Below are 72,089 nucleotides of genomic sequence, written 5' to 3'. Positions count from 1 at the left end.
TTGGATGGAATAACAGTTAGATGGGAGGGACCTAAGATAATTACAGGGGACTTAATCATACCTTAATTACGTCCTCAGAATACCGATTTTGCCCATGATTAAGGGGTAATTAACTTCACGACTTAATCACGAAGTTAATTACAGACTTAATTACGACCTCAGAATACCACCCCTGACATTTTATGAAAATTTAGAGTTACTCCAGGGCTCAACGTGGCAGTGGCCAGGTGGCCTGATCGGACATCTAAAATTTAAAATAAATTATCAGATTTTCTTTAATTTGGGGCCACTACATTTCTTTTTCAGTCCGTCAAAATTTAATGTTGGAAGATTTCAGGGGCCAAAACAGGCCTGAAGAGAAAAAAGTCACTAATTTTCAGTCACTGACAGATTTCATGTTTACACAATTTGATACAATTTAGTTTATCAGAGAGTGCTCAAAGCACATAGGGATGTCATCGAGAGGTCTTTTGCCGACATGTAAACATAAAACAAAAAAGTTATTAAATCCATATAAAAGTAGCCATACCAAAGTGGGTTGACATCTGGTTACTATCTTAGCTGATTTCTTTAAGCGGTGCACATAGTTTAAACAATAATGTGTCCAAAAGCACCGCATAATTTTACCAAGAAAGAAAGAGTGCAGAGGCACTTGTTACAGGGTTGTTGTTGCTTTTTTGTCCTTTTGGGGTTACATGAACCTGTTTATCAGAACACACGTTCTCTCAGAGAGCAGATTTCATCTCAAATGCAAACAAACATTTAAAAAACACAAGTCATTGTAAACAAATAATGCATGCGAATTTCATTTCCCTTAACACTTCAAGAAATGCAGAGTGTAACCATTTCCAAATGAGGAAACAAGTGATATACACCACTGCCATAATCACGCATGTAGTCCACTTGTTGAAACCATTTCAGCTCATCATTCCAACACTTTATCAAGCTTCTGGAGAAATTCCACTCCATCAGGATCTCCTTCCGTCTGTCAGGAGTATAAAGCTGGAAGATCTTCATAAATAATCTCTGAGTTTCTCTGATATCAAATTCTTCAAGAGTCCAATCCCATTTCAAAGTAAATTTGTGCCACCAAAGATCCTACACACTATAAGATGGTCAACTCTCAGTCGAAAAGTGAAACGCTGCCGCTTGGAATTATAGGATTTGTAAGGAGTGCGCCAACTAGCGATGAGCGGGGAAAGTTTCCAGGTGAGCTGTACGTACTTTCCCCGATATGTTTGTGTAGGACCAAGACAGGCTATAAGACAAGAAGAAAGGAATTTTCTGTAAAGAATCATGAGTAAACCTAAGAATTGGTGCAGTGCATTAAAGTGCATCAATAGCTACACCAAAACATCAGCAGGTTTATCATTATTTCGATTTCTAAAAGACGGTGCCCAGCTAGTTTTTGTCTCACTTCCCTGGTTACAGAGGACGGTAGACTCGAACATAGCTCGCTCAACTCTGCTCACAGGTCGCTACACTCGCTGTGACTGTACACGTCCGCAAATTATTGCAAGCTGCCTTTGCAAAAGGCTAATACTTGTTTGATCTATACACGCTCAATGCTTGCGGGCAACAGCCACTTCCATTTCACCAGTGGCCGTGTAAAATTGGGAGAGTTGGCCATCTTACGTAGTGTGTAGGATCTTTGGTGCCAACAGCAAGGAATGGCGGTGAGCTTCATAACTTCTTTCCTTGGCTCTCCATGTAGTCTTTGGCTTCGTTGATTTTTGCAGCAATGTATGGAGAACCACCTGGGAGGTAGAAAAATGCAGGACAAAAAGAGAAAGGAGTAGCATTAAAATAAAGATTCCAATGTGTGGGTCTACTGAAAGACTGCATTCTGCACTTAGAGATTAGATTCTATACGCAGATGGGTCACGTGGTTTCTAAAGTACGTCAAACAGCGTCAAATAGAGTAGCGGAGATGTCTCCGCGACCTCTCACCAGTTTTTCTGGTCTCCAGCAGGTCTCGGCAATGTCTCTGAGACGTCTCAGAGACATCGCGGAGTCATCTCAGCAGTCCCGGATATGATTAGTTTCCGTGATGTCTCTGCAACTTATGGAGACGTCTCGGAGACGTCGCGGAGACTTCGCGAAAAATCAAACATGTTTAAATTTCTTGCGACTCCTCGGAGACTGTGTAATTTTCAAAACACGTCTCGGAGACGCCGCGGAGACGTCTCTGCAAGTAGCAAAATCTGGAGTCGCAAACTAGTTTCAAGCCCGGTGAGATACCCACTTAAGCACCAGTGCATGAATTGATGACTATTCAGGTCACTTTAATGGCTACGTTTATCAGCTCCCCAGTTTCAGAACTTTATGCAGTACTGACTTCACTGAAGTGTAATTCTACTGATCATATTCTCCCTTTCTAGCTGAAAAATACAAATGTTCTGGAAACAGAAAGACAGATTGAGCCAAACATGTACAATCACAGCACATCACTGTCTATAGAATATAACGAAATGCCTGCCTTTATTTCAATATCAAAAGTGTTTGTGAGTTGATTTTTTTTTAAACAGAAGACTTACTAAAAAAAAGTTGAAAGACTAGTGAATGGGAGAAGAGAGACTGCTCAACCTCAATAAGTCCTGTTTGACGAAACTTCACTTATACTTCCTATATAAAAAATTACACATTCCAAACAGCAAAGAGCAATGGAAGGGTGTTTACTCTTTCAGGTTGGTCTCATGGATTGGTTTGCTTGGTTCCATAATTTGACTGGAGCATATAACAGTTCCACAAAGAAGAAATTTGACATTTTAGAGTTTGCCAGCTTTTTAGATCAAACAACCTGTTGAGTTCCTCCTCCTTCCCCCCCCCCCCTCCTACCCCCCCCCCCCCCCAACACACACACACACTTAATGGAATGGTATAGTTCTTGTTGAGATGTGGATTCAGGTTTGAACTTTTTGTGAGATAATTAGAAACCACTTATATGAAAATCATACATTTCAAAGAGGAATTGAAAGTTTATTGGATGAAAATTGGCTCTGAAAGGGCTGAGATATCCAGCAACAAAGTGGTTACTGTAAAACATGATATATTCGCGGCATGAAATTTTCACGAATTGGAGCTGACAGCCTTTTTCGCGGCATGAAATTTTCGCGAATTGCCACTGGTGTTCAATGCATGTAGTGTAGACAAAAACTTTCGCCTGCATTTTAATTTCACGAATTTTGGCGCTCGCGAAATTATAATGCACGCGAAAATTTCTCGTTTTACAGTAATATTTAGGTCACGAAAAGTTAAAACCTGAATCCCCATCTCCACCAAAACTATATCATTCCCTTAACTTTTGTGTCTTACCTTTATCTGGGTGATTTAGAAGCATTATCCGTCTATGTGCCTCACGAACCCGGCTCTTGTTCGCAGATGCGCTGAAGAATAAACACATGATTCAAATAAATGCAGTAGCTCCCATTCAATATGAGTAAACAAGCAGGTTTCATTCACACTCATACATCTAGATCTTTGATATTAAGATATCACACTATAAGTGTTTCATGTCACATAATTCATGGTGAGAAATGATATTTTAGAAGTAGATGCCTTCTTCAGTCATGAAAAACTTGGAGAGCAACCTCAGAGAACAAACTCTTCTTATCTGCAAAACTGCATTTTTTTTTCATATCTACTAAGGTTTACCAGCATGTGTGGTAATTCAGCAATCTAGACATCCACTCACTATCAGCTTGAATTCATAGCTGATAAGAATCTTCAAGGGAATCCAAACCTTAAGAGCAATGTGTATCGAGTGAAAGCAGCAACATTAGTAGAACAAATTAGTGAAAGCTTGAGGGAAATCAGACAATTATTGCAACAGCTATTAATTTTTATAGTTTTAGTGTTGGAACCGCTGGTAGAGAGGACTACTAGAGGTTATGATGTAGGCCTATGCATTGACAACAATATAAAGAAAATTAAAAAAAAAAATCACTTTTCTTGCATAATGAAAGAGCACTTGACTAACCGCTTTCAGAAAGCAGGGGGAATAATTGCTACCCTATATGTCACAGTCAAGTTGATGGAATGTGTAATTTTCATGAATATTGAATTTTTGTGGAATACTCTTCTCTCCCTCTCCGACTTTTCTTTTCACTTCCTTAATTTCTTTTTGTTTTCGGTCTTTAATCAGGACTAACTACACAGTAAACCTCAAACATATTCTCTTCATTTTAAAATAGATTTACCCAATAGTCTCTTGATTGGTTATGAAACAGAGAAGTACATATGTGACCTGCCACAACAAAAGGATCCAAAAGCTCCTGACGGCTGAGCCGAGAAAATCTAGTTTTAAGTCTGATCATCAAAATTGGTCAAAACCATCAAATTTCTGTTTAATGTTTGTTTGTTTTTTGTTTTTTTTTGAGGGGTGTTTGCATAATGTTGCAATCTAATATCTCGTTTATTTTCTGCTGAAATTTTGAAGCTAAATGAACGAAGGAAAGGCAAGAAATTAGTGTTTTTCTGGGCCATGATTTTTTGATTTTTAACAGAACAAGAATGTGTCCAAAGATTTGGATTCAACGCCCAAGATGGACTCCGCCCTAGCAACTTGGGAGTGATCATCTTCGTTAGTGTGTGGCATCCTGGTCACTGATTGGTTGTGTGCAGACCGCTGGCGCTAAGTTTGAATGAACATTGTGGATGTCGCTAGGAGCATACCTTCTACTGTACTGTCAAGAGGTGAAAACTGTCTTGCCTCCCCTTGATCACAATTGCAGAGGAAAGAAAACTTTGAAAGCGTTTTTTTTTTTTCAAACTGTGATTTCCTAGACCACTAAACATTGTCTCATAAAATCATCAATATCGCTTCAACCAAGTATTTTTATGAGTTGCACTATGTATGAAATTAAAGCAAAAGAGTAAGGGAATAATGTCATATAATTTTTCAGAAAATTGACCACTCTTGACTTTCAGAATCTTTGGTTATAGCATGTTACATGTATACAAGGACACTCACCTCACACCAAGGATAAGACTGGCTTCCCTTTTGGACATTTTTGGTTCAAATCCTCCCTTGTAGTATGTGTTGAAATTCTGGACAAAGGAACAAAAAGACATAGGTATATCATGATAATTAATTAATAATACAATATTAAACTAGTTCAGTGTGTGTAAATTCAAAAATCATTTCATTTTGTCAGGATTAAACATGGTTCAGTAGTTGAAACAAAAATGTAGACCATTGTGTTGACCTTGGGTGGTTGTTGTTGTTGCTTTTTCTTTTCTTTTCGTGTCAGTCTATATCTGGCTTTTACAGATCAGAAGTGCATTCACATTTTTTTTTTTCAAAATTTTTGGAATATACATTAAAAACTCAGGAATTCTAGATATCAGGAGAAAATGTGTGACCCACTTTTGCATACTGATGCACTACAACATGCAAACATGTTGATACAATGGAAATTCATTCTCTATTGTAATGACAAAAGAGAAAGAGGAAATGTTGGAGGTTTTATTGTAAATCAACTGCCATAATAATCTACTGCTTTCATTAATAACAGATAACATCCATCGGTGAACATTCATTTCTTTTGCTTTACAAGCAAATCCATGAACAACAACAACAACAAAATCTTCTTATGCTCAGGCCTGAGAACATGCATATTTGAAATGAGACTTATTCCAATGAATACATGTTCATACAGATGACGGTCCACACACGAAGCCTTTGCCACATAGTAAAGGTAATGAAGTATAGGGCAAACTTTTGTTGTTTGCATCTGTACTTACAAACTTTGGCATCTTGCTGGCATTCTGTTGAACAATTTTCCCAGTCTGCAGAGCTAGCCTTCCTGCAATGCCATATCATAATAATATTTCAATCAAAATTCTCGTTCCAAGCATGACGCATCTTGCATTAGCTCAGTATCATCACCTGATCACTCTTTGCTTCTTTACATACTACTACAGTGGACTGAATTGAGAGGTAAGACATGTAACTGTGGTACAAATGCTTTCTTCAGAATAGAAAGGCAATCACCTTTAGTCCTCAGCTTTTTATATCACAGTAGATGAAAGTCTACTACCTGATTGTTTTTACTTCAATGCCACTTTATTTGAACAAAGATGATCATTTATTCTGTTTATCAGTAAAAATCATAAACATTCCTCAACTGCCTATTGCCGAAGTGAAAAAGAATGTAATTACAGTGGAAAAACTTAGGCATACAATGGAGTCCTCTTATTACACAATGCCTTCGAGCAGTAATTAAGTATACATGTATATCAATGAGACAAACAATAGACTAATGAGGTACACAAGGGTCCAGGCCAGGTGTTATTACCTAGATATGCTGCGGCTGCAAGCCCAAGTCCAGCTACAATCAGCGATGATGCCTAGTGGAAATAGAGGAGATGTATGCAAAGCATTACCAACATCTTCTAACAAGTTCTATGTGCCTAATGTGGTTCTGATGATAAATCTCTACAAAGTGGGAACTCATAGACAACAACATATTGACATCAAACACTTTATTGAAGTATTTCAAGGCCAGCTGCTGGGGGAAACTATTAATTAACTTTCTCAAATCAATTCATGCATGAGTTGTGAACACTGACTCTGCCTTCTGCACTGGTGCACCTTTTCTCACCTTAAAGGGATGGTGTAGTATTGGTTGACATGAGGATTCAGCTTTTAAACTTTTTGCGAGATACATTGCACTTAGGATCTACTTTTGAAATGTCAAAAAGCATATAATTCAAAGAGGACTACAAAGTTTATTTGATGAAAATCAGTTTTCTAATGGCTGAGATATCAAGAAACAAAGTAAAACAAAATGATCCTAATGAAAGGTGGGTCCCACATTTTATTAAGATTGCAATGTTCGGCTATCTCAGCCATTTCAAGCCCAATTTTCATCACTTAAACTGTAAATTTCTCTTAGAATTACGCTCTTTCATATTTCAGGTTGTACTTAAGAGGTTTCTCATCATCTCACACCAAAAAAGTTTGAAACCTGAAGCTCTAGATAATGTAATCAATCTGTTGGTAATGAATTGGTGAGGCATCAAAATGACCTCTTGACATCCAGACCATGCCACACATAGAAAGACTGCAGACTCCCAGCCTTCCTTCCCTTGAATATCGAAGGAGACGAGGTGACATGATCCAGGTATATAAGATCATCCACAGCCTGGACAGAAGCCCAAGTAATGCCTTCTTTGAATATGCTACTTCCAATACAAGGGGGTATACTGAAGCTCACCAGAAACATATGCAAGACCAAGCACAGGCAAAAAACCTCCAGCAAACGAATAATAAATGAATTGAATTTTCTGCCAGAGAATGTGGTCAATGCCCCCTTAGTGATCACTTTCAAATGGAGACTGGACCAAGCATGGAGAAACCAACATTTCAGCTCCACATTATAATACACGTAGACGAAAATGCTGACAGCATTGAAGAGAGCCAGAGAAACTGTCAGAAAATAACACCAAAAGAAAATAGAAAAGCACTCTGAGAGCGCAGACCTCCGCCAAGCATGCAGCTCATTTCGACCACTGATCTTGTTCTTCCAATGGAGATATCAGTGATTTCCACGCATTGTGTGCTGAAAGTCACCTGATTTCCCAATATAGCCTTTGTTACGTCATAAACCCTCAGCTGCATGGCGTGCCTCGCCCTAGCAGAAACTAGAGCACGCACTTTAGTGCGCGCATGCAAACCTCAAATACGCGCAGCCTGAACTCCCAAGTTCATTGACCCTACCTGCCAAAATAGCAAAAATCCTTCATTAATTCCCCCAAAATTCTCGGATCACTACCACAAGTTAATCGTTTGTTACTTGTGTCATTCTCAATATTTCCTGCAAGTTTCATCCCAATCCGTTAACTACTTTTTGAATTATTTTGCACACAGACAAACTAACTAACTACCTAACTAACTAACGAACGCACAAACCAATGGTAACGAAAACATAACCTCCTCCCTTGGCGGAGGTAATGAAAGTAATAGAAAGGATGAGTCTAGACCACAAGAGCAAGAAGCCAAGAACTGGAAGCCCGACTGCTGTGTGACAGCAGCATTCATTCAGAATCTCGGTTAAAGATTAAAATGTAAAGTACTGTAAAAGTGAGCAAAGCAGAAGCTAGCGCGAAAATGAAAGCAAACAAATATTTTTGCATGCCACATGTTACAATAATTAATGTCCTAATTCCATGGCATCAAAAACACAAGAAATACATCTTACCCCGCCAAGCGTGAAAAATTACTCGGGCGAAAATATTCACTCTTACAGTACCAGTTGAATTTGAAACAAGTGTATTATGGGCACCCGAACCAAGGTTTGACCTCCTGAGCTGTGCCATGATTTGACCATGCACAAAAATACATAAATTTCTATATTAGGAGGCATGTCAAATGTTGGACTGCATTGAGCCATTGTGGTCAAATTTGCTAAAGCAACCAATCAGTCGAACAGACGTTTAACTAACCAGATTTCTAGCCCTAGTAGAACTAGAGTTGTGCCTAACCCCGGCGCGGGGCACTGCAGTAACAGCACCCTAACCAATTGTATGCAGTTTAATAGTGAAGTAATCGAGTGCACTGCAATTCTGTAAACAACTCATCGTTCAAAACGACACTTGGATTCGCAACGAAAGCCACATGTTGTAATACCATATTGTTGAATATTCTAGTGACTATATCCCTCACCATTACCTCCAAAAACAAGATTAATCGTCATCATCTTTGAGATCATCTCCATGAGATGCGGTTCATTCGCCATTTTGAACATATCACATAAGTAAAATGATCTGCGCATGCACGAATGAATATTCATTTACAGGTTCTCAGCTACATGTAGCCGTCCTGATTTTTTTTTTCCACACCCATACATTGTGTATTATGATATGTGCTACGTTTTATCCATACCCAATCGACAGCAAGGCTGTTTGCGCATGCACTGTGTAAGTTGTACAATGATACAAAGTGCAGGACTAAAACCTCTGATAAAATCTTTCACTGGGCTCTTATAAAACTGGGGTGGTATTCTGAGACTGTTTTATCTCTGTTGTAAGTCTGTTGTAACAAATCGGTATTCTGAACACCGTTTTATCTCTGTTGTAACTTCTGTTGTAACTTCTGTTGTAACTTGTGTTTTATCTTGCGCACTCTTTGCCTGCGCATACCATTGTCTTAGGGTATGCGCACGCGCGTAACAGTGGGCGCAAACCTGAACACCCATTAGATTACACGGTATTCTGAAAACTGTTTTATCTTCTGTTGTAAGTCATGCCCCGTGCAAATTTATGCTTCTGAGATAAAACAGGGTGGAAGGTGTTATAACCCCGTTGTAACTTTCGTTTTAGCTTATGTTAGATGGTGAGATTATTCATCAACTCAATATTGTGGTATGCGAGTTCAAAATAAAAAAGATACACAAAAAATAAAAACAATGTAAGTACAGAAAGGCAAATGATATAGCAGTTTGACAAAATGTTAACTCATTCCACAATACAAAATTTGGTAACGGTAACATTGCAAGTACATACGCGTAGCATAATTATGCACATATAATAAAAACACAAACACATGAACAGAAAGGTCACCGGCACTGTCGGCAGTAACTTGTTTTAAGCACTATTCATTTCAAAAATATCCTTCGAAATATAAAATATTTTTTAATATGATTTCACTATCTTCACCAATAAGAATTCATTATCAGTACCTTTGGGTGTTTTAAAAATATTTATTGCTGGGGATGGCGCGAATCCTGAGAAAAGTATTAGAAGTCTAAGGTTCCATGATGGAACTTTACGTGATAATGATCGCCAAGAGATATCTTGTGAAGATAGTGACAACAACAACAACAACAATAATAATGATAATAATAACATGGCATTGCAAGGGCTTAACTTAGTTTAGAAGCGTCTAGTTCCCCATAAACCATGAAATTTGGGTTCCTCTTATGAACGCCAGATATCTTTTTATTTTTTCAACAACATCTCAAATAAAAAGACTCAATCTGAGATAGCTTTGCGAATCCCCCACTGCACCAACTATACGTCAAAACCGGTAAGAAGACATAATGATCAAGCTTCTGTTGTAACTTTATTTTATCTCTGGCTCTCTTTACCTGCGCATACCATTGTCCTATTTGTGCGCACGCCAGAGAATGAGCGCTTGTTAAAACGCGCAGAGTTAAGCAAGGCGCATTTGCCCAAGGGAGCAATCTTATTGGTTGAAATGTCTTAGATGCTACTTCTAACAATATTTCCTATTGGATATGATTATTGCGATGGGCGTGGCTTTCATGACTTACAACACCGCTAAAACAGTTTTCAGAATACCAATTAACAACTGTTTTAGCGGTGTTGTAACTCACGGACTTACAACAGTAGTTACAACAGAAGTTACAACAGAGATAAAACAGTGTTCAGAATACCACCCCAGATGATCATATTGTAAATCGATTTCCGCGCCTCTGATTGCATCTTATCTAACCGTATGGCTACGAATTTCCATGTAAAAATCCTGTATTTTGGTCTCTGGTCACCAAAATACTAAGCCATATCAGGTGGTACATCGATAGCCATACTATAGCCTAAGGGCTGCATGCATTGCGACCCCGACTCGGTCATACGGGTTGGGGTCGCTGGTGTGGTGGGACGTGCGGTTACTGAGTAAAGTTGTGCTATGCATGCCCACGATGCCATACGCTTGAATGAATGAATGTCATTATCATTCTTAATATGAAATTTTATAGTTACACAGAAAATAATTGGAATGTCAATAATTTAAAAGACATGATTAGGAAATAGGTATTCCTGCCAGTTTTATAGCAACTCAACTGCAATTAAAATTGTTCTCTGAATCGTAAAGTTAAACCCAACACGATATTCAACGAGTGGGACTTAGATAATGCCAATGCCTTCGAACACCACTTTCAATCTATCAATTATTTTATATTTTGGAGAGAATTCAACATTTTCAGTAAACCACCATGGTTACTATCATTACTGATACTCACCATTTTTGTACGTGTTACCAAAGGAGTTCGTTGCCAGATTTCTTCGATCTAATTTAAAGCCTGATCATGGATCATTCTTCTCGCTTGACTCTGCTCCGCACGACACGACATACAGGCCTTTTCTTGCGTAAGCCTGCCGATTTTGCGCAACAACTGGTCGCATTCATAGCCATAGCGCATAAGAAACCACGTTGAAAAAGTCATGAGCAAGCTGCACCTGCACCATCATTCATCCGAGCCACAGGTGTACATCCGAGCACTGTTTGCTGTAGACAATATACCCACAGCTGTGGACATATACCCCGTCCGTTCCTCGGCAAAGTTGCCTAAATCGGAGATCTACTTTAGATCTTGACCAGTAAATACTCGTTCTCTTATAGCTATCTCAGAAGGATCTACACTTGTGAATATTATTAATGTAATGATAGTTTATTGAGAATACATGGTAGGAAGCACAATGCCTGAACAAATTAACTTTAATAAAACTTTGTTATCAGTAGCATACGATAGGTACGTTTCCCACAGAATTTTGAGAGCGAAAACTTCAAAAGCAGTTTAGAGCGATTCTTTTCACCGCTCTCTCTTTGCTTTTCAGGAACGTCACTATAATAGATGAATATAAGCCGCAGTATGTATTCAAAATGTAATGTCTTTTTTTCTGAGGTTGTAGACCTTCATGGCATACTAACATAAATGCAGGGGCCGCGGAACGTTTTTCAGTGTGGGCACGGTGAGAACTTTTTTACAAGATGCATGTTCTTGCGTGTTTTATCGACTTGAAACGGCCCTACTTGTTTAAGGTAGCAGGATATTTGATGTGGATTATTATTGAACAATTTGCCTATAAAGTGGTAGCATTCAGATAAACTTCTTGCATTAATTCTTACAATAAATTTCATGAACGCTGTCGGTTAAGCAATCAAACAGAAAAGACCTGCACACGAGGGTGTACATAGTATGAAGGGATATTTCTCCTCCAACACGAAGGTGATTTTACATTTTCAGACCTGAAATTCAGCGATTTGGTGCAAACTTTTGGTGCAGTATACTTGGAATTTTTTCTAGCTCTCCCCCCCCCCCAAAAAAAAGGGGGTAATGGTAATGATTCGGACTTTCTTTTTTCAGGGAAGTGTAATAGCAAAATCACGGAGTATAGCTCTTATTCCGAGTGTACATCTCTGTGTATGTACAAAGTCTAGTGAAGTAGAGCTTAGGTGAGGACGTGGGAGGGATTTCCCCTCCCTCTATTCGACGGAGCTTTTGCGCTTTAAAAATTGAAATAAAGCGATCTGAAACACTTTTTTTTTGTGGGAAATTCGGAAATTGTCATTCCCCAAAGTCTCCCCAAAGTCTAGTCTATAACACAGAGGGGACCAATAAATGGGAGGGTGACAAGATACCCCTCCCATATTAGAGGGAGCTTTTTTTTTCCTTTTTTTTTCATTAATTTTTAGAACTGAAATTCAACTTGGGCACTTTTCTATTGGAATATCTGGAAATTGGTCAATAGAGAAGTACAAGTCTGTGGAAGGAGACACAGCAGGAGGATGTGGGAGGGGATAAGCCATGCAGGGCCATCCCCCCTCCTACAATGAGGAAGATTCTGTATACTCTGATTGCAGTTAAACGTTTTGGGGCATATAGGCCTAAATATTTGGAGAACTCAAAGTGTTGCCATATAGTCTATACTTGTAAGATGCACTTCAGGGTGGGGCATACTGGGAGAAAGCATGGGAGAGTGCTATCTCCACCCTTCCCGTACGAGGGAGCTTATTGCCTTTTTAAAGTTGAAATTGAGATATCTCGTTTATCATACGCATATTTGATGGAATATTCGGAAAATTATCCCCCCCCCCAAAAAAAAAAATGGATCGGGGAACTGAGAGAGGAAAGCGTTGATTAAAATGGGATATTTTCCTTGTAGGCCTATATAATTATACATGAAGGAAATATTGATTTTTCGGAATGTAAGTGGTGCTTAGACGGGAACTTTATGTAAGGGCGGAATCTTAGGAAATTCAAATTTAATGATCTTTTCCCCGATTCCCCCTTTTTTTCTTCCTTTATTTTTCTTTTTTTTCCACGAACCAAAAGTGTGTGTGGCGGGGGGGGGGGGGGGACAGCCCCCTTCCCCCCCCCCCCCCGGCTCCGTGGCCCCTGAAATGAACTTCAGCATGGCTCTGTACATTTCTAATACTCGGAATCAATGTTTGCAATATCTTTGGTTTTTGCTATCCATATTGCCGGACAAGCTTTCTGGTTGCCATACGTATAGTATTTGACTAACTTTATTAATAAGACATATTGACCTACCTCGCAAGTCATCAGTGCATCAAAATGATCCGTGTGTGATTCAGAGGTCGATGCCAGCAAAGTGAAGTCTTAAAAATAATATACGTGAGCTCTTTTCATGCATTCATTTCAAACGGCGTGTTTCTACGGAATCCCAAATTCCTGTTCTAGACCTATCGGATTCTATCGGATATCGATGAACAACATATAAGTGCCATTTTTCAGTAGAACATTCAAAGGCGCATGGCTGCCACAATGTGTCACGCAATACTAGTATCACATAGTCGATGAAAAAAAAAAGTCTTCAGTTAAGATTTGAAGGTCTGAGAAAAAAAAAAAAACATTTGGTGAAATATTTGTGTATATGCAAACCGAATGGAGAGTTGTGTTACATCTGATCACAGAGAGTTGCCTATCTGCTCTCTAAATGTTAACAGTTCATAACCTTTTTTGTGTGTCTGCTTTTCCCACAATGTTCGCTGATTTTTTCATACTTCAGAAATGATATCTGATTTTTTTTCCATAGACAACAACATCAATAAAAGTTACCCTTTGATATGGGCATGACGCATAAGCGGATCCAGAGGGGTCACCCCGATCTATGCCCCCCCCCCTAAAAAAACAAAAGAAAGAAAGAAGAAAAAATGAATCGGGGCTCCGGACCCCCCCCCCCTTTAATTTTGGAGCCCCCCTTCCCCCTTTAATTTTGGAATATAAACCATGTTTGTCAGCGCATTGTAGTGGGAGGAGAAAATATTGCAAAACTGAGCTGAAGCTTTTTTTTTCTGTTTTCTTGTCAGCCGATGAAACCCGGAAGTGGCATGAAAAACCGAAAACTGCGAGCTGAAACAAAACTTTCTTTTTCTTTCGTTTTTTCGCTTGTAAGCCGATGAAACCCGGAAGTGGCACTAAAAATACTACTTTGGTTCCTCCGAACGGATTTTTCTAAGGTTCCTTGCTATGGGGTTTGTTTTTCACCCGTAGGCCTCATTTTCAACAATTGGGGACCATAGTTTTTATGTCGGGCAGTGGTAGGACAAGCTTTTTGTCTTCATTTTTCCGGACAATCTTTGTTACCGGTATTTTTTTTTTCCGAAATACACCTCAATAGATTTGATTGTGTAACGGTAAACCTGCATGTCCGTAGTCGGGTACGCAGCTGCAGCCCCGCCCTCACTTATCCCACCTACGGGAGTCGAGCATAGTACCGTAATAGTCTCCAGGGGGTGTTTCACGAAGTCGACCTTGATTTAAGATTGACTAAAAATTATATTTCTTATTTAAGTATGCCACTGGTTTCGCTGTTCAATTTTCATTAGCCTAATCACCCACTTCAAATTAGAATAAATCAATTGTTATTTATCTATTTTTTATTAAAAGCTACATGAAAAAAAAAATCTCCAAAATCTTCCTTTTCATTAGAAAGTTGAGCAACATTGAAGACACACACAGCATACCATAATTAATATTTTTTTCTTGATCTTATATTCGAAGTTCGACTTATAATGCTTCATGAAACCCCCTCCCCCCTGCCCCAAGATGAGCCTGCGGGTCGAGGTGGGGGGGGGGGGGGGGGGGGGGGTGGGGGGCTCCTTAGTCCTGGGTACCACGCCTGTCCCGATCGGCCTGACGAGCTAGTGTAAAGCGCTCGCCCGCGCCCCGCCCCCGCCTGCAACTAACACAGATTGGGGAAACTAAAAATCTATCGGGGACCCTATCCCTAAACCTAACCCTAATCCTAATCCTAACCATAACCATCAAACCCTAACCCTAACCCTAACCCTAACCCTAACCCCAACCCTAACCCTAACCCTAACCCTAACCAAAAACCCTAACCCAACGTTTTTCCCATAGGTTTAACACGCGCCATGCCCCAATCTGTGCCGTCTTTAAAAAAAAACGCGTCCCGGCCCACACCATGCACCACACGTCGCATTGCATTGGAACATGACTTGCGGAATTGCCGACCCCTGGCCCCGTTTTACAAACTCCGCACAATAGCCGGCCTTTGTTCCGAGCAGCTTCAGGTATTTAGGCTTTTCATCAGGCGATTGGGCCCTGGTGGTGAGTCGAGAGCACTTTTTTGTTGAACAGAAAAACGACGAAACTGCGCTGTGTCATCGTATGTGTCGGAGAGACTCGTAGATGTTAGTACGGTTGCGACAGCTCCAAAGGAGTCTCCGCCAGTTCTCCACGGCTACGATGGCTGCTCAAGAGGTGAAGACCTACGACTACCTGGTCCTCGGGGGAGGTTCCGGCGGTATCGCCAGCGCCAGGCGTGCAACTGAGTTCGGGGTTACCGCTGCTGTGATCGAGTACAAGCGACTCGGAGGAACATGTGTAAGCCAAATCATTAGAGCCTAGATAATCTACCCAAATATGATTGTATGAAGGCTGACTGTTAAATGATTACTGAGTTAGTATCCGCAAATAAACAACAGAAAAGACAATGAAAGCATGATTCATGCACGAGCGAGCAAAACTGAAGTGAAAGAAAACAAAAAATGCTCTTGAATTAAATGACTTTAAAGCTTCCTATCAAAAATACGAGGCTTGAACTAAAGCCTGGGTTTGTGTTACGGGTACGTGTACATGTATGTTTGGGGTGGTGGACAGTTCCAGATAGATGTGGATGCTCCAGGACAAAACAAACAAACAAACAAACAAACAAACAAGACAACTTGATGTAAGTTGAGTCTATATAAGCATAGTGTGGTTCTGCTCTACAATTTAAGAGACCGTAGGGCCTAATTGTTACTGCAGATCGATGTACAGTATGTGAACTGATGTTATGAAAGGTGGGACGATCGAAGGAGATAAGATTCTACATTTAGAATGAACAGTTGATTTATGTGCATGCAAGGAGGCATTAGGTGTGCAAAATGCCCCCTCTAGCTCTCCTAGCTGACTCAAAATTCGAAGATGATGTTGCACATGCTCCTTTTTTAGTGTAGGTCTGTAGGCCCTACATTCAACTTTTTCACTGTCTCCTACTCCTACTTTGTAACACTGTCACCTACTCCTACTTTGTAACACTGTCATCTACTGTTGCACACCCATCCCAGTTTAGCTTCGTGGACAAACTGCTATTAGCTATTGGGATTATATCTTCAAGCCTAAGGTTCAAGGTTCCTATAGTCCCACATATAAGAAAAATATGTGCAGCTGCTTTGTGGATTCATAAGCGCACTCTGTAGTATAGTGTAGAAGAGTAGTAGACTCACATTAACCCAATGACGATGGTTTGATTTTGCTACAACAAGCATTTCCCATAGACGCTAGCCCGACCAGACACCGTGCGAAGTTATACAGCGACTGGGCTGTGTATAGTTACATAGATGCTTGCCCAATTATACTCAGGACTCATCCTCAAGGGGTGAGGCAGTAGCATTTAATTATCTTGTCATCTGGTGATCAAGCTGTCCTTATGTTTCGCTCCAGGTCAACGTGGGATGCGTTCCCAAGAAGGTCATGTTCAATACGGCCATGCACATGGAGATGATCCACGACCACAAGGCCTACGGATTTGACGTCGACTTCAAAGGGTTTGACTGGGGGTAAGGATAATGGTGCAGCTGTATTCATGTCCACCAGTTGCAGAAGTGTGGTAGTGATGTTTAACCCATTGAGGATGGACTGATCTTGCTCTAACACGCATTTCCCATACAGACACCTGCCCGAGTATTCCAAGGGCTCGTCTTCAATGGGGTAATCTTCGTGCAAATAAAGCACAGAGTGAAATTTTTTCAAAATGAGACAAGTGTTGCCTTGGATTTTTCACTCATCTTGCTAAATACCAGTACCGGTACTACAGAATATGCACACGGATACAGTTTGGCATGACTTTGCGTTCCCAGAGATTATATCCATCAGGATAAAGTGTAAGTAATAGTATCATATTGTGCTTTTCGACCGTATCAGATATACAGATGTAAACTTGACAATAGGCGTACCACATGACAAGATTGATAGGATTTCAAACATTATCTTTAAATTCATCTGTAGTCATTCTTTACCTCATATTCTGAATTAGAATAATCTGATGAGACTTCAAGTATATCATTGATACAAAGGTGAAATTCCTCAGCAAGTTGCAATTGACAATTCTGAGGAAATTATCAGAGGATATTGTGTGGATAGCTTGACGAATATTAGCTTTAAGTGTTTCCCAATTAATGTTCCTGAATTACCGTTAATGTATTAAATGCAAGGTATTTTTTGTCATTTAAAATGATTACAGAAATTTGCCCTCCACTGGCAAAAAAGTAATTTTATAAATAAAACAAAAAACAAATAGATGTAACATACATTATACATAATTATACACTGTACATCGTATATAGATTAAAAAAACTGACAAAAACATTGTACAAACATTCACAATTGCATGACATGATTATAATCTGTGAGTCTGTGCATGGCTCTGTACACTCGTGCAAGGTTTGGTTTTTTGTGTGTGGTTTTTTTTTTATGATCATGACATATTACTGACATCACCCGATGAAAAAATTACTAGAACTTGAGGGAGTTTGGTATTGGACTTCACAGTTTTTGTAGAGAATACTGAGATGTCCTATTTTTCAAGAATAAAGGTGTAATCTTCTTAACATTAAACAAGGGGTCAACTCTCTTCACAGTGTTATCAAGGCAAAGCGTGATGCATACGTCAAACGTCTGAATGGCATCTATGAGGCAAACCTTGGTAAGGCCAAAGTGGACTACATCAATGGCTTTGGCAAGTTTACCCCCGACGGCTGCGTGGAGGTCAATGGCCAAAAGTTCAAAGGTCGACACACTATGATTGCCGTTGGTGGAGAACCTACCTTTCCAGATGTGCCAGGTAATTATATCTTCCAGTTCATCACTGATGATGTTGATAGCAAAATTAATTAATTATATTTTGCACCACAACAAACAAATATTCATATATTTTTTGATGATACCATATAGCACACAAACTACACTCTTGTTTGAAATTTGATTGTTTCAGCCATGTCCTCAGTTTACCCAGCTTAGAACTCATGCACAAAATGTCATCTATTTTGTTCCTAATACAAATTTTCTCCTGAATGTTCCACACTAGATTGTCACTGAGTGAGATGCTGAACTTTTCTTCATTGTGTTCTGTGTTGATATTAACAACAATTGTAGGAATGCCTGATATAAAAGTAAGTACAGGCATGTGTTCATGTAATATATCACTTTACAAACACACCTACAAAATGTATGATTTATAGATGATAATGTCAACATGCAAATGATTCATTATTCTCACTTTTAGTGTACTATGATGTAGCATCAGTTTAGGGAATGAAGATTATGTGGTCATTTTATTCTCTGCTAGTGATGTTATATAGACTGCATTCAAACCACCTTTGGTTTTTGCTACAATGTATTTTTATTTCGTATGATTGTATAATGGGCTATCTGAATGCTATTCTTGTATAAATGTTTGTTTAATCATGCTGAAATGTATTATTGTTCAGGATGTTATCAACAAGTAACATAAGTAATGGTAAAGAAAAAAGAGTTATGTGAACAGATCATCTTAAAGCCCGGTCACACAGTGCTTTACTGCTTAATCACGGCCAAAACACGTCAAAAAGTGGTATCCCGTGAAGCAGACGATATTGTTCACATTGATGTCGAGTTTAAGACGAGCTACGGTCGATTTATAGATGTGGCAGGACACGGGGAAAAATTGGAACGGCGTCGGACGCGGTAAAAAGTTTTGAACTGCTCAAAATTTTATTCCGCGGACAACCATGGGCGGCACACGTGGTAAAGACGTGCAACACACATGAAAAACACGTGATAATCCGTGTTCCGGCAGTGATTAAAACTTGGGGAGACGCGGTAAGACACAAAAGTTTAGCGGTCTGTCACGGGCAGAGCACGGTCATCTGTCGCGTGTTCCTCGTTGGTATCACGGGAAATAGCATGTGTTTAGCGGCTTATCACTGACAAATGGATTTTTCTGCGTACATACACGTGGCTGGACATGGTTAGGCATGCTTAGGCAGTGCTTGAGCCGTGGAACAGCCGCCAACGGCCATACCCATACAAAGCACGGCCAAACCAAAACTGACCAAAAAATAGCCACGTATGACCATGTCCACCAGATTTTCATAACTTTTTGTACGTGATATAGACGTGGAGTGCTGTGTGACCGGGGCTTTACACTGAAATCTTGAGATGAGGACGATAGGATTGCTCCACATATTGAAGCATCATGTAAAAAAGGCTGCATCATGTTCATCATAATGATTCAGTTTTTAAAACATTTCTCTGTGGCAGAGAGCTCAGAGAGGAAGGAGCAAATCCAATCTAATGAATTGGCTCAAAATTTAAAGGTGCATAGTCCTGGCAGTGTAGAGGGCGCTGTTGATGATACTGCCGATCACCGTTAGCATTGATACGAAGATTACTGAAGTTGAGCTGTCATCAAGATTAAAGTGCGTAGGTGTTGCTAAGGAACGTTGCCTTCGTTGTCTTCTCTGCGCATCGCGCAGTCTGTAGTAATGCCAGGGTGTGTGCATATGTGCTTCTTATTATGACATCACAAAAGAAGTTTGCTGAAGCTGTCATCCCCCTCAGCCGAATCATGAACCGAACTGTGATCGGACCACTGACTACAGCGAATCGGACTTCTTCGGACTCGGGGAAGTGGGCCACAGCGTAAGCGCTAAAGAGGAGTCGATAGCGTAGGTCTCTATAGGAAACTTGCACCATGCGCCCGCGTATGCATTTGACCAAAACACTGGGACCATGCACCTTTAATACCTCCTTCATAATGAGTCAGCTTGATATTGGCAGTTGTAGGCTCACAACAATGCACACAAATTATAGAACCATTGATCGAATTCAGCACCAATTATTAGGTTTGATGAATGATAGGCAGCTGTCCTAATTAAGAGTTCATATTCTATTTTGCTCTCTTTTATTAAATGATTATGATTATGTTGAATTAGTGAATATGCATTTTAACTTTAGGAAATGCCGCTAACTTTTTCCTCGAAAAGAGACTTTGGCTATTAACATAGTGTCTGTTGCTGGGTCTTGAGAATCAAAGTAGTAGAAAGGTCTTCTAGTGGTATATTAAACTGTGAGATCAGTACGTGTTGCTTACAGTTTATGAAACTTTTAAGCCCAGTATTTCATCGGGTTAAGGACAGGGTAGAATCTACAGTTGTAGGTGTACTTTACTGTTTTAATTTACATAAAATTTTTGATATGCATCATTTTTCCATCGACTTGAATCATTCAAATAAATTCCTAAATGACTTTAATCCATGGGGGTGGGGGTGGTCTGTGCGAAGTCATAGTTCTCTACTACAGCTAATACAAACTCTTGAATGGCTTGCAAGGTAACGTTACCCCTTCTACATAGCATAATCACCGTTATAAAACAAAGCAATAGCAAATATAAAAGACTGATCAGAATAAGGTTGATAATCATCAGCATTCTGGTCCTATGGCAGTGGTCCTTCATGTATGGCAGAACTTTTCAACAAAATTACACGTACAGTAAAAGCAAGAACAATGAAAAGTAAATTTTAGATTATCTTTATGTGGCATCGTAAGCACTAAAATGTCTGCAATTTCCCTCTGTCTTTCACTTACAGGTGCAGAACATGGTATCAGTAGCGATGGTTTCTTTGAACTTGAAAATCTTCCCAAGTAAGTCAGTGCTCATCCCAAAAGTCCTTGCTCTTATTAAAATTATCATCTATGCTAAATTATGCTAATTTATGCATAATGATACATGAAATCAGACTATTTGGCATAAATCACAAAATAAAACTCAAAACAGGCACATTTTTTGTGTAAATATTCTTTTTAGTGTCCTTAGCAAATGAAAGAGAAAAACAAATTGTGCCATATGTTGTTTTTTTTTATTGCTTATGTATTTCTTTATTTTTTTACTTTATGTTTTTCATTGTTTTTTCCATGAAATTTGTCTGGGACATCCTTCTGAACAAGAAAATATGTTATTAATTGATTTTAATCAATAAAACTCCAAAATAATCGTGTTTTTATGAAATTTGCCTGTAAGCACAGTTTGGATTGAAATTGTACACAAATTCATGTTTTTGAGCAATTTTTGGTCTGACATGCATGTATATATTTATGCGTAACTTCGGAACCGCGTGCTCGGGCATTGCAAGTTTGGTGTCAAAAGATGCGGGAGACTCATGAAACGTCGAGTCAATAGCTTTTTGCTATAGCGATACATCACACGGAACGTCGAGGGGGGCCTCAGAGGCCCCCCGGCCTAGTTAGGATTAATCCACAAAAAAAGTGAATTTTCAAGCCACTTGTTTTACTAGGGAGCTTCCTGAAGCATGTACTGAGGTGATTTGTTTGATTGGTGCTCATATCACCTGGTGTGTCTGAAACATCGTGGCCACTCATGCAGTAGTATGATTGCTGCTGCATAGTTATGTTTTATAATGTATCAATAACAAGAGACCAATGAACCAGGGGGATGAGATGGGATGGAAGTTAGAGATACAGACAGGGAAAGTGTGCTATTCAAATCATTGCGATGATGGTGATGATGGTAATGTCGAAGAGGAGGATGAGGAGGATGAGGAGGAGGAATAGAAGAAATAAGAAGAGACAAAAATACTAATTTTGAACAGTAGTAGTTCCATGTGAAAAGCTTTGTAATGTGGTAGAATGACACTGTCTGTCTGGTTTCCATGGCAACAGGAAGACTGCTGTAGTAGGAGCAGGCTACATCGCCGTGGAGATGGCAGGCATCCTGAAGGAGCTTGGCAGTGATGTCTCTCTGTTTATCAGAAGAGACCAGGTTAGTTCAGGTTATTTCTGACAGTTTACATTTATCAGCACACCAGTCAGTGACTGTATACCTTTGCCTGATAGTCAGTATCTCTGTTCTTTTGTTTCTTTATTCTTCTTCTCGTTATTATGCCATAACTTCTTCTTTTTTTTTCCAATTTAATTGAGACCTCCATCCTCCATCATTCTTTTTGTCTGATTATACCCAATTTGAACGTAATGTTTAAGAGAACTTCAAACCCATGTGATATTCCAACTCGAGTGTCATCATTTTGGGTTCCGGTACATTTCATGATGAAAATATGCCCCATTCATTGGCTGAAGGCATAGTAGAAATATTATGTTTGTATAAAACACAAAAGGATGGCATAAGGAATTGCATAATGTAACTTGCTAAGTATTAAATGATGCTACCTACATTGTGAAGAAAGATTTCTTACACAGAAATTTTAAGTTTTGAAGTGTGCCAAGAGTGCTAAAAGTGAATTCAGTGAATTTTTAATGTTCACTATAAAGTTGATGTTAATTTATCAAGACTCTTGCGTATTTTGTTTTCTTTCAACAAGCATATTGCCGCTGGGGTGACAAGACCTTGTATCTCAAATTTTGGTGAAAATGGCTCTTTTTGATTTATGGTTGGATAATCAGTCAAAGTGATGTCTTGTCCAATTCCTAGCTGTGTTACCCCAAAAATGAAGGGCTCCACCACGGCATGTCAAAGGAAAGGCTATCCCATTTAGTATAGTGCAGTGGCTGCCATGGTTTTTCTTTTGTTGTTGTTGTTGCTCATTTGACATTTTGTAGATAGAGGTCTTGTCGCCCCAGTAATGATATAGAATGCAAATTAAGGGCTGATTGACTACACCTTTGCGATGTTGTCTCCTTATTTCAGGCTCTGCGTAACTTTGACTCCATGATAAGTGCCAGTGTGACAGAAAGCATTGAGGAGCAAGGGATCAACCTGGTCAAAAAGAGTTCAGTAAGTAAACTAACTTTTCTTCTTGCTTTGAATGTCAATTTTCCTTTTTTCAATCTTTCAGTTATACTGCAGTTTTTTGCACAGTGGAAATTCTTCAGTCATCACCATGATTTTAGTTGTTACTGCTCGGAAGAACTGAAATGATGTAAAATTTTCGCTCACAGTCTCAACCCTTTGTAATTAATGCTTTGGTTTAGTTTATCTTTCTTCCACTCAGTTTCAAAACAAGGCAGTTATTTGCAATATACATAAATACTGCAGCTCAGTGCCAGAAGAGTGATTGATGTACTAGTATGTAAATGGCTTGTGATGGTGTTATGCAGAAATGAAACGCTATTTCCTCTTACTTTTGCCCACACAAGTATATTCGATACTGGTGTTAAAATTAATGTTTTAACAGCCGAGTTCTGTGCAGAGAGGAAATATACCAAAGTGTTTGAAGTGACGTAGAACTGTCTTGTGCAATTTACACAGAAGGGAGTTACAAGAAATCCAGCAAATTTACTAACTGTTGCCGAACTCCATATTTACGCCATATATTTCCTGGGGTTTTATTTTCACAAATTTCATGGGTCAGGTGCTGTTGGCAAATTCAACATCATACAAAAATATTAACTTTGATCTTGACATGAATGCGATGTACACATGTACATACTGTAGGGGTACTAATACACAGTAGGGCCTACGCAGTACATGCATAAGATGCAGAATAATAGCATACTCCATGATTGTGAATTTAACAATTGACAAAATTCCCGATCCAAGTCCCGAGTCCTGAAAAATTCGACACGCTAAATAAATTGCGCATATACACATACAGTAGTCTCTTTCTCTGGCAATGGGGATTTTATTTTGTGAATGCATCCTTTGAAACTTAAAAGCCTTAATTTGCCATGCACTGTTGTCCATCCTAATATCAAAGTCCAACTTATCAAATAATAATCTCTTTGGCCATCTACCAGAGACTTAATTGTCCACACTGGCCTTGGCCTAGTGTGGAGATTGCACATGGTCAGTCATGGGTCTGTAACCTTCAGTCCCAGTCGGCCAATAATTTGTCACCTTGACCTCAGCAAATAAAGTTGTGTAGTGATCTATATTGGACTTCTGTTGTCTGTTTCGACGTCATTGTAGAAGCTTTGCTTCTTTGCTAGTTTGTTCAAGGTTAATACCTTGAACAAACTGTACATTCTGATTTCAGCTTGTCAAATACGATGCCCAGTAACCTTATTTCTTTCAACTTCTTCAATATAGATCAGTTCTGTGCTATCCTTGAAAGTCAGTTCCTGAAGTTTTAAAATACCAATCATTGTCATATGAGATATATAAAATAATCTTCGTCATTAAGCATAATGCTATTGTTTGTTTGTTGGTCAACATGAATTTATTTACCCGACAATGGTCAAAATAGAGTGTTGATATAAATTCTCGTCATTGATATCTTTTTTTTTTCAATATTTATTAAAATTATATGTAGACTGACAGGTTGCTGTAACCAAAGTAGAAAAGGTATTAGGTTGCTTATTAGCCACTAATGGTTATCTTATTTTGTGTCATCACCACTGATTCCTCTGTTATGTTTTGTACAGTGTATCTTTTACGGACTGAACCTCATGCCAGATAAATCATGAATCTGGGAATAACTGCCTTTTTCACACATTTCAAAAATAAAAAGAGAAGATAGTACACTGTAGCTTCTCACCACAACTAAAAATTCAGACGTACAAATGTATATTTAACAAACACACACTCATATAAACATGTGTGCACACACATAGATATACAGATCTCACACCCATGCACACCCACACAACTCATGGAAGATAAAGGGCCCTTGCAGACCTTTCCTTGAAATTGACTTGGAGCTAAGGTATTTAAAATCTGAAAAGATCTTCATGGAAACTATGTTATGAGTATTTATGCACACACCAGATGAGTATTGAAATGTAATGTAGGCAATTGTTTCCTTTTCAACCAAATCAACAACAAGACTTTCATGCAGTATTTACATGTAAATTACTACTTTCTGCTTGCTGCTGTTTACAACTACTCTGCTGACAGGTATTATATAAAGTTTGTGGTTTATACAGACGGTCATTGCAGACTAGTGCTAACAGTGAAGTTTCGGTATCACCAATACCTAGGTGCCATGCGTGAGCAGCGTTTTAGATGTATTATGGGAAAGCTCACAGGACAAACTTGTCCCAATTTTGGCTACACATGCACTCAAATCACGCTCTGTGTTTATCCAGAGGTATTTTTTGTTGAAGATTTCTTCACTTTCCATCATGTGACCAACACATTGAAGCCTTGCAGTAGTGAACCATGACTCTAGTGACCGCAAATCAGTAAAACTTAGAAATTTTCAACTCTTTTTTGAATAAACTGTATCATAGCCAAGAAAAAAAGGGGTAACAACGGAAAAGCAGACAAATAACTAACTCCATTGAATCGTATGGGAACTGTGACGCACGCGAGACAACCGGAAGCGAACAAGGGACCAAGGAATCCCACAGTGCATCTGTGACAGGGCTCTTCAGCGTGCGCAGAAATTTTCTGTGCATTGGCGATACCGAGAATTGGCTTTATTGATGTAAATTGCTGGGTGGCCAATATTATTCATAATTGTTCATCTCCATCATTCTATAGCCAGTATCCGTGGTGAAGGAAGCTGATGGAATGCTGACCTACAACACGACGGCTGGGACCTTCTCTGGCTTTGACTGTTTGTTCTGGGCTGTAGGGAGGCATGCACTCACCAAGAATCTGGGTCTGGAACATGTGGTAAGGGATACAACACCTCCTTGGCACTGGAACATTTAAAGCTACCATAGTATCACTTTTGAATTGTAATCTTTGATCTTGTTAAATTGTTGGAGTATTTTGTTTAATTGTTGAAGTATTTTGTTTAATTGTTGAAGTATCTCATGTGTTCATGCAAAATCATATAGCTCCTAATATGAGAGGTGTCTTTTGTGATTTTCATTCGTAAGGCTCATCTCCCTTTGATCTAAAAGACAATATCTGTTCTAAACTGTAATATTTTACAGATCTGAAATGCAAATATGAGTATTTTCCAATATTTCAGCATACAAGAATATATATGAAATTTGAATTTGAAAAGTACAGTGCACTCCCGTTACAACGAACACGGTTATAACGAAATTTCGTTATAACGAAATAAAACTTCTGGTCCCAAAATTATCACCATTAAAGTCTATAGTACAAAATTCCCTTATAACGAACACGGTTATAGCGAAATGTTCGTTATAACGAAGTCTTTTTCGAGCGCCACTGACAAAGAAAAACAAAAGAAATGTGCTCCGTTATAACGAAATGCGAATTGCTTTCGAAAATACGTAGCAGAACAAGCATTTATAGCGTTTCTGCATGGGCGAACGCTTCACATCACCGTGTGTTCGCTCCGTGTGTCACGCACAGTTTCTGAGGGGAACTTGCGTTTAATATTGTAATACAATAATCCCATCCCATTTCACATATCTTTCCAGTGTATGATGAGTATTCAGCAAACAGAATTGATGATATGTATGCGTGGTTTCCTTGTTTTCGTTATATATTGTATTTGTTCGGTTATAACGAAATTTCGTTATAACGAAAGAAAACTGCCGGTCCCGAGCATTTCGTTATAACAGGAGTGCACTGTATGTTGATTTGGAATGAGGCACAGACATACATTATCAGAAACGACAACAAAGATATAAAGTAATTTTCTTAATTTTTTTTTCTATGCTTTCTTGAATTTACATTATCAAGGGAGTGGAAGCACCCTTTATTAGTCATCATATGCATTTCTGTGCATTTTTTTCCAAACACGACTAAGTAATTCATCCCTACTGACAAGGAAATATAAATTGTGGAGAGAATTATATATTTTACTCGGGTTCCACAATATTTCCATTCAACTGTGCACATTGATTGTGGTTAACCTGTGATCTTTCCTTTTTCGTCATGAATTACATTAAACGCAAAAAATAAATTCCAATCCGTGCAAATCTCTCAAAAGCCTCAATACAAGATCTCAAATGAAGAAAGTAATTAAAGGAGATGCTGCTGTACTAATATGTTCAGTGGAATTGTATGTGATACAGAGTTTTTACAAAAGCATCAAATTGGTACTCCTCAATGACATCAGTAAAAGATGGGATATTTTATATGCTTTTTTTATTATTTTGTTGGAATAGCCGTTTGTTTCACTCTTCACTTTCATTTGATAGGGTGTTAAAACAGATGCCAAAGGAGACATTGTTGTGGATGAGTTCCAGAATACCTCGACTCCAAACATATATGCCTTGGGTGATGTGTGTGGGAAGGCCCTTCTTACACCAGGTAGGTTTTTTGGAAGTTTTGAAAAAGAAAAACAAAATGACAAGTTAATGGAAACTGGCTTAAATGTGAATGAAGCACCATGGTTTGCTCTTTAAGTCATTCACAGAATATAATACTAAATATGGGAAAAAAAACCCTGAAAAGACTGAGTTTTACATGACAGTTCAGTCGTTGTTACAATGTATAAAATGTTTAGGTTACTGAATGCGTCTGTATTTCTGTAATTTGTTCGGGTTTGATGCATGTATCATGCAAAAAAAATGCATTCAATCTTAGTTTAAGAAAATAAAGCTATGCTGTTTTTTATTTTTTGCTTATTTGTGGTTTTGGATTAATTCAAAGGGATATTTCTCTGTCTTCTTTGCACTTGAAATGTGCCAGAACCACGCTGACAAGTCATTCTCACGTGATGAAAAAAAAACAAAACAGGGAATAGGTCACCTTTTGGTGACTGACTTGTGATATGTTATTGGATGTACGAGCAGAGGGTGATAGATTAGTCTAGCTATCTTGGTACCCACGAGAAATAGTACATAACTCTAAATCATATGCCGTTTTGTTAATTTGGAGATTGAAAATTGTACACCACCAGCTGGTGTATCGAAGAAGAGATGATCATCTTCACAGGTTGCATACTGTAACTGATGTTTAACTTGTCCTCAATTTATTTTAACAGTTGCCATTGCAGCAGGCCGAAGGTTAGCTCACCGGCTGTTTAACAACCAGACAGACTTGAAACTAGACTACTCTAACATTCCCACCGTCGTGTTCTCGCATCCTCCCATTGGCACTATTGGCTTGACAGAAGGTAAGAATTTACTTTTGCTGTCTTTGTAGATGTCTCGAGTTTCAAATATCAGTCTTTTTCCACGGTTGGCTTGACAGAAGGTAAGAATTTACATCTTCACTTGCTTTGGCAGACCTCGAGTACAATGTGTACCTACTGGTAAATCTCCTTTTAATTGCCATTTATCATTAGAAATCTGAAACTGAAGGAATATTAAAAAAAGTAATGTTCTGACAGAAACAAAGTGTTTTTTTTTTCTCTCATTGGAACAGAATATCTTGAATCCCTTCGCACATGTAACACTGTTCATCTGTAACAGACTGATATATTCCCTTCATCTCTTTTCAAGCCGAGGCCATAGCAAAGTTTGGAGCAGATAGTATCAAGGTGTACAAGTCAACCTTTCGCAACCTGTACTTTGCCATGACGGAAAGGGAGCAGAAAACGAGAATGAAACTCGTCTGTGCAGGACCAGAGGAGAAGGTAGGGCTCACCTTATATCAATTTTTTTTTTCTCCCATTTCCTGGAAAGATGTGTTACATTTGCAGCCCTTCCTACTGTAACTTACAAATCATCCAAAATGGGCCTAGTGGATGTAGTCCAGTTTGAATATAGATTTTTTTATTCTTCTTTTCTACAAGCATAGTCACATCTTGCAAGCTCTTCTCAGAAAACTTTTGATAAGCTCGTAAGTTACAGAGAAAGACAAAGTGAATTCAATTACAAGTGAATCGCATTGTTTGCTTACCTGCACAGCTGTACTGTAAAACGGGGAATGTTCGCGTGCATTTTAATTCCGCGAATTTTGCGACTGGCAACATTCATGAAATTAAAATGCACGCGAAAGTTCTTACCTACACAATATGCATTTGATGCCAATGGCAAATCACGAAAATTTCATGCTGCGAGAAAGGCCATCGACTCCAATTCACAAAATTTTCGTGATGCATAATATATATCGTGTTTTACAGTAATTTTCAACAAGAAATCAAGGAGCTGGTGGTGAGGATCCAGTGAAATCAATGAATGTAAACCGTAGATACCCAGGTTTTGGATTTTCTTGAATTTAGCTTTTAAAAAAGGAATAGGTCATGGTCAGTACGCACAAACACACACACATACACATAACCTGTGACACTATGCGGTATGCGTTGCTGATGTTGGTCCTGTGACAGGTGTAAGAGTCATGACTCCGCCCTCTCCTCCCTTCCTCCCAGGTTGTGGGTCTCCACATGCAGGGATTGGCGTGTGATGAGATGCTCCAGGGATTCTCCGTAGCCGTCAAGATGGGCGCCACCAAGGCACAGTTTGACGACACCGTCGCGATCCACCCAACCTCATCCGAAGAACTTGTGACCATGCGCTAAACAGAACCCACTACCTAATATTCGTCTCTCGACGTATGCAGTAAAATAATGAACATGTACCCCAATAGCATCACAAATCAGATGCTTAGTCTAACAGAACTGAATATATCAATTGTAAGTCTATTTTCTAAGATGTGATTGTAATTACACTGTACCTCCGTCAAGGCTGGACATTATGTTTTCATCAATGTTGGTTTGTCTGTCTGTTTGCAAAATAACGCAAAAAGTTACTGATGAATCTGGATGAAAAGTTGATTATAACACGAGGAACAGGTGAATAAATTTTCGTAGTGGTCCGGGAATTTTTATGGATTTTTTGAAGGATTTTTGATATTTTTGCAGACAGGGTCAAAGAACTTAGGTGTTGAGGTTTTTGTACGTGCTCAAAGCACAAGCTCTCCTTGGGCGAGGCGCCATGGCTGTGTAGCTAGAAGCTGATATCATAAACAAAAGACTTATATACTGTATTGTGAAATTGGGCAATCTATGGCGTGCACGTATGGATAGAAATGAGCTGCTTGGTGGAGGTCTGCGCTGTACAAGTGCTTTTCTAGATTTCTTTTTTTCATGTATTTGTGCAGTTTTGTGCCAATGGAATTGACACATTGCACAGTCTCTGGCGCAATTTCAGTGTCATTGCTAATAATGTCATAAAATCATTACATCATTTTGTAGTTTCCGTTGTTCTTCACCGGTACATCATACATACACCAAGATCTTCCAAATAGACCTCTTGAAAGTATTAGATATACATGTTGTAGATTTTGCGCTTTTTGCTTTAGATCCATACAGTAAAACAAGGAATTTTCGCATGCACTTTAATTTCGCAAATTTCGCGAGCGCGAAGATTTGCGAAATTAAAATGCACGCGAAAGTCCTTGTTTACACTATTATGCATTGAACACCAGTGGCACTTCGCGAAAATTTCATGCCACGAAAAAGGCTGCCGGTTCCAATTCATGCCGCGAATATATCACGTTTTACAGTATCCTTGAATTCTGCATAAGATTTGTTCAGATAAATATATGTGTATTTGTCCATAACTTATTGTGTTCAGAAAGAGTGAGTGCCTTTATCAGGGACACAGGATAATAAGCCTACATGTGATCTTGAGCGATAATGTGTATAAATTGCAGATATTTTTTGGGAAAATATATTAACTGTTACATTTATTGCATTAACCCCAGTTCCAATAATTCTAAATTAATTTCAACAAAATAACACACATATATTGGCTAGGAGCCCATTGAAGTGAGTGAATTGTAGGGCCTTTTTTGTAGTTGTTTTGTGTTATTTGAGCCTTTCTAGTTTGTGTATCTGTGTGTGCAACAAATGTTGGAACAAGGCACAAACTGAGGAAGAAAATAGACCAAAACCTCTGTAAGCGGACCATTAATGGCTGTTTACAGGTTGTGTCAAGCAAGAATACATGTCTTTCCAAATGATAATATAACGATGCAGCGGTGGACGACATGTGGTAGGAATGGTGGTGAATAAAGCAGCTGTTATGAGATACATTGTATGAAATCTATTTTCTGTTATCTGTCTTCTGTATTCCAGCAGTGCAAAGCAAAGTTCTAACCTCTGTTTAATGCCCACTTTAGTGTGGAAGGCAGTGATGCAGTTTATTTTTTCACTGATCTTCATCACCGAGAGCAGGCAATGTATTAAAAGTTGGGTAACACGCCAGCTCGGTGCGGCACTTTTTCTTACTGATGCTTTATCCCCATACAGAGGAAAAATAGTGTCAAAATCCATTCAAATCCTGAACCTATTTTATTCAGATTATAATCTGTGTGTTGTTTTTTATACATATTGTACTTATCAGCTATGTGCAACTCAATAGTCTGTGACAATCATGGAAGTGTATTAAAGGACTAGTTTACCCAGATAAATTAGTGGATTGAGCAAATGCAGCAATATTAGTTGAACGCATCAGTGAAAGTTTGAGGAAAATGGGACATTCCGCATAAAGTTATGAATTTTTAAAGTTTTGGTGAAGACTGCTACAGTTCATAGGATGTCATGTATGAATAACGATGTAAAGAAAACATTATGAGAATTTCACATAATGCCTTTTTAGAAATAAAATTTACAAATTCCTGTGACTTGTTACTGACACACATGTTGAGGGTAAAATTGTTCCCCCAACTTTCTGAAAGAGGCAGGTCAAGTGCCCTTTTGTTTTGCTAGAAATGCAAAAATACATGTATGATAATTTATGCTAAATTCTGTTTATATTTTATCTACATGTCATGTCATTCTGCAGTGACATCACAAACTGCTGTCATCCAGCCATGGCAACTCTGCAACTTTATGAATCAATTACTTTTGAACAGATTGTCCAATTCAACTCAAACTTTGTCTAATTTTGCACAAACTTTCAGTGATATATTTTCTATTATAATACATGTATTGTTGATTACTTGGATATCCCTCAAAATTTTACACACCAGCACATTTCACTAAAGTAAGTTTGACTGTGATGTAGCTCTATGGTACATGTACTATGTCTTGAAGCAATGCATATTAAGTACATGTATACAATGATACAGTTTGTATACAGTCACAATCACATACAACTGTACAGATACCATCCTCGGGACCGGCCTTTTTCTTTCGTTAAATTGAAATTTGGTTATAACCCAACAAATAAACTATAGAAATACACAAAATAGATCATGTTGCGGCCTGATTTTTTACTGCGTTGTAAAGTGGAATTTTGTTATAACCGTGTTCCTTATAACGGGAGTGCACTGTAGTCAACTGTGCATATACAGTATACATGTACACGTATATCAAAATAAAATAAAAACAAACAAATTAGTAAACAAATAATATAAGTAATTTTAACTAAATATTATACATTATAAGAATAAAGAATTTTAAAAAAATACATTTATCAATCATATTTCGTTTTATAGGTATCTGGGAAGCATGAGGAGATGCCTTGAAACAAGTTTATGAAAAACTTTCCTGAAATAGAAATACCTGTTGAATAGTTTTATTGTCCACATGAATGCACATGTTCAGGTTTCCATGAATTTTACCAAAAAATGGTGCTTTTCATACATGTACTCAGAATACTTTATACATATATGTACATAATGCATTGTGTAGCAAAACATGCAAGTAACATATGAGTGAAGGTTTCTGATAATAAACAGACTATGTCAAGGTGTTACACAAATGGATATCTCACTGAGATACCCATTTCACTGAAATACTGTTTACGATGACGAAAAATTGTTTGCGAATTTGATTGCAATTGTTTATGAATTTGATTGCAACTGTTAAAGAACCCTGAAATGCCCTAGAATTGCCTAGGCTCGCAAACAATCTCAGCTCAATGACATACCCCCTTAAGCACTTGTCGGATTGCCAGGGGCAAGTGAAAACCAGAGTTGGGCAAGTGTTTTGGCAGTGACAAAAATTGGTTGCCCAAATTGGACAAGCAAATCAGTTTTGCGGCCATCTCTTTTCACACCTCCCCACCCCCCCCCCCCCAACCCACAAAGTCAAACATACAGAAGCCCCAGATAATGAGTGTTTACCGATGCAACATACTTTAATTTCATTTCAGCAACCTTCCATCACATACGTGAAGATCTTGAAGCCCTCCTGTACTGCAACACAAAACTTGATCAAACCACGTTTTTTACTCAAATGCACTTAAGCATGGCAATCAGCATAATATGCTGTGTCTTAAAATGAGTATGTCTTCTTGAGCCCTGACTAACAAGTGCTTTCCAAAATATGTTTCTTATATTTTTGGATGTCCTTTTAACCCTAATCAGGCTGGGGGGGGGGGGAATCCGCGCCCCCTCGACGTTTCGCGCAATATCTTCGCAGCGCGATAAGCTCCCGCCGTGATGTTTCATGACTTTTTTCTTTCAAGTATCGCGCAACTTTTGAGACCAAAATTATTGCGCCCGCGCGTATCGTTTTGACGCGACGCCCATTCGAAACAAATTGCTCCAAAACGTGATTTTGTGTACAAATCCAATGCAAATTGTGTTTTTTCAATTAATTCACATAAAAATTCATATCTTGACTTAGAATGGACGAAATTAATTTATTTTAGCATAATAAGCTTCGAAAAATGTCTGTGACAAATTTTGGCCAAAAAACAAACAAAAACAAAAGGTCGAAAAACAAAGAAATACATAAGAAATTCAAAAAACAATCAAATACATAAGAAATTAATTTCGATACAGATTTTTTTTTATCCTGTGTCTCGGGAAAATGATACAAGAAACATTCTAAAAAAGAAATTAGCGTAATTAGAGCATTAATAAGTGATTTAGAGCCCAAAACTGATTTTATGCATAAATTACAATAATTAATTAATATAAAATATAAGAAACATTTTTCGGAGAAAGCAACCATACATTTTGATAGTATATGTTGCGGGCGTCGCGTGTGCCGATTTTCGGCGCTATCACGCGTTCCATAGGCGAAATCTGAAGGGGGGCGGAATCCCCCCCCCCCCCCCCCCCCCCCCCGATATAGCATAGCCAAAAAAACCCAGCCTGATTAGGGTTAAGGCGAGTAAAATTCACATTCAGGCAAGAGTTCTGCAACAATTTGAAGATCTTCTTGCCTGACTGGGCAAGTGGTAAAAAAGAAAAGAAATGTAGCACCATGCGTGTGCATCATGGCATACACATTCAAACGTTAACATAATATCATACTCCTCCTAATAAGTCCTGCACTTCCAGTTTGATGCATTATATTTCTCGTAATAAATCTGCATAAATTTATTTGAATGTAGCATCATAGAAGAGCCTGGTTTATTATCTTTACAGAGATAACTCGCTTTATACATTCCTAGAACGTACAGTGTGACTGAGTATTAGGAAAGGTCAAATGTGAAACGTTACAAACTGGAGCAAATGTGTTCCATCAAACCGTGTAATCCTCATTTGTTTTGTCTTTTAATTAAAGGGAGGCATGTGCTTGAAAATAATGCATTGTGAGAATATCATAGATTCCACGCTTCATCCATGAATCATAAAACTGCAGTAGTATCTGCAGATTAAATTAAACAATGAGACTGACCAATCACCTAATGTTCAGGAAAAGGGAGTTTTTGAAAGTGCTCACATTTGAGTATTGCTTATTCCAGGGGTCTTTTCCTTCAAAGAGTGCATCATCAATAGTAGCTCATCACTTTTGATCTGTCCCCATATTTGCACATTATCCAGTTTTAACACCTGAGATATCATTAAAGATATAATCAATCATAATCTTTTGAGGGTTTCTTTTGAGGTCATATCTAATGAACTTAATGCCAATATATTAAAAGAGAAATATGACGTATCAAACCTTAAATGCAGAACTTATTTTGAGGGGTATGTCCATGCTGCTGTACTAGCTTTCCTTATGCTGTCTTCTACACTCATGAGCAAAGAGTGATCTGCTCATTTTTCTCAGCTAATACACTGTACTTCAAATTCACCTTCTATTTTTGTATGAATAAATGGATGGAATGCTCTTGAATTCTTTGTTGAATACAGGTAACCTCACATCAGTACAATGCCTAGGGATGAAAGAAAATCTGTTGATACGTGAAAATTTCTCCTCGATCCACAGAATAAGTGTATGTTTATTTCTGTCAGGGGCACATTATTCTTTTTCCCTTTGATTTAGCCTCCTTTTCAGACTTGTGAAAAGAAGACTACAGTGCACTCCCGTTATATCGAAATGCTCGGGACCGGCAGTTTTCTTTCGTTATAACCGAACAAATACAATACATTGTAGGCCTATAACAAAAACAAGGGAGCCGCGCATATATCATATTCTGTTTGTTGAATACTCTTCATACACTGGAAAGCTATGAGAACAATAAAACAAATAGTTATTCAATTTCAGATTATTGTTTTACAAAAAAGCAAGTTCCCCTCGGAAACTGTGCATGACACACCAAGCGAACACATAGTGATGTGACACGTTTGCCCATGCAGAGACGCTAATAAATGCTTGTTCCGCGTTTCAAAAGCGATCCTCAGTTTGTTATAATGGAGCATATTTCTTTTGTTTTTCTTTGTCAGTGGCGCTCGGAAAAGACTTTGTCATAACGAAAATTTTGCTATATGCGTATTCGTTATAAGCGAATTTTGTACCATAGACTTTAATAGCGATAATTTTGGGACCAGAAGCTTTACTTAGTTATAACAAAATTTCGTTATAACCATGTTCGTTGTAACGGGAGTGCACTGTATAAGAAAGTGACATCTCACAGGTACAATTAGGCTCACATTATTGTACTTTAAGACAGATGAAAGAATCTTTACATTTATAATACATAGAAACATATTTACTATATATATGCACTTATACTCTTTGGCGACATACTGTTATCGGTACATGCGGTAATAAAATGATTTGAAATAATTCACACGAGCAAAGAATTGATACTCTGAGCACATACTCGAGTTGTCTTTCTGTAATTGAGTTCACAGAAAGTTAGAGTAAGAGTACATAGATTATTAGGGCAGTCAACAAATTTAGGACACGTGTGTCAGGTTCTAGAAAATGTGTACGCCTAAAGAGAGGGGAAGGTAATGAAATCTGGGAACAAAAGAGTAATACAACTGGAAGAAAGAGAACCATAAGTAATGATCTCCATAATCAAATTCTGTAACATTTTCTTGAAATACCGGGATGAATTGAAAATAACCAAGAAAATCTTTGATTTGGCTCTATCGTCCAGGCACAAGTGCTCCTGTGAACCTCACACTGACACATTTTGGTCCACGTGTAAATAATTCTACAGGAGAGATATTCTCTCACAGCATGACCGTACACATTTCAACAAATTAGCATGTTGTCTTGTATGTAATGCTCTCAATAACAAGGGAACTTTACACTTTAAGGGTGCCAAAAGGCACAGCACGAGGTACAAGTAGGCAATAACAGATGAATACAAACATACAAATCATGCTGTCAGAATTGCAGCATAGTGAGCTCCTCAAAGATGTACACTGTATAAATATGTTTTAAACAAACTTTAAAGTAACACAAACATTTTATGAATAAAGGGGATGCTTTGGCTTTTTGGGTGAATATGGGTATATTCATCTGACAACGAAGTTGGCCAAAAATATGCAGAACTGTGTATAAAGTGACTGAATTACATGAGCAGCTACTATGCACCTAAGCCATTCATATTTTTGTTGTCCAATCGATACTAATGTCACAACTGTTGATCAGCTGAGTTCAAAAAAATGAATAAATAAAAATCTTGCACAAAATACAGTGGCAGAGGAGATGCAGTAAAACTACACTGTATACTGTACATCCTTGAGACCATCTTATTACCATCTTACAGCACTCTCCTTGTCCCATCTAGGTTAAAAATACCAGAATATGGCTACAGAGCTAATAAAATATTGCCATATAATATTAGGAAAATTGTATTCAGTCCTCTTTATTCAAACTTTCTACTGCTTATAATGTCTTTTCATCATGTTAATACAGAGTTTGTGTTTGGCAAAGAAAAAAATCCAACTTTTTTTCAGAGGATTAGCTCAACTCTTCAATCAAACATTAGCACACCATGAATCGGCTACCTAGGGACTCTGCGGTTCTTCCTTGCAGACACGTTTTACTGGTGGTGGTGTAGAATCATGTGAAGTCGACAGAGATGACCCCGATGTGACGTTACATTGGTCAGATGACTCGACAGCAGACCCCTCCTCAACCTTGAGTGTGTTGGGATTATACCCTAACTGACTTACAGTCGGGTCATCGTGTCCGTCACCATCACCAACAGCAGACTCCTCCTCAACCTTGAGAATTATGGGATTATACCCTAACTGACTTACAGTCGGGTCATTGTGTCCGTCACCATCACCACCGGCAGACCCCTCCTCAACCTTGAGAATGATGGGATTATACCCTAACTGACTTACAGTCGGGTCATCGTGTCCTTCACCATCACCAACAGCAGACTCCTCCTCAACCTTGAGAATGGTGGGATTATACCCTAACTGACTTTGTACAGTCGGGTCATCATGCTTGTCACCATCATGTCCATCACCATCATCTCTGTCACCATCATCTCTTTGCTCTGAGAAGTCCTCCAGGGGATCTTTGGAAAACTTTTCGCTGAGTACGCATCTGACGCCAGGTTCCGAAAGAAGTTCTCTCATCAGCTGAACAAATGCCTTGACTGGAAAATAAAGAAGCAAGAATTTTCAAACAGCACATTACCACTAGGGCAATTCCACAGTTAGTAACGTTACATTTAAAGAAATTCAGATATTTATTTTTACTACTGAATTACCATTTATTCATTTCAAGTCAAAATCATGTTGAAAACATGTTCATCCTTCCCAGGTTTATGATATAGAAAATGAGTACAATCCAATAAATATTAGAATTGCTATGGCAACTAAAAGGGCTGGTAAGTAACGATACGAAAAAAGGACATGACAAAAAAAAAATCAATGTCTTGTAACAAAAAGTGCGCAAAATTGCAAGTTACTTCAAGCAAAGTGTTGCATTAATTTCAATTATTGCATCATGACAAATGTTCACGCAAATATTTTTAGCAGTTCGACTGATAATTCATCAGCTAGACCCTGAAATGCATGGTTAGTAATGTTATATTTGTCCAGAGTAATTCCAGGGGCGGATCCAGGAATTCTGTAAAGGGGGGGCGTGACTAATATTTCTGGTGCCACTTCCGGGTTTCATTTCATTGTTTTTCTTTTTATTTCTTTTGTTTTTTACGAAAAATAAAGGGGGGGGCGTGCGCCGGTTGCGCCCCCCTCTGGATCCGCCACTGAATTCCGCAAGTCATTTCACCCTTTTGTTATTGACAAAATGTCACATGACTTCTGGAGTATCTAAATATATTCATCTTATACCTTATAGCAAAAATTTGAAGAAAAATTTTCGAAGCAACCCACTGTAATTTGCATTTAAGTGAATTTCAGCATCCCCAGTCCCACATGTACATTTTAAATGATGGTTTTAGATCTCGCAAAATCAATAAATATGAAAAATAAAATCTACTGAATTTGAAAGACCTTAGTGATTGGCGAACATCCATGGCATTAGTTGATAACTAAATTAAAGAGTAAGATAAAGAGGCACATTTCTTTTATCCGTGTCATGTCCCCCTAACTGCGGAATTGCCAATTAGATGAATAACTTGTGAAGATGTTGACCATCGCGGTGAACACTATGACGATAGGGAAACAATTATTCATTTGTCTCGCGAAGAAGATCGTAGAAAGGTGTACGACGTTTCGCTCGCTACTGCTGAGCTTCGTCAGGTACAATAAGACACGTTGGTGCGTGCACGCAAGTTATAGCGTGTATGCGGACGTGGAAGTGGGCCCGCGGCCGCCGGAGCCGGGTCGGGCAGTGCGCCACACTGTGTCCGCTGTATGCTGCGTTCATGCGGACCTAGTTGGCAGCACGTTTCCTCCCCCAGCGGGGCGGGCAGTGCGCCATCCTGTGGCCGCTGTTTACAGCGTCTATGCGGACCTAGTTGGCAGCACGTCGCCCCCCGGGGCGGGCCGGGTAGTGAGTCCTCCTGCGTCCGTTGATTGCCGTCACGATTCGGTGGCTTTGGTTTGTGCGTAGTGTGGTGGTGCATGCGAATGCAACGCATCCATGACTCGGGTAACTCTATGCCGACGTCCCTGTTGAGGTTGTCCTTACTGAGTCGTATATGGATGGCTTCCTTCACTCTACGAGTGTACCAGTGTCGTGCTGTGTCCATGCACTTCACGCCTTTCCAGTCTGGTTGGTGTTGGGCATTCCATGCATGCTCTGCTACTGCGGATGCCTCTGTTTTGCAGTTAGTGACGTCTCGGCGGTGTTCGGATAACCTTTCCCCTACCGGTCTGCCGGTTTCCCCGATGTAGCTCATCCCACAGTCTCTGCAGGGTATACGGTAGATCACTCCGTCTTTCCTGAGGGGAGGTACCGGGTCTTTGGCTCGAACCAGGTGATTTCTGATAGTGGCGTCGGCTTTGTAGACGACTCGGATATTGTGTTTCGCCAGCCGGCGTCTCAGAACGGGAGCAATTGACTCCACATAGGGGAGGACAACCGTGGACTTGTATTCCTCCTTGTCCTGTTCAGGTTGAACTCTTGCTGTTCGTGCCTTGTTGATGAAACACCTGGGATAGCCATTGGCCGACAATGCTGATCGCAAATGACGTTTCTCGCTTGCTGTGCCAGAGGGCTTGGTTATGATCTTGTTTGCTCGATCGTAGAGGCATCTGATCACTCCTCGTTTGGCGGAGGTAGAGTGGTGTGAGTTGAAGGCCAGATATTGGTCCGTGTGTGTGGGCTTTCTGTATATGGTTGTGCTCAGTTTCCCCCCTGTGTCCCTGTGGACTAGGGTGTCCAGGAAGGCGATGCTTCCTTGTGTTTCTTGCTCTGAGGTGAACTTGATAGTAGGTTCTCTCGTATTCATGAACTCGAGTAGCTTGTCGACGTGCCTCCTGTCGGCAACGATGAAGGTATCATCGACGTACCGCTTCCAAATCCTGGGTGCGGTTCCGGGGGGACACTCTTCCAAGGCTTGTTCTTCGAAGGCCTCCATATACATGTTGGCAACTACAGCAGACACAGGGCTGCCCATGGCGGCGCCCTCTAACTGTTCGTAGTATGTGTCGTTGTAGAGAAAGTAGGTGGATCTCAGAACAAAGCTGAGGAGGTCCGTGACCTCATCCGGACTGAGGGTGGTTCTGGTTGACAAATCTTTGTCCGCCAAGAGCCGTGAGTGTGCAACACTGCAGGCACCATCAATCGGGACGTTTGTGAACAGTGACGTCACGTCAAAGGAAAGCATCAACTCGTTGGAGCTTATAGTCTGAGTGCTGACGAATTCGGCGAAGTCGGTGGAATTGCGAACGGAGTGGCAAGTTCGTCCCGTGAGTGGGGAAAGAATTTGAGCTAGAAACTTCGACAGATCATAAGCAAACGATCCTATGCACGACACAATAGGGCGCAGTGGGACAGACTGCTTGTGGATCTTGGGGAGGCCGTAGATTCTTGGTGGTTGTTTGCGTTTGGGACGCAACCTGTGATAGGTGCTGTCGCCTAGGCTCCCTTTCTTACGTAGCCCCATCAGTGTGGCTGTAAGTTTACGGGAGAGGGAGTCGGTGGGGTCCCTCTTGATCTCCCGGTAAGAGTCCGTGGAGAGGAGGTCCATCATTTTCCCTTTGTAGTCGCTGGTGTTCAGTATCACAGCGGCTCGGCCTTTGTCGGCAGGCAGCACTATGATATCTCGGTCTTTCTTGAGTGTTTCCAGGGCTCTGTGCATCTCCCCGGTGATGTTGGGTTTTGGAGGTTTGGCTTGTTGTAGGACGGTGCTGATGTCCTTTCTGATGGACTCTTTGGATTCTGCATCCAAGGTCCGAATGGTGGATTCCACTCTGGAAACAATTTCCACTGAGGGTATCCGCTTAGGGGCAATCGCAAAGCTCATGCCTTTCTTTAGAAGAGAATTCTCAGTCGGTGACAGAGTACGAGAAGATAAGTTGACCACCCATTTCTCAGTATCAACTGCCCGTTCATGTCTAGTTTGAGTGCTAGGGACCAATAGGTCGAGAAACTTGGCCTGCTGCTTTTCCTTTGACTTCTGAAACACGTCGCGGAATATGGCATCATGCAGTCGTAGTATCTCATTGCTGTCGGCGGCGGAAAGCAAGACGTGTATATCGGTAGCGGCCAATGGCTATCCCAGGTGTTTCATCAACAAGGCACGAACAGCAAGAGTTCAACCTGAACAGGACAAGGAGGAATACAAGTCCACGGTTGTCCTCCCCTATGTGGAGTCAATTGCTCCCGTTCTGAGACGCCGGCTGGCGAAACACAATATCCGAGTCGTCTACAAAGCCGACGCCACTATCAGAAATCACCTGGTTCGAGCCAAAGACCCGGTACCTCCCCTCAGGAAAGACGGAGTGATCTACCGTATACCCTGCAGAGACTGTGGGATGAGCTACATCGGGGAAACCGGCAGACCGGTAGGGGAAAGGTTATCCGAACACCGCCGAGACGTCACTAACTGCAAAACAGAGGCATCCGCAGTAGCAGAGCATGCATGGAATGCCCAACACCAACCAGACTGGAAAGGCGTGAAGTGCATGGACACAGCACGACACTGGTACACTCGTAGAGTGAAGGAAGCCATCCATATACGACTCAGTAAGGACAACCTCAACAGGGACGTCGGCATAGAGTTACCCGAGTCATGGATGCGTTGCATTCGCATGCACCACCACACTACGCACAAACCAAAGCCACCGAATCGTGACGGCAATCAACGGACGCAGGAGGACTCACTACCCGGCCCGCCCCGGGGGGCGACGTGCTGCCAACTAGGTCCGCATAGACGCTGTAAACAGCGGCCACAGGATGGCGCACTGCCCGCCCCGCTGGGGGAGGAAACGTGCTGCCAACTAGGTCCGCATGAACGCAGCATACAGCGGACACAGTGTGGCGCACTGCCCGACCCGGCTCCGGCGGCCGCGGGCCCACTTCCACGTCCGCATACACGCTATAACTTGCGTGCACGCACCAACGTGTCTTATTGTACCTGACGAAGCTCAGCAGTAGCGAGCGAAACGTCGTACACCTTTCTACGATCTTCTTCGCGAGACAAATGAATAATTGTTTCCCTATCGTCATAGATGAATAACTATTAAAAGATTTGACAAAAATATCAACATTTCTTTTTTAAAGGAAGCTATGAACTAATTCTCAGTAATGATCACACCAAAATTAGATAAATAATTAAATAAATAAATAAATAAATAAATAAATAAATAGATGAACAAATAAATACTACTACTACTACTACTAATGATAATAATAAAGTACATAATTATGCATTTATAAAGTTAAATACAGTGTAACACAATTTCATGCCTGTGAATTCTGCCATTTGAGGGATGGTATAGTTTTGATCGAGATTGGAGGTTCTGAATTCATTTTTTTTTTTAAGCCAATTAGAAACAATTTCTCAAATATTAGAGAGCATACGTTAGTCAAATTAATTCAAAGTTTATCTAATGAAAATTGATTAAGAAGTGGCTTCTTCTTCTTCTCGAGTCACTACGCAGAATGGAACGTTAGATTCGTCCAATCCAACGTTGGATGCACTGCCTGGCACAGGGCGATAGAGCTGCCAGATGCTCTTTTGTGCAAGGCTCTGGTAGAAGTGGACAGACAAGGAGATGTTGCATAGTCTGCCCTCTCCACACAGGCAGGTGGTGTCATCATTCTCACTATACCCCCACTTTGCTAGGTTAGATTTGCAGCGGCTGAAGTGGCTGAGATATAAAAACAAGGAGAGTGCCAAAATGTGTCTCGCCCGTTCATTGACCCTTGTCTGTGACCTTTGACCTTGTGATGACCTTCAACTCCCCAAGGGACATCTGCCATCCAAGTTTGGTCACAAGCAGACATAGGAATCAAAAGTTTCGAGCCATATTAAACCGAAACGTGACGTAAAAACTTAACTTTGGGCCCTAAAGTTTGTTGACCCCTGTCTGTGATCTTTGGCCTTGTGGTGGCTTTCAACTCCCCAAGGGACATCTACCATCTAAGTTTGGTCACAAACAGACATATTATGGATCAAAAGTTTTGAGCCATAATCAAAATGCATCGTAAAAACTTAACATTGGTGCTCTAATAGTTTGTTGACCCCTGTCTGTGACGTTTGACCTTGTGGTGACCTTCAACTCCCCAAGGGACACCTACCATCCAGTTTTGATCTCAAATCGACATATTCCTCAAAAGTTATGAGCTATAATTGAAACGTGTTGTAAAAACTTTGATAAAGGGATCATATAGTTGCGGTTAAGATCTAATTTCAGGTTTCTAACATTTTTCGGTGAGATAATGAGAAACCTCTTATGAAATATGAAAGAGCATGTATTTTCTATGAGGAATTTAATGTTTATTTGATAAAAATTGGTTTTGAAATGACTGAAATATCCAAAGCAGAGCAATTCTGATAAAGTGTGGGACCCACACTTTATCATATTATCATTGCTTTAATTGTTTTACTTTGTTTTTGGATGTTTCAGTCACCCCAAACCCAATTTTCATCAAATACACTTTGAATTCCTTTTAAAATGGTGTGCTATGTACTGTATTATAAGTGTTTTCCTGGTATCTTGCAAAAAGTTAAGAGCCCAATTTTCATCTCCTCCAATACTGTACCATTCCTTTATTAACGTTGGGCCCTAAAGTTCATTGATCCCTGCCTGTGACCTTTGACTTTGAGGTGACCTTGATGTTTGGTAAAATGTGTAACTTTTGGAAAGTTTTAGAAAGTTTCTCTAGCCAAAAGTAGTACAAGATTCAAGAAAATTATATGTGCCGCAAAACTTTCTGTATTTAGAGTACCTGTGGACATCAGCTCTTTCAGCGTCGGCTTGCTCAAACAAAATTTGTCTTTGTCGTCATCAGTGAGCCATTTCAACTGGCTCTCTGTCTCCCATTCTTCCAAGAATGACAGGAAGTCCTCCTCCAGCCACTGCAAAATAAAGACAGACAAACAAACTCCATGACTAAAAAATAATAGGTTATCAAAAGAGACAAGCAGTTTGCATCCTTTGCATCCTAGCCCTAAAATATTTTATTCTAATTGCATTAAAAAGAAAATCTTCTCGTCTGCTTTATAACACAATCACATGAAAGTTTTGCATATTTGCAAAAAAATGTGTAAATGTTCATATGTTCAAATGAAAATACAAAAATGTTCATAAAAATGTGTAATAAGATATATAGTTACATCATCCAGCCCTATGACACACCTCAACCCCCCCCCCCCCCCCCCCCCGCCCATGCATGGCACAAGAGAGAGAGAAAAAAAAATCCTAGAGATTCTCCCATATCCTAATATATAAACTGACTTCATGGAAGAATCTATCCCCTTATTAAAGGCATTGTTTACCATTTGCAAGATGAAATAAAAACCCAGCTTTAGTGCTTCAAAATAGTTCTGAAATGTGAGTTAGGGATAGAAACAACCAGTACAAAAAAGTTAATCAGCATATATATGCAATGTTAAGTTTGTTAAATACACAGAATGTGAACAATATTCATAACAAAATTGTTTCCAGACTAAACTGTCTGGAGGTATGGTTTTATAGTGAGAATTGTAGTGATATCTCCGTTTGTTTCAGGCTTTATTGCAAAATTTTTATATGGTAGGGTGTTTTGTGATAAAACTGACCTACGCGTATGCATCATATGTGATAACTCAAACATTTCTTAAATCACTGCTCCCAAAGGTAAGCAGTGCAGCCTCACTGCTCATAAGTGATGTATTGAACTTACTGTGAATCTCCAGTCTGATACATCTGTGTATGGACGAAGCGCGGCGTTCCGGCGCCGCTTCCCGCTGTTGACCTGCGACACATTCATGCAGTCGAAGAAGGTGTTGATGTATCTGATGAACAGCGCAGTGCTGGCCGTTTCAGGGTGACCTTGGCTTTTCAAGGCATTTGCCATTTTGAGACTCAAAACCTGGATTTGACCATCAAAACACACAGGAGCGATTCTGATAAAAACAGGGACCTGGGAGTCTTGTGCTCAACTGCGTTTTGCAAATTCACCTTCTACACATTCTGGCGGGCTATTATCTAAGAACATTGCAAACTTGGAAGGTGGGAGTAGCTTTAAAGGCTCCCATGGGGCATGTTGTCCATTTGCATATTCCATCACAATGGTAAAAATACTGGCCAAGTGCACAGTATCTGAAAATATTTACTATGCTAAAAAAGTAATAAGCACAAAGTACAAACTGCCCCCCCCCCCCCGCCATTCCATCCATGCGTCTGCAATTTCACAGCAAGAAGAATTTACCCAGAGCTACCAAGTCTCACGCATTGTTCTGCGTGAGACTCAAGCATATAGGGGCCATCTCACGATCTCATGCATGGCACCCATTTTTTTCACGCATTGGGCGAAGTCTGCAACTTGAGCCTATAATAAGGAGCATAGCTCAAAAGATGAAAGTGATAGTAAGCAAATAATCAACGTTGGTGAAGGTGATGGGACAAACTATCACTTCCGAGGCGATCTGGATGTAGCTATCTTTCCGATCTGGATGTAGCTGGATGTAGCTATCTACGCTATCTTTCCTCAGCTGCGCTTCGGAAAGATAGCGTACACATTCAGATCGCCGAGGAAGTGATAGTTTGTCTCATTGCCGGAAACTAAAAGTTGATTATTTGCTTTATATTCCACATCAAGGGTCCTAGAAATTCCCATTTTATTCCACATCTGAAACAGTTTTAGCTGTCTTTAGGTATCCTTAGGGCTTAGGCTACGCGTGCGCGTAAATGACAAAACAATGAATTTGCTACGCGCACCGCTCGGCACTGAAGTGAAAGTGCGTTGCACTGTGTACTATCAAATGACCTAGTTAAATGATAGTCCACAGTGCAATGCACTTTTATTTCGCGCGTACTCATCTCGCGTTAAGACTGTATGGACTGCCAGAGATCAGCAAAACAAACAGCTGTCTTTATAGATGACAAAACAATGAATTTGCTGCGCACATCGCGCGACACTGAAGGGAAAGTACGTTGCACTGTGTACTATCAAGTGACCTAGTTCTTCTCAGGTGATGTGATGGGCAAAACTACGCTTTATCACTTGATCAGTTCTTGACCAGTCCTATAGCAAGATTCTTAGTATGTGGAATATAATTGCAATTAAAGGTATATTTCTCTTTTGTCTTTCAAAATAAGTAACCTGATCGCACCATTTAGAGCTAAAAATTGGAAAATCTCCTTACAGTGGGAGGTACAAGGGGGAAAAACCCCTCCCACACCCTCGCTCGCACGCACATTTGCGCGCCAAGAAGCTGAGTTATGAAAATCTCACTCATAAAAACTTGGCATCCCTGATTTACCTGAGCAGCTAATTTGACATCTACTCGATGACTTGGAGTAAGATGTATGTGTTCCTCCGTGATATGATGCAGCGTCCTCAAGAAAGTGCACTGCTGAAGGTCCCAGTGGTACGCATCAATTATGTGCTTCCAGGAGACATCTAATCCTCTGAACTAATACGCAATATTGAAAACGGAAACTTATGAAAATTATTTGTGACCGTGCACCTCAAAACGAACATAAAGTCGCACACACTGATTCTGCGTGAGGACTGAAAATAAGTGAAATGGGTCAACCTAGCCAAACTTGACTTTTTCACATTTTCTGAAAGAGCGGATCTTCTTTTACATTATGCTAAAATTTGGTATCATAAAACGGGCGGGAAAGTGTGTTTTTTTAGCAGTTCATCTTGAACATTTTTGGTAGAATAGTGTGATTAGGTGTTTCTTTAGAATCCCTTTTTCATTTCTGAAAAACCTTGTCCACACTCTTCATTTCAACTCTAATAACTTTTGAAAGGATAGTGCTACTGCTTTGAAAGTTGGCATTAATTATGGACAGAATGTGTATGAGGCATGCTTAATTTCAATCTGATAATCCCTTCATTGTTGTTACTCTGGTGGTTTACTTCCTGTTTTTTGTCCCATTCATCGCACAGCCAGCACGGTTTGGTAAAGATTAAGCGCTTGAATAGACATTGTACTTCAGAGCCTCTTTTCTCAGTTCACACATTTCCTGAGTTTGTGCTTTCTTTCCAATATTTAGATAGGTTAGGTGAGTCCATTTGATTTGAGTTATACATCATTTTAAAGCTTAAAGTCTGCTCTTTCAGAATATGGTCTTAACTAAAAATTCCTGTCTGGCGACTTTTTGTTTGTTTTGATGTGCAGGGTCACATTTATACTTCTTGGGGGAGCATACATAAAACAAACATATTGAAAAAGCATACAGTGCAGATCTTGGATTGAAATTCTATAATCAGAATGGAAAGATGGTTAAAGGCATTATTTACCATTTATGCAAATGAAATAAAAACCCACCATAAGTGCTTAGAAATAGTTTTAAAATGAGAGTCAGGGGTAGAAACAACCAACGTAAAAAACTGAATCAGTGAAATCGATATAAATATTGTTACATAATACAAAATGTGAACAATAGTTACAATAAAAACATTTCAAGACTAAACAATCTATAGTTATTGTATATTGAGGAAAAAGAGTGATATTTCTTTTTTCTTTTAGGATTTATTGCAAAATTTTGATATGGTAGTACATATGTTATGTGATACAAAGGACAGCTCTACACATATGTATCAAATGATCAAATCTTGGACATCGTTTAAATCAAGTCCTGCTCCCAAAGGTAAACAGGACCTTTCAATGATGCATGTAGATAGGAGGTGAAGTACAAATAAACTTCACATCTCAAATCCCCAAGAAATTCCTAATTTTCTTTAATTCAACAAACATTTTCACACTTTCACACTGATTTTGCAGAGACTCTATCAATTTACATGCTTTATCTCATCATAGGCAAGAGATAAGGCATCAATGGTGTATATAAATGGCAGTAACACATTATTCTATTCTTTACACATTTTGATGAATTCTCCATATCGCATATATAGCCGATATCAAGGCGATATCAAGTGATATCGTTCGATACCTCTGATATCGCACCTCTTAGGCTGGGACAGTAACTTCCGGTTATTGATTTGCGTGTGTGCTTTTCTATAGGCGAACTTACAAGCTTTGTTTTGGATCCAAAGAAATATATTGTTTCGACTTTAGTTTGTTTATTTCTTGAATATAACTATCCATTACACCATGGGGTTTTTCTGTGAGGCAGCAGAGTGTCCTTCTGATGATGCTAAAAGGAAAAACTTGACAAATATCCGTGCTCCAAGCAGTAGAGGTGGATCACATGCACGGGCCACAAATATTTTTTCCGTACATGGAAACGCTATGGGCCTACTCTCTGCGCGTGTACCTGCTCTCCACGGTCGACTGCATTTTCTTTGAACCATGCTTGCCATGCCGCGGCGCCGGCTGCCTTGGCTGACAATCACGATGCACGATGAATAATATCCCATAGCGTTTCCATGTACGGAAAAAAATGTTCGCCGGTAGCGCATCGAGCTAGCTCGCACGCATGAAACCAGAAGTTACTGTCCCAAGTTTTAAAGGTAAAAAAATTAGAGCGCCACACGCGTTCAGATTCAGAGAGCTATATGCGATAGGGAGAATTCAGATTTCACTTTAGAACTGAAAAACTTGGGATTGATATACACAAGCCAATGGAAATTCAAAGATTACCATCATATGCCGGTTGTTCCTGTGGTACCCAGAATTTTCCAGATCGTTTCTGCAAGCTTTCAGCAGGTGAGGTGCATCAGTGAGCAGGTAGATTGGGCGTCCACTGAAGCGATTGGGGAATGATACATCTGCAGGGTCTTTCCTCATCATGTTGTAAAATTTGCGACTCCGAGGTGCCCCATCCGAAACAAGGGCCCGTACATGGAAACCCGAGAGCTCAAGAACCTCAATGGCGCTATTCACTATGCAGGCGAGTTGATTATGGGTGCTACCAGATGTTTCAAAGTGTGCTATTGTTGCTTTGTAAGAGTCAGAAAGAGCCCTGATCATCAGAGCAAGGACGTGGCCGGGGCTGTCTCGTTTCTCTCCCTCGCACATCCTGGCGTAACGGTCAAACTCTTCCGACAAACTGCCCAAGGTAGTGAAGCCAATGATGCTCTCAGAGGAGCGTGAATACACAAGTCCCTTGCCTACTTTCATCTCATCAAATGACAAGACGATATTTTTCTTGTGATCTTCCTGTTTACTGAGACCAATGTCAGAGATGATGCGTCGTAGATTGTCGAGTTTGAAGCCAGATTTATCCATCGTGAAGTTGGTATATTGCTTGAGTGTTTGTTGGTGCGGAAGTGCGAGCAAACCAGATTTTCTGAACAGTTCATGAGATGAAGGAGACTGGGCTTGTAGGGCGATGCATAATCGCAGAATAGCTGGATGCCATCTTGTGGCATTTGGATGATTCTGAATAGACGTCAGTTGTTGGTCCCAAAGAATCTTCATTCTGGTTCCTTCTTCAAATTGGTCATGGACTTCACATGTCGCTTGCATGAATACGGTGGAAAATGATGTATTCTCTTCCATGCTCAGAGATTGAGATTCTTCTTCAAACATTTTGGCAATCTCAGCCTCCAATTTTGCATCTTTGCATGCCGTGGCCTTTGACGTTTGAAGGTTTTCTGAAAGCCTCTGCTGGGACATGCAGCTGTAAGCAGAATTTGGAGACACAGAGCAGTCCGCCTGTAGGCAGCGCAGCACCTTTGCTATGCTTGATCGATGTATCCGGCATCTGAAACACCTTGGAGATTCGTTGGTGAGAAGGGGACAGTTATTGTGTCTGATGGTGGTTGCAGAGGAGGAGTAGTGTAGGTATACTGGATGGTTTACTAGCAGATGGGGAGGCACGACGTATTCTGGGTTACCCGGACATATGTTGAGGGAATCAAGGGTGAGAAGAAATTGCTCGAAAGCCTCCCCGCTCTGGAAAGACGGAGGAATTTCAGGAAAAACATCATTGCCAACTTCTCTCCCATGCACTTTTACTGTCCACTGACCACTTTTCTCAACAATAACACACACTGACGTGTTCCCATCGTCATCGATCCGCACAATGATTGTCCTTCCATTGCGTCCCTCTTTCACATAGTAACCATTTTCCTCCGCAAAATTTCTCATGAAGACCTTCCATGAGTGATTTTCAACGTTTTCTGCATTGAGACATATGACGCAATCTTGTCCATGCAGCTGAAAAGCAAAGAGGTCTATGTTTACTTCCTTCTTTATCTTTTTGTTTTTATAGAACCTCCACCTTTTCAATTTTGATTTGCAGCTGTCACACACCGAGGGTGGGTGTCGCCAGTCATCTTCTGCTATGTTTATGGACACAGCATCTTGGATGAGTTTTGAAAGGTTGTGTTTGTCATGAAGCGTCCTTGATTTCATCTTTCCACAGAGGCGACACATGCCCAGCAGTATTCTTAGATGGGTCTCCATCGTTATTTTCTATTAAGGAATAAGCACACAAACATGGCATGTAAATATGTGAACATATACAAACCAAGCTACATATATATTTTTCAAAAACTCACAATACTTGCATTTTCAATATCATCACAATAAACAATATTTCACCCTTCACAATGGCATTACAGAAAGTACAAGAACACTTTTTCATGACTATGTAGTACCTGGTATGTATATACTTTAACAGTATGCTGTAGTATTGGTGGAGATGAGGATTGGGATTTTAACTTTTTACAAGATACCAAGAAACCACAAGTTTATGAAATAATACAGAGTATGCCATTCTAAGAGGAATTCAAAGTTTTATTAGTTAAACATCAGATTGGAAATGGCTGAGACATCAAAATACAAAGTAAAACAAAGCATCCTTTAAAGGTGGGTTCCACCAAATATTCGAATTGCTCCGTTTTAGATATCTCAGGCATTTCAAAACCAATTTTCATCAAACAATCATGTTAAATCTCTCTTGGAATTACATGATCTTTCATATTTCATAAAGCAGGGCTGCACAATAACCCATTTTTTCTACTGGTCTGGCCTGGCTGTCGGACCAGTAGGTACCTGGACCACAGGTACCCTGTTGTTGTTTTTTTGTTTGTTTGTTTGTTTGTTTTTTAAGATCTGTTCCTGAAAAAAAAGTTACTGGTCCAACAGTGATTTTTTTTTTTTTTCTGGAGAGGGATCGATCGTCGGTTTCTCATAATCTCACCAAAAAAAAAGTTACAAACCTGAAGTTAGGTCTCAACCAAAACTATGAAATCCCTGTAAATATTATAAATGATTAGAACAATGTGGTATGCAGGTTTTGTATTGTTTTACATATTTTCCCCCTTATAAGGTGCAAAAAAAAAGACAGAAGAATATATGTAACGGTTAGACCTAGTTTAGTACTGTTGCTTTGTATATCCCATAATGCTGAAAATACAATGAAATATTGTGAAGGGCAAGGGCTGAGTGAAGGCTGACATATAATAGCTAGTAAATTTACAATATCAATTTAATAGACCCTAGTCTAGATATAGGCCTACATGTAAACATTGATAATAACAAAAAAATATAGGTACATAGGGCCTAACCAGTGTGGAGTGTGAAGCGAAATATTGGCCTCACACAATTCAAGGCATATTGATGACATCCCTTTTTTACTTAGCCTACCTGTACTTTTAAATAATTGATTTCATTTCTAATAATAAATACTTTTCTAGAATTGCCAATGATGCTGATGGCGTAGCCTGTAGACATTGGTAGAATCTCAACTAAATTTAAGTAAAATTTACTCTTAGTCTTAAGTTACAGTTACACGTTACTCGTTAGGCTGTGTGTAAATTTAGTCTGTAGCCGTCGTAGGACAGCATGTTCGCTTGTTCCGTACCCTACCGGTATTCTTCTTCTTCCGATGAGTACTACCGGTAGGTCCTACATCCCTCTGCTCTGATAAGAGTATTCGAATCTATGGGTTGGATTATCTTCTGCTCCTCTCCTTCCAATAGCCTGTGCTAATCTCATTCCCCCCCCCCCCCCAAAAAAAAAAAAAAAAATCATGCCCTAAAAAAGTGATAATTATCCTATTCCTAAATTACATTCCCTGCCAGCAGCCAGTTAAGCCTGACCCTGCTGAATCGCTCTGAAACAGCACACCAAATTATATTAGTGGGACAATGCAAAGCAAGTGTCTCGGCCTCGGCGGATGTAAACAAGTTTCTAACAAGGATTCATTGGACGAACGAGACCGAACAGTAGAGTGATTATATCGTAATATTGTTACGAAAGAAGCCGCGCGAAATAATGGACATCCTTTCCGCTACATCAATCGTGTCTATGTCTTAACTCACCTTATCGTTAGCCGGGAGTTTTGTAGGCACCAATCTCAACACCAGACGTCCGGTGGGCATGGGGGCCTGGCTAATAAAGGGACTGGGGATGAGTGTTCGGTTGTGCAAAACATGCGAAAGAGAAGGTGCTTTGGGTATAAAATGAAAGGTAGATATGTAACTTAACATGTGTGAAAATATCTTGGAAATCGGAATCTTCTCAAATGTTTTAAAAAGCGAAAAACAAAACATACTTTTCTGGAAAAAGACCCTTCGATACGATGGCGATACGTATTTGAATTGCGGAATACTGCTTGTTGACTGCGAACATCAAGCCAACTTACAGCGAAATCAAGCCAACATGCCGAGTGAGCTGCGGAACTACTAGTAGTTATACGTAGAGCAATTGTGGCTAGCTCTACGGCTGGCTGTGCTATGGGCGCGGCGAGCGCTGGCCGCACTTCACTTGCCATAACTCGCATCATCATACACAGTGTCCAGTGCTAGTGCTTCTAAGCTCGAGCTGCTGTACGATCTTGCGTGTTTTCATTTGATGTGAGCGCTAACCTAAAATCAAAGGACTCCTCCTTTTCAGATTCACATGTCCTTCTTCCAAGATATTATGAGAGCTAGTTCTATCGTCAGAAGACTCGGTAGGCTACGTATCCTAAAAGCCATCAAACTCCATTTATTACAAGATTCTTCGTTGAGAAGTACCGAAAGCGGGATAGGTGAATGCGGTAAAGTAATACGTAGCCCGACCAGACGCCGGGCGGGCTATATGTACAGCGACTGGGCTGTGCGTGTACGTACGTACATAGAAACTTTTCCGGGTAAGGACGGACACAGCCGGCCCAGCGCTAGGTCGGTACCATGTACGCAGTAACTGCCGTGCTTCGCACGGCGTCTGGTCGGGCTACGTAGAAAAAAAAAAAAATCAACGAAATCTCAATTTACAATAATTTACAATTCATGTAATTATTACATGAAACACAAACGGGTTGTGTTATTACATGTACATGCAATTCAATGCAATCTTCATGGCAAACCCCCCTTTTTTTTTCTTCAAAGATTTGAAACACAAGTACCGAGTAGGCCAGAGAATTCGAAGTATCCAGTACAATGTTATATCTAAACTTGCATTGGAACTAACCAATAGTTCATTTTTATTACCGGTACAACTTGTCATGTATTTGTAATTTCATGTGACTTTAATAGTTGTAACATTTATTGTGGATGATTTTCTTCACAATTGACACATGCACATACTAGGTTAGAAAGTTGGTCATTGGTATGGCTTAGGCCTTACCGTACCTATTTTCTGTATAAATAGGGTTAAATTGGAATTATTTCACAGATACACACAAAAATATTGGGAATCAGATCATTTTCAGTCTTCTAGACTGAATAATGTGACACCTGTAATAGTCTAATAACCAATCCAACAATTTCTGAGGCTATCTTATACATTTTCTTATTTATCATATGTACAATGCAACCATGCATGATGCAATGTCTTGTTCACCTATACAAGGAGAAAATCAAGACACAAGGAATAATCTGTTCAAGTCAATTATTTCCACATAGGTCAACAACATTCACTCAGTTTTATCTAGAACCCTGATTGGGTTTTTATCATCAGAACACATTTTTTTCTCATTGGTAAATTGACGCTTAACAATTAGGCCTGTATACACAGGTAATATCTTGTGATATTTCAGTGAATTTAAATCTAACACATTACTTATGTAGGGCTAGGGTTCACTTAGCTCTCTAGCACTCATCACACTAAAAGCAAACTAGGGCAGCACACATGTGTTACTTGGAAGGAGTCCCCTGGCTAACTAACTTGTAGCCAATTTATTCTTCACATAATTTGGCATGGGTTTACATGTAAATGTGGGTTGTTACATAAATATGCATACACAAAATCAACATAACAAAACATGCAAATAAAGAAACAAAGGTTAAAACTAAATATTCATAATAATATGTAAATGATGTGCAGGCTTGGGTGATTTAGGCATGATTTCAGTATTACAGGGAACAATGGGTGAGAAGTGAAAGAGTGGAAAATGTCATGTGATATGTGGTGTGTCTGTGATACAATTGTAGGTGGGGTGTGTGGATGCATGTGGATGTGAATACCGGTACTACTGTATGTGTGGGTTGACGTATTTATGTGTAGAGGGGTGGTACCTGTAATAAAAGAAGGGGGGATACATTTATAATAAATGGTTCAAAATAAATCCCTACACTTACGTTATACTACCATGCATAAATACAAATTTCATGTGCACATATAAATTGCATGTGTACATGGGACCTACATTAGAAGTTGTGTGTAGCAGGGTACACTGACCTTACATTTTCTTTTATCTTTGCATGTATATTTGCATTTGGTGTTGCATCATGAGCACAGGTTCTAATTGCAAATGTGCTACGTGTATTTAGAAACTGCTCTCACAGTAATGTGATGTGATATACAATGTAGAGATAACAAATCTGTGCTGGCTACTTGCATGTAGGCCTATATCTTTTAAATATAAAATGTCATAATAGAAATAGTTGTAAAGCAAAGATTGCCAATTGACACAAGTAAGGTAATCATTTGCAGAAAAAAAAAAGAAAAAAGAAACTGCTCAGCATTCTGTCATTAGTCAATTTGGGCATCTACACATTATACTCCTATCATATTGAACAATTATGATAATAATACTATAACATGTAAATTAAAAGAACCTTACAAATGCAACCACTTTCAAATAACTTGCACATTTGCAGGGAAAAATATTGAAGTGAAAGTCCAAGAATCAATGTCACAGGGTTAATGACTTCAAGTACAAAGAACACTATACTATTTCAGTGTGGAGACCTACATATTGCATTGTCAAAACACAATTGGTTTAGGGTTTGAGCATATACAATTATATCAGTAGAACATTATGTAGGGACCTACCAAAATGTATATTACAATGTATTTTTATATCTATGTGAATGAAAACTGAACATCTTGTTTGAAGCACTTCCAACACATTTGTTTATCAAAATTCATATTTTTTTTTTTTTTTTTGGCCACAAAATATAGATGCAATGAATATTACAAGGGCACAAACTCCATTTACCACAAAAATATTGTCCTCATAATAATGTGATTTGATAGAGTTATCACAAAATTTTGTGCTGAAAAAGTGTCTTCCAAAATGCTGATGGACAATGCTACTGTGTAGGACCTGCTGTGCCACTTGAATGTAACACATGGCATGATATCAGTGATCACATAAATGATGAGGATAATAATCATTATGAAGATGATGATAGTAATGAAAAATTAGCAACAACAACAATAGTAGTAGTAGTAATAATAATAATAGTTAGAGCAATAATGAAATGTGTGAAAGGCCCTTCAGTGATGTACACTGTTGTGCATGACAGCCCTGCTTAAGTTCACTTTAAAACACTGATGCAATATTTTATCGTAACGGAGTAATTGTAGTTTTTCACCTCTGAAACACCTGGGAAACACAGGGGGAAAAAAGACCAAATGAAAAACAAGAGACCCGCGGGTCACGCGCTCACCTGAGTATCGCAATTTCACCTTCCATGCATTCTTGCACACTCTTACCTGAGAACATTGGAAACTTTAGGTCTGCATATGGATCCCTCCCCCCCCCCCTCAACTCGGGGGGGGGGGGGGGGTAGGGGGGGGAGGGGGCAGGCAGTCCTGGATCTGAATCTGCAATTAACAAACTTGGAACTAAAGTCATCAATGTTCAAACTCATGGTATTAACTTTGCTTTATCATTTCTGGTTCTAGAGCAGAAGATTTTAAATATTCCTCAATGTGGGGGGGGGGGGGGGTGGGCCCCCTAGGGGGCCCCCAAGAGGGACATGGTGCCCATTTGAAGGAATTGAGATTCTATCCCCCTAGGGATGCTACCTGCTAAGTTTGGTCAAAATTCATCTTGAGGTTTTCAAGAAGAAGATGAACATGTACAATTTCAGGCTCCATTACAAGTGTTGGACTTCTCCCCAGCCCTCTCCTGGGTCCTAAGGGCGTGGGGGGGGGGGGGGGGGGGGGAATGAATCCGCCAACCCCATGAAAAAAACTTGAAACTACAGTCATCAATGTACTAACTCATAGTATCATCTAAGCCCTATCATTTCTGGTTCTAGAGAAGATTTTTAAAGGTTCCTTAATTTTAGGGGGTTTGACCCCCTAGGGACCCCCAGGTGGGCAATGGTGCCCATTTGAACAAATTGAGATCCTATCCCCCTAGGGATGCTACCTACCAAGTTTAGTGAAAATCAGACATGGCGATCTCAAAGTGAAGATGAAAATGTACAATTTAGGCCCCATTAGGACCCCTCCCCACCCCCTCACCTGGGTCCCAAGGGGGGCACCCCTGATTCCCCCATGAACAAACTTGAAACTACAGTCATCAATGTACTTACTCATAGTATCATCTAAGCCCTATCATTTCTGGTTCTAGAGAAGATTTTTAAAGGTTCCTTAATTTTAGGGGGTTTGACCCCCTAGGGACCCCCAGGTGGGCAATGGTGCCCATTTGAACAAATTGAGATCCTATCCCCCTAGGGATGCTACCTACCAAGTTTGGTGAAAATCAGACATGGCGATCTCAAAGTGAAGATGAAAATGTACAATTTAGGCCCCATTAGGACCCCTCCCCACCCCCTCACCTGGGTCCCAAGGGGGGCACCCCTGATTCCCCCATGAACAAACTTGAAACTACAGTCATCAATGTACTTACTCATAGTATCATCTAAGCCCTATCACTTCTGGTTCTAGAGAAGATTTTTAAAGGTTCCTTAATTGTAGGGGGTTTGGCCCCCTAGGGACCCCCCAGGTGGGCAATGGTGCCCATTTGAACAAATTGAGATCCTATCCCCCTAGGGATGCTACCTACCAAGTTTGGTGAAAATCAGATATGGCGATCTCAAAGTGAAGATGAAAATGTACAATTTAGGCCCCATTAGGACTCCTCCCCACCCCCATCCCCTGGGTCCCAAGGGGGGCACCCCTGATTCCCCCATGAACAAACTTGAAACTACAGTCATCAATGTACTTACTCATAGTATCAATTAAGCCCTATCACTTCTGGTTCTAGAGAAGAAGATTTTTAAAGATTCCTTAATTTTAGGGTGTTTGGGCCCCCCTGGGGCCCCCCAGGTGGGCCATGGTGCCCATTTGAACAAATTGAGATCCTATCCCCCTAGGGATGCTACCTGCCAAGTTTGGTGAAAATCGGTCATGGGGTTCTCGAGAAGAAGATGAAAATGTAAAAAGTTTACGCATGACGGATTACGCACGACGGACGACGCACGACGCACGACGGACGCCGGACGAAGAGCGATCGCAATAGCTCACTTGAGCCTTCGGCTCAGGTGAGCTAAAAAAGGACAAAACACTTTGTGCCTGGATATTTTTCAGTTTCCAGTAACAGTTTAACGCACATGCAGTTTAGGAGTTTACAGGATTTATTTTCCCTACTTGCTACATGGGGCAAGAACAAATTTTCCAGGCAATCAATTCACTGTTTCATTCTGATTCACACATTTGAGTACTAACATGTTTGTTGTTACCTCACAGGAAAGACAGAAATAGAGAGTTCAGAGATATAAATGTAGTGTCATATCAGTTATCACTGCCATCACATGAATGTAGTCTATGATTGGAATTGATGTTATTCATGTTCAATGTGCATTTATCAGAATCCCCAACAATCCTGGTACAAAGGTGCAGCTTTTTCATTACTAACATGTCTTTTGCTATAATACACAATGAAGGCATAAATTGACAGTAGGCCTACAGGAAGAACTGGTGTCAGAGCTACTATCATTGCCATCACTTGGATGCACTCAACATAATTATGATATTGAAGTCATCCAAGTTCAGTTTTCAAACATTTGCCAGCCACAAAGAAGAACATGAGAGGGGATGTCACTGGCTTCATGGAGCTAAGTAGTTGGGAGGGCTGGTTCTGATTGATGAGAGGGGATGTCACTGGATTCACTGAGCTTGGTGGCAGAGAGGGCTGGTTTCCACTGGCGAGATGGATGTCACAGGTCTCACCGAGCTGCGTAGCCTAGAAGAGGCAGTCTTATTTGGCGAGAGGGGGTGTCACTGGCTTCAACGACCTGGATATCTGTGATGGCACTTGGATGTGATGCTAGCTGTTCCACTGCAATAGAGGCCAACAAGCACATTCTATTCATCTCTCATCTAATGACTGAATGTTGGTAATAAAGTAACTACTACACATTTACAATGAAAAATTATTTTACTACTCATATAGACCCAATTAACTATTCAGTAATACACATAGTAAATATTCTCTTTAAAGACTATCATTCAAGCAATGACAAGTTTAGTACTGATGAAAGCAATTATGTTATATGCTGAAAGTCCAATGAAAATAGTTCATTTTATTTATGATATTTACATAAAAATTCCCTAATATGCATGCCAAAGGGACGTCTTCACCATCTACTGTAAAAGTGGAAATTTCTTGCGGTGTTGGTTGAAATTTTCACGCATTTCGCGTAAGCCGAAACTAGCGCGAAAATAAAAGAATGCGAATATTTTTGCTCGCCATTTGTTCAAGTAGTTGATGTCTTGATTCCGCGGAACTATAAACATGCGAAGCTCTTCTTACCCCGCCGACCGCAAAAAATTAGTCGCGCTAAAATATCCACTTTTACAGTAACCTGTTATCTCCTTACATCTGCCCAGGCTCTGATAAAATCAATATCTGTCAGCACTCTCACCAGGTTTTGATCCACTTCAATTTGACCCAAGTCCTTTCCTCAGAGTAGCATTTTCCTCCACAACTAATTGGAGAAGGCAACGGCATTCATGAACTTGTCCTTTTTCCATTTCACAGGGGCATCTGGACTGGAGTTCATCTGTATATCAGACACAATGAAAGGCATTAACACGGACTTACAATTAGGATAGTCCCGTTAGTTCTTAACCAATCTGTAAATTTAGTCACAGAACTTGCTATCCCATGTATTTCAGTGTAGAGTCTACCAGGTAGCTTTATCTTGTAGTGCTCACATACATGCAACAGAGAAAACTCCATGAAATATGTTTAGAAATAGACTGTCTACTGTAGAACTTAAATAGCAAAAAGGAAAACTAGAGATTGTAATTTGTCATCACTGACAAATTAAGGTGATCCGATCTTTTTTTTAATCAATGATTCGAGTCCTGATACTGCAAAGTCTCAGCTACAACATATTAAAATCTGAGAGAAATTCACCGAAGCATAAGTAAGATAGATCTCGATAAAGAGAGTCATGTCAATTTTCACATCTAAAAAATTCCCTCCCATAGAGATAACACGTCATAGCAAAGATAGAAAAAGAAGTACATATGACCTTTGACCCCACTTTGCACAGACAAGATGGCATCTGAGCAAAAAGTGGTTATTTTATGAAATGATTCCTGTAACATGGTCTTTACGTGTGCAAAATATGGGAAAGATAGGACATGTATTCACCAAGACACAGGATGAAACATCTATGACCTTTGACCCTAATTTACATACCCAAGATGGCGTCTGATCAAGTAGTTGTAATTTTATGAAATAATTTTCGTGACATGAACTAAACATGTGCAAAATATGAAGGTGATAGGGGCTTTTTTTCTTGAGTTATTGCAAAGAAAGTTGCAAAAAGAAAGAAATATTTCAATACATCGAAGATAAACTTTAATTTCAACCAAGTTTTTCCACGTGATCCCGACAACGTATGAAAGAACGAAGGGCACACTTACGATAGCCCTACATCTCAGCTACAACATATTAAAATCTTAGACAAATTCACCGAAGCATAAGTGAGCTAGTGCTCGATAAAGATAGTCATGTCAATTTTCATTTCCATAATAATTGCACTCCCATAGAGATTACACGTAAACTGGTCAAATTTGACAAGGTTACCTTCAATCCATTTTTTCGAGGTGATGTCGTCATCAAATCAAAATTGTTTTATTACATTTATGAAAGAGCATTTCATAAGCTACAACATATTGAAATTTGGGTGAAAATTGGCAAAGGATTAGTGAGATATGCTCGAGTAAACTTGAAATTTGATGACGTCATTTTGAAAATTTACTTTTTTTACTTTATTAAGAAATTTGATATTTTTTAATCATTTTATCAGCATAGCCACCCCATGAAATGACATGTACAACTCATCACCTTTCAGAATATGTAAAGAAACTGGGGGGTCACCGTCCATCCTGACGAGTAAAATCCGATTTAAAATTGGCGGTTTTTTGGCATAGTTGCACTGTGTATCCCCATTGACGCACGCACGGAATTTTGAATTTGACGGGCCCGTATGACGTCATATTGAGTCGGATCGACTTGAAACTTGGTAGAAATATTCCTTGAAATTTCGGACATCCGATCCGTGTGAAAAAATTGAAAATTTCTATTTCATATTAGCTGTGCGTGCATATATGTGCGCGCGCGTACGCGTCCGTCCAATTTTTTCAATTTTTCAAAAAATGCTCCAAATGGTCTGAAACGTGTGCAAAAAAAGTTTGAGCTGGATTTGAGCATACAAATATTTCAACGCGCGCGTACGCGCGCGTTTTGAGATAAAAATGAATTTTGAGAATATGAGTAGAATCCACTTGACTTGAAATATATGTGACGTAAATTTCATTGAAATATTCCATTCCATTAATGAGATATGCATGAAAATGTGTTTTCATATAATGACGTCATAGTGACGTCACGGTCGACTGATCACTATGATTTTACTTGCGCTGTCGTCTTTGCGACATGATACATATATGGTATAAGTCTGACATTGAGAGGCAATGCACTTTCTGAGCTAACCTCTGCACAACTTTTGAGGAGAAATAAAGAAGAAGAAAAAGAAGAACAAAGAATCCGTACAGATACAGAAGGTGATCCGAGAGGATACTCGGATCACCTAATAAGACCTACAGAGACCCTAGCCAAATTTTTGATGAGTTGACACTGCACATGACGTCGGGATGACCTCAGCCTCTCATTGTGCATCTGGGCAATTCTGTGAAGTTGGGGCACGAAGTGTGACATTTTAGCATAACTCAATACTAATTATGCTATACATGTATTGTTTATAGGCTTTGCAGTTGTATTGAGACCATACATTTTCCTGGAAATTTTGTGCCATTCCGACTCAATTTTGATGAAATTATTAAAACGATATGTAATGGTGTCCTGTAGCATCGTGACGTGTCCATGTAGCATCGTGATAGTAAACATTTGGTCCTAAAAGACAAATTAAGGCAATTAGCTTGACCAAAATTTGATATAATATGCATAATTACTAGATTAGTCAGATAGCTAAATATCTTAACTCTCCTTTCCACAGTTTTACACAAAAAAGGACACCGCATAGCATCGTGATACATTTTGTAATTTTCTTTTAAAATTGAAACTGTGTACAGGAAATTTGAGATATTTAGCTATCTTATTCATACCTTGTAAATATGCATATTGCATCAAATTTTGGTCAAGCTCATTGCCATAATTTGTCTCTTTGGACCAAATTTTAAAATATCACGATGCTACGTGGACACGTCACGATGCTCCAGGACACAGTGTTACATATTGTTTAATAACTTCATTAAAATTGAGTCTGAATGGCAAAAAATTTCCAGGAAAATGTGTGGCCTCAATGCAAATGTAAAGCCTACAAACAATAAATGTATAGCGTAATTGATATTGAGTTATGCTGACATGTATTTTGTCAATATCACGATGCTACATACATGGACACTGCCCCAACTTCATGGAATTACCCATCTACAAAGTAGGCCCTATTTATTTATATGTTGTGTATACAACCTCATATCGGGCCTATGATGTCTTTCAATCCAGCCACATGCAAGGGATTTGGGGGTCTGTATAATTCCACATACAATCATATAGTAGGCCTATATGTGGCTGCAATGTACAAACTATGTAACTTGTAACCCTAAAAGTAATGATCAAGACAACCATAATCTTATTAACCACTACCACAGCTTTGGGTTTTAAAAAAAAATGTTATAAGTTAAATTACAGCAAGAATAAGAACAGCATCGTTTGAGAACACAGAGTTATCTATTCAATTTATTGATGTTTTGTGTACTAAATATCAACATTAACTTTCATTTGCAGGTTCAAAACAGTTGTTGGATCTAGGTGTATTAAAATAGTACCAGGTAATTAAAGTTAGTTTGTACAAACCTTTTGTACCAACGGAAGGGCTGGTCTCAATGGGCAAGAGGGGATGTCATTGGCTTCATCAAGCTGGGAGGGCTGGTCTCGACTGATGAGAGGGGACATCACTGGCTTCACCAAGCCGGGTATAGGCTAGCTGGTCGAAACTGACGAGAGGGAATGTCACTGGCTTCATCAAGCTGGTTAGCTAGGAGGGCTGGTCTCAATTGATGAGAGGGGATGTCACTGGCTTCACCGAGCTGGGTAGCTGGTCAAAACTGACGAGAGGGAATTTCACTGGCTTCATCAAGCTGGGTAGCTGGGAGGGCTGGTCTCAACTGACCAGAGGGGCTGTCACTGGCTTCACTCAGCTGCCTAGTCAGGATGGTCCTTGAATGCGATGCTGGCTGTTGCTCTACAAAAGATACCCACAATAATATCTGACAGACCTTTCTCAACAATTAGCACCTACTGTGCTACAAAGCATACACCATTAACCACTACACTATAGAGACTGAGTGAACTGCGTTACAATGCATATACGCCATTAGCCACTTATGTATGTACGCACAATAGATACACTTCAATCAACATTTTTGCAATGCCATGTGTATCGGAGACAATAACAAGGTACTGGTACCTTACCAAACATGTGAATTCACGTTTTTGGTCCGATCATAGCTGTGATGACAACATATACACAGTTGAGTCTCCACAAAGTATTTTGTAAAAACCGAGAGTTACCAGATTCGCTGACACTTTCATTCATTCAGTGTCGTTTCGTAAAATTGGATTTCTCGCCTATCGCCAATTCGTAACAAACGTCAGTTCTGATGAGTGTCGTAACTTTCTTATTTCGACATTTTGAGACCCATAATTTGACATGAAGGTAGAATAGGGCAACATAATCCAGAATACGGTAAAATAGGAATTCGCGTATTTACATGCAAAACACAAATAGCGTGCCATTTCTTACTGTGAACAGCGATTTATGTGTAATAGAGAAGCACATTTCAAAAAGGAGAAATGTTGAGCCAAATTTGGGATGTCATTCATAGGCAAAAAAATTTCCATGTTAACTTTATGGTAACTATACACAGCCCAGTTGCTGTACGTAGGTACATAGCGACAGGATTCGCACAGCGTACCGTACTTACAGCGTCTACCACTCCTAGTCCGAGGCCCTTTTTCTCTGCCATTATAGCTGTAGCCCGACCACACGCTGTAAGTACACTGTGCGAATCCTGTCGCTACGTACGTACAGCGACTGGGCTGTGTATAGTTACCATAACTGGAAATTTTTTTGCCTATGAATGACATCCCAAATTTGGCTCAACATTTCTCCTTTTTGAAATGTGCTTCTCTATTAATTACACATAAATCGCTGTTCACATTAAGAAATGGCACGCTAATAAAGTGTTTTGCATGTAGATAATACGCGAATTCCTATTTTACCGTATTCTGGATTATGTTGCCCTATTCTACTTTCATGTCATTAAATTATGGGTCTCAAAATACATAGGTCTAAGATACCTACCATACCTCAATCGCATTCTGAATACACCTTTTTGTGAATCTGCATGTAGCCTTTCTCCACATATGTGAGTATTAAAATTCTCAGGCAAACTCTGATAGGCCTATATTATGCTATAACTTATAAGTAGCATCTAGGTCCTATATCTTTTAGTTTAATAGAAAAATGTTAGGGTGTGGCATAGGACACCTAACAAAATTACTAATCTAGCTAGGCCTACTATCAGTATTACTAAATAGTAGGCCAATAGTGTGTGTAGATCCTCTAAGTGACATCTCTATCAATTAATGTTACACTAACAACACTAAACACTGTAACAGTTGTTATAGGTCCTACTCACACTGAACTAGTATGACTATGACTATGAGGTCTTCCGAGTTTCACAAATTTATTACCGATCCAGCCGAAGTGAAATGACATCTCTGTTGTTCAGCCCCTTATCTTCTAGTGTCTTGAGGGGAATTGGGACTCTACATTTTATTTTTCTGTCACCATCTCCATACTCTGTCACTGGTTTTCACGGTCTTCCTCTTCTTGGAGACAGATCTCTCGCTCTCCACCTGCGGCTCCATTGTTAGTGTGGATGGTATTTATACGCAGCCAGCAGATCAGAGTTCAAGCGGACCCGTGCCAGCTACAAGCTGCCGGGCGGATCCCGGGAAATGCACCGATAACGCTCGCTAGCCAGTGAACAGGCACCCGGGTTTCGCCCACAGAACTCTTACACATAGAAGAATCACTCGCCACCCGTTTTGTCGCCGTCGCTCGACTCATTGTCACGTGACGTCCGCCATTTTGCTTAGCGGAACTTTTTTGCGTGCAAATCCCAGCAGACGCTATCCACATACAGTGACTGCATGTTGTACCGTGTTTTTCTGACGTTCCGAGACCTTGAGCGAGGCATTAAAATGCCATATTGTGCGGCTGTAAACTGCACAAATCACTTGACAAAAGGATTTGGAAACAGGTAAGTTTGACACCAAGCCATGATGAGAATAAGAAGTAGTAATTCCCCAAGTAACGTTACAATTAGGCGGATCGGTCGTATGTTGGCTTTCTTGTGAGCGCAGTAGCAAAGGTAGTCCCAGACACTGGATTTTGTGTTTGCCGTCGACATATCTGTTTACCACCAACTACTATGCAAAATAAAAAAGATCAGTTAGATCTAGGCCTAATTTAGGCCCTGGGGCTATATTACACTCTGTACGTTGTGTGTTAGGGCAAACAGCTTTGTACATGAAAAAAGTGTAAATTTATGTAAATTTGAGCTTAGGTGTAAACTTTACACGTAGATTAATTCTTGTCTAGCTAGTTAGAGTCACAGTACCAGTGGTGGGCCAGTGTCAGTGTCAGTGACAACACTATGGTCGTTTAGATACTAGATTGTCTAGACTGACTGTGTACTCTAGTATTAAAGTAACCCCGGGACATTGCTTTTGCAATATGCAATATTTGTCATACATGTATTTGCGAGACTTGTCTTGCCTACATATTGTTGCCACGTTAACATTTCGTACTATACCATATAGTATGTTTTCACACTCAGAAGGATTTCATTTTGAATTGTGCTTGAAGCGAACAAGTGCAAGTGAAATCTTGGATTATACAGTATTGCCTTTGGTATTTTTTTTTTTTATATTCTTGCCAGTGTCCATTATTCATGGTTTTATTTTGCTGCCATATTGTATGCTAAGTGATTGTACATGCATTTGCTTTCATGATATACAATACATGTAGTTGTCTTATTTGTGACACTTGTTTTGCCTACATGTACATACTTTGAGATGCAGTGTAGTATGTTTTCGCACTCTTTAGATTTCACCTTGAATTTCGTTTGAAGCAAATGGGTGCGTGTGAAATCTTGCATTATACAGATGTTCATGTATTGCCTTTAGTTGATATTGTTATGCCAAGAATGCATTTGATATTCTTGCCCGACAGTGTTCATTCTTTATGGATTTCATGTTGTTGCTATATTGCATGATAGTTGATTATACAGGCATTTGCTTTCGTGATATACAACATTTGTTGTATATCTGTGATACTTGTTTTGCTTACATGTTGTTACCAAATTATGTTTTCATACTACACAGTGTATGGGATAGTGTTTGTTAAACTCATTACTAAGGATTTAATCTTGAATCATGCTGAGCTAAGTACAAGTGAAATCTTACATTTACAAATGTATTGCCTTTAATACTGTTGCCAGGAATGCCTTTGGTGTTCTTTTCAGTGTTCATAATTCATAGATTTATATTGCCATAGTGCATGCGGATCAACACAATATGTTTCCATACTATACCATAGTGCGTTTTTACACTCATTAGGATTTTCTTTTTGAATCACGCTTGAAGCTATCAAGGGCAAGTGAAATTGTGCACTATATTGATGTATTGCCTTAGATAATCTTGCCAGACAGTGTTCATTATTCATGAATTTTATGTTGTTGCCCTATTGCATGTCCATTATAGATGTATATGCATTTGATTTTGTGATTACAATAGTTGTCACAAATTTGCGACACTGGTGGTCTTGCCTATCATTTGCATAATATGTTCCTGACGCATGTACTGCTTGTGATTATAGCCGCCGTATTAGGTATGATAATGGTACGTGTACTTCAAGCAAATGGTATATCACTTTACTGTGGTTGATTCTCAGCAATCAACTTTGACCTTGATGAATGTCAAATAAATTGTAAAAAATCAGGAAAATTAACTCTGTCCAACTTAACTTTCTGTTTTTTGTGGAAGACAATCTTGAAAGGAGTTCATGCTTGTAATGTGTGTGTGTGAGTGTGTGAATACATATATATATATATATATATTATATGTATATACATATATATACATAGATAATTATATATATATATATATATATATATATATATATATATATATATATATATATATATATTGATTGAGTACCAGGTAGTCTACATGTTGGTGCAGCAATATCATGATATCGAAAGTAAAACAGAAACCGATTTCATGTTGATCACCTACAATTTATTTACAGCACACAAATATTTGAGCGATTCGCTCTTTCTCAAGTGTTGTTGCAAATCGCTCAAAAATTGGTGTGGTGAAATAAATTGTTGGTGATTAGCATGAACTCGATTTCTGTTTTATTCATGTATACAGATATACAGTGTATACATGCCTATAGGCATATTGCTTCCTATACCAATATGTGCAATAGTGGTAACTACATTGTACTACACACTACTAATGATAATGATAACAGCAGGAATATAGATAATTAAGGTGATGTTGTCTTCCAAATTTCTAATATGTTGAACGAGTGTCAGATGGGGAAGATGTATTACATGATCATATCCACAAATCACTGATTTTTACAACTGGACTGACTGGAAATTTAATTTGACCTGTTTAATGGGAGAAAAATCAAAAGCACGAACACACATCTTCTTGCAATATCATTGGAGGGGGAAAATGCAAGACATAGGGGTGAGAGGGGTATCAGAAAAATGGCAGGACACAGACAAGGACAAGCGCGCGTCTTAGATTATTTTATACCAAAGCAGATCACGTCTCCGAAGTCAAATAGATCTATCCGAAAGGGGAAAAAACACCTGTTTCAATACAGACAACTTTCAGGGAAGAGTGTGAAATAAATAACATAAATGAGTACATGAATCTGTGGTCAACGCTGGATTGAGAAGTACCAGTTTGACAGTTTACAAGTTCAAGTAAATATCAAGGGCTATAGCGGCTGTCATACTGTCCGATCAGTGAGTTGACCGTACCGTACTCTCGAGGAGCTGCGGAGGTACCGCTAACCAACATGGCGGCGTGTGCACTGAGGCGTCGCATCCGGGGTGCGCGGTGGCGACACCGAGCTCAGCGGGTTGTGAATGGGTATGATTCTTCTATGTGTAAGAGTTCTGTGGTTTCGCCTCGCAATAGGGGCGATATCTTGGGCTTGCTTTTCGCCGAGGAGAAGGCAATACATTAACGCTGTGCCAAAATCGGACAAAAGAGGGAGGCAAAAACAACACTTGAACGGAGAGCCTCTAAGCCGACCCCCCGTGATTTTGACAAGCGTTACATGTAACGCTCTTCAAAAAATCATAGATATCTTCATAATGCCGTATTTTTCATCGATTCTTTTTCATTGCTTAGTCCTTTCATAGACATTGGTCCTTGTTTTTGCCTGTTTCACTTCATGAAATAGCACTTTTGCATTTTGGGTTCCAACACTCCTCCCCAGTCCCTTTAAGGGATGGACGCATTGGCGCGGTTTAATAGACCCATAAGCCGGGTTCACACGTACACCAATTAGCGGCATACAATACAAATCTCGAGATTTGCATCGCGATCGTCATCCCACTATTTTGTATATACGTGTGAACCCGGCTAGTGACTATCTTGTGTCATTTATTTTGTGCAATGCGTGTAGCATGGCCGGCGGAACCGAGGGAGGGGGGGGGGGGGCTCAGTCCCCCCACTTTTATTTGCGCCATGCAAAGGAATACATATAAGGTGTCATCACTTTGCCCCCCCCCCCCCCCTCCCCCACTTTTTTTTTTTAACCCCGGAAGTACGTAAGTAGTTTTTACGCTGAAGACCTTTTTTTTTTTTACTTGTCAAATTTGTTAGCTGAAGAATTAACCCGGAAGTGGCACGTGTACCAGAAGTTGTGCTGAATGCCTTTTTTTTTTTTTTTTTGGCTTGTTACCTCATGAAACCCGGAAGTGCCCCCACACTTTTGAAAACGCTCCGCCAGCCCTGTGTAGACTCTATAGCAGATACCAACAAAATAATGTTAATATGATAATAATAATCAATTTATAAAGCGCAAAACCTATAAACATTGCTGATGAATTGTTTTGGTGTTATCTAGTGGGAAAATTGAGGGAATTCTAAAGTCACGGCAGGGTCGGCTCAACGTCATTTTTTTTTTTTTTTTTCATGTTACATACATCACGTAGGGTTTAATCGCTTTGGCCATCACTTTTTTTACGTACCCGAAGTGACACCAGAAAAGCTATTCTCTCTCTCCCTCTACGGTCAGCTCGCTGTCAGTCAGCCAATAAAAAGTTTACCCCCGGAAGAATAAGCTGATAAACTGCCCCCCCCCCCCCCGCATCCTCACACACACATTTGTCTATTTAGGGCTATCATCATCCTTTTGAAAATGATGTCATCTTCCATATTATGTCATACTTTCGGGATCATAGAGTGCCAATACGTGAAAATAAAGAAACCACAAGTCATGTGGCACTGAAACAATGAATACACCGGCCGCTGTCAAACACACTTCGGCAAAGACAGTCTGAAAGAAGACATTTGTGTTGTGCGATGTTTTGTTTGTTTTTGTTTGTGTTTGTTTGTTTTTGTTTTTGTTTGTTTTTGTTTTTGTTTTGTTTGAGTCTCGGAAATGATTTTTTCTTTGAACAAGCCTCACATACGTGTAATCCCTTTTGGAAAGAAGTATTCACAGCTTACGGCGAATTACTTTCGGTTTATTGTAATAATTTTCAGTGTCAACCTTTGTGGAAAAATAATAAGATTACTATAGGACATGCGTCGGTTTTTAAACGAAAGTGGTATCAAAAAGGAATTCGTTTTGTTAATGATTTGTTAGATGAAGAAGGAAATGTATTATCATTTACTGCCTTTAAGAGGAAATATGATGTTGACGTTAATTTTTTAGATTATTTTGGAATATGTCATGCGGTTAGAAAAGCAGGTTGTGATAGAAATATGAATAATATGGAAAAGTTTTGTCAACCAATTATACCTGATATTTTACAATTGGTTATAAAACATTCTAAAGGATGTTCACATATTTATGCTGTTTTGTTAAAGAATAGAAATAATGTATATCAATGTAAAGGATTTTTAAAATGGCGACAATTGATACAACTTGAAGAAAAGAAATGGCAATCTTTTTCGTTGGCCCCGTTTAAGAGCACGGAAGATGTTAGTTTACAATGGTTTCAGTTTAAAATAGTAAATAGAATTTTATATACAAATAAGATGTTGAATAGAATTGGATTGGTTGAAAGAAGTGAATGTTCATTCTGTAATGTGAATGTTGAGACTTTAATACATTTTTTTTAGTGAGTGTCAATATGTTGATAGATTGTGGGTTGAAGTAAGAGAATGGATTAATATTAACACGGGGTTAGAAATAACATTTACGACGGAAAATAAATTATTTGGTTTTGGGGGTATTAACAATTCGGCATTGAATTGTATTACCATGCTTGTGAGATATGAAATTTATGTTTGTAAAATAAGAAAAATAATACCTCGTTTTGATTTATGTAAATATAGTATAAGGGAATATTATGATAGAGAGAAATTTATCGCAAGAAATAATCATAAGTTGCAAGTGTTTCAGAAAAAATAGTGTCTTTTTAGACACATTTTTTCTTGATGTATATTGTATTGAATTCGAAAAAAAAGCATGATGTTATTTGAAATATGTTGTAATATGTGTATAGATGAAAGAGAATAATAAATATCCCAGTGAGGGAAAAAAATGAAAAAAAAATGTTTTGTTTGTTTGTTTGTTTGTTTGTTTGTTTGTTTGTTTGTTGGGTTTGAGAATTTGTTATCCTTTTGTTTCATTATATCATATTAGTGTTAAATGTAATTATGATTGAATCATCATTGTTTTTGCATTAACGTATTGTACGTACTTGCTGACCGGCCAAACGACTGAGTGCGGCATCTTATAAAACAAACAAACAGACAAACAAATAAACAACTTACGAACGAACGAACAAACAAACGGACAAACATTTTGGCTTTATAAAAAGAAAAAAAGTGCCCACTGGGTTTGAGGAAAGAAAATATTACTTCCTAAACAGTTTTATTATCTCTTCACGCCAGCAAATTGCCCAGCATGCATTTGTGGCGTGGTGTGAGGAGCCGGGATCTAAATGGTTTCAATGTGTTTTACTTTTATTTAGATGCCACTGAAAATATTGTGTTAGATCTGGATGAGGAATTACAAATGATCCACATACGATCACAGAATTGTGCATGGGCGTCACCAGGGGGGGGGGGGGGGGGGGGGGGGGGGTGCGTTGGGTGCGAACGCACCCCCCTTCAGATCCTTTAAAAAAAAAAAAAAAAAAAAAAAATCAGTCTGCGAGCGACCTCAACGGCGGACGGTAAATAATTACTCTTTTCTAATTTTGTTTATATTTTGCACCAGGGACACACACACACACACACACACACACACAAAAACAGAAAATTCGCACCCCTGTTTCTGGCAGCACTGATTTTGTACATATCTATTAGTATTCTACAGTGTTTACTATTTATCGACCGTAGTGTAAATCCGTACGATACGGAGCACTTATACACGTTTGCCCCATCCCACATAATCAAAATATCCGCGATGAAAAGATCTTCTTGCTTTTTTTTAGAATTCAAGAAATCTGTCCAATTATTTCACCCAAAAGCAGTGGCGTAACTACGGAGCGGGGGGGGGGGGTGGGTGGGGGGGGAGGGGGTGGAGGGGGTGCGCCCCCCTCCTAATCCGCTGGTTAAAAAAAAAGACTTACCGAAATAGTATTCCTCAAGTGTTAAGTAAACTGCTTTCGAATGAAAGGGTGATATATTTTCTATGATTTCTTTTAACCATAATTAGATAGGTAATATAATGTGAAACATTGTTCAAAAAGCCCGGACCCGACACAAGATTGTGATTCAGCGTGATTCCTGGTTGGCATTCGGAATATTGATAAGCAGGATGTGCGCAGTGTACTCAGTACATCCGAACGAAGAGTCGCTACAATGTTGAGCAATGTGATGTAGAATGTACACCTTTGTACCTTACGCTTCGTTATATCAAAGCTAGATCATTGATTTTGCAGAGTTGCTTTACATACTAGTCTATGTAAAAATTTCTTGCATTGCCAATAAAAAGACTTGACCTGGGCTAATTCCTAACTTTTCTATGTACA

General features: G+C 39.4%; 3 protein-coding genes and 1 long non-coding RNA gene across 4 annotated transcripts; 1 reads left to right on the top strand and 3 right to left on the bottom strand.

Moving 5' to 3' along the window:
- Nucleotides 1–1,510: 1,510 nt before the first annotated feature.
- Nucleotides 1,511–11,087, bottom strand: LOC139739060 (mitochondrial import inner membrane translocase subunit TIM14-like). The gene is made up of 6 exons (XM_071649673.1): nucleotides 10,986–11,087; nucleotides 6,300–6,351; nucleotides 5,746–5,807; nucleotides 4,973–5,049; nucleotides 3,316–3,386; nucleotides 1,511–1,757 (listed from the first exon to the last, which is right to left on the bottom strand). The coding sequence occupies exons 1-6, from the start codon at nucleotides 10,986–10,988 to the stop codon at nucleotides 1,684–1,686; spliced, it is 339 nt and encodes a 112-aa protein (XP_071505774.1). The 5' UTR covers nucleotides 10,989–11,087; the 3' UTR covers nucleotides 1,511–1,683.
- Nucleotides 11,088–15,362: 4,275 nt separating this feature from the next.
- LOC139739041 (glutathione reductase, mitochondrial-like) lies at nucleotides 15,363–31,713 on the top strand. The gene is made up of 11 exons (XM_071649654.1): nucleotides 15,363–15,617; nucleotides 16,719–16,834; nucleotides 17,915–18,117; nucleotides 20,903–20,957; nucleotides 21,993–22,092; nucleotides 22,975–23,061; nucleotides 25,711–25,845; nucleotides 27,297–27,408; nucleotides 28,085–28,216; nucleotides 28,545–28,678; nucleotides 29,414–31,713. The coding sequence occupies exons 1-11, from the start codon at nucleotides 15,423–15,425 to the stop codon at nucleotides 29,561–29,563; spliced, it is 1,419 nt and encodes a 472-aa protein (XP_071505755.1). The 5' UTR covers nucleotides 15,363–15,422; the 3' UTR covers nucleotides 29,564–31,713.
- Nucleotides 31,714–37,137: 5,424 nt separating this feature from the next.
- Nucleotides 37,138–52,464, bottom strand: LOC139739049 (uncharacterized). The gene is made up of 6 exons (XM_071649662.1): nucleotides 52,397–52,464; nucleotides 48,765–50,543; nucleotides 46,470–46,622; nucleotides 44,888–45,076; nucleotides 43,952–44,081; nucleotides 37,138–37,739 (listed from the first exon to the last, which is right to left on the bottom strand). Exons 1-6 carry the CDS (start codon nucleotides 52,454–52,456, stop codon nucleotides 37,138–37,140), a joined length of 2,913 nt encoding a protein of 970 aa, XP_071505763.1. The 5' UTR covers nucleotides 52,457–52,464.
- A 6,070-nt stretch (nucleotides 52,465–58,534) lies between these two features.
- On the bottom strand, nucleotides 58,535–64,836 carry LOC139739040 (uncharacterized). Its single transcript, XR_011711496.1, has 4 exons — nucleotides 64,534–64,836; nucleotides 62,632–63,019; nucleotides 59,165–59,302; nucleotides 58,535–58,578 (listed from the first exon to the last, which is right to left on the bottom strand). It is a non-coding gene; the product is annotated as an uncharacterized lncRNA (long non-coding RNA).
- Nucleotides 64,837–72,089: the final 7,253 nt, after the last annotated feature.

This window comes from Diadema antillarum, unplaced genomic scaffold, assembly GCF_040938485.1.
Source record: "Diadema antillarum isolate AM-2024a unplaced genomic scaffold, OU_Dant_1.0 seq00000781_RagTag, whole genome shotgun sequence".
In the NCBI taxonomy this organism is placed as follows: domain Eukaryota; kingdom Metazoa; phylum Echinodermata; class Echinoidea; order Diadematoida; family Diadematidae; genus Diadema; species Diadema antillarum.
Note: the sequence above shows the minus strand (reverse complement) of the source record. Positions and strands in the feature narration are given on the sequence as shown.

Bases quoted from the DNA above. Each gene is read 5' to 3' on its own strand.
- LOC139739041 (XM_071649654.1), top strand. From the start codon at position 15,423: ATGTTAGTACGGTTGCGACAGCTCCAAAGGAGTCTCCGCCAGTTCTCC. The intron at 16,835-17,914 runs GTAAGGATAATG...CTCTCTTCACAG, and splicing joins TTCAAAGGGTTTGACTGGGG to TGTTATCAAGGCAAAGCGTG. The intron at 18,118-20,902 runs GTAATTATATCT...TTTCACTTACAG, and splicing joins TACCTTTCCAGATGTGCCAG to GTGCAGAACATGGTATCAGT.
- LOC139739060 (XM_071649673.1), bottom strand. The intron at 5,050-5,745 runs GTAAGTACAGAT...TCCTTTGTCCAG, and splicing joins CCAGCAAGATGCCAAAGTTT to AATTTCAACACATACTACAA. The intron at 3,387-4,972 runs GTGAGTGTCCTT...TTTATTCTTCAG, and splicing joins AGTCTTATCCTTGGTGTGAG to CGCATCTGCGAACAAGAGCC.
- LOC139739049 (XM_071649662.1), bottom strand. From the start codon at position 52,456: ATGCCCACCGGACGTCTGGTGTTGAGATTGGTGCCTACAAAACTCCCG. The intron at 46,623-48,764 runs GTAATCTTTGAA...ATTGCGTATTAG, and splicing joins GGAACAACCGGCATATGATG to TTCAGAGGATTAGATGTCTC. The intron at 37,740-43,951 runs GTACTCTAAATA...TTTATTTTCCAG, and splicing joins GAAAGAGCTGATGTCCACAG to TCAAGGCATTTGTTCAGCTG.